At 42.5% G+C, this 72,089-nt stretch overlaps 1 protein-coding gene across 1 annotated transcript; it reads left to right on the forward strand.

Moving 5' to 3' along the window:
• The first annotated feature begins 1,175 nt into the window (after window positions 1-1,175).
• GJA3 (gap junction protein alpha 3) lies at window positions 1,176-11,375 on the forward strand. Its single transcript, XM_054015481.1, has 2 exons — window positions 1,176-1,226; window positions 9,218-11,375. Exon 2 carries the CDS (start codon window positions 9,235-9,237, stop codon window positions 10,753-10,755), a length of 1,521 nt encoding a protein of 506 aa, XP_053871456.1. The 5' UTR covers window positions 1,176-1,226; window positions 9,218-9,234; the 3' UTR covers window positions 10,756-11,375.
• The last annotated feature ends 60,714 nt before the right edge of the window (window positions 11,376-72,089 follow it).

The raw sequence follows: 72,089 nt of genomic DNA on the forward strand, positions 1-72,089 counted from the left end.
ATATACAGGTGAAAGGCTCTGATGCAGCCACTAACTTATATATAGGTTATGAAAACATACAAATAACTATCCAGTTAAACTAAGTTTGCTCTGGTGTTACTGAGAGTTTTTTAACTTTTTTAATATAAGACCCCGATCTGAGTACTGAAGGCTGATCAGGTGTCCGCATATACTCTTGGAGGTCACTGGGTGGCGCTATTCCTTGCAAAGTATAAATTTTACTATTGAATAGATGTTGGTGACCGTGAATTTTTAAAAACACGTTCCTCCCGAAATATTATGATTACTAAAGTACCTCCATATTCCCTCCAAGATATGAAGTTATCGAAATAACCATGTAGTTGTTTATTTGCAAGGGACCGGGGAGAGCAAATATAAGCACTCAGTCCTTGGAAGGCATGCTTAGGCAACTGGACAACGATTACATGCTACAAAGGAAAGCTAAGAAACAAAATGTGAGGCCCCCTGCAATTGACACTTACTTGGAGATGAGGAGGCAGTAGCTATGGGAATGTGCAGACCTGGGCTTTAAACTCACCTGACTGCCTCAATGGAACTGCACCTGAGATAAAAGAAGTCCCCAAAACAGCTGTATGGCCTCTCCAAGAGGAGAAAGCCAGCGAGCTGGTTTGTGCCGGGCAGGGTCCCGTTCGGAATGGCCCTGATCTTTGAAGGATGATCATTCCCCCTGCGTTATGGCCGCTGAAAAAGCGCCAGACCCAGCAACTCGGGAGCCATTCGCCTGCTTTTCGCAGCCCCAGGGCCGAGCTTTGGAAGGAGCAGGGGCGTGGCGTCTGTCCAGCAGGTTGCTAACTTGATGGGTTCAGCCACGCATGGTCACAAGACATGCCAGCAGAGATGGCTGAAGAGGAGACCCTGGATTCGTTGGGATTCAAACCTTAAATTTCATCAAACTTTCCCACGTCCCGCTGAGGGTGGTGGTGGTTTTACCACCTTTCTGCCTTTTATTGATTGCCCTCTTGAGAGTGGCCTGAGCTTCCATGTGCCGGGAAGGAGCTTTGTGAGCGACCGAGCTGGGCTGGCGGGGCCAGAGCTGTTTGGTAAGCTGGCAAAGCCGCGGCATGGGGCTTGGGGAAGAGCTGGAGGGCGGGACGGCTGTCCGCTCAGCCTATAGGCGAGTCTGTCTGAAATGCAACTCACTCTCACTATGGCATGGGCAGTCGCGTATTGCACGCGGTAGTTAACTACTTGTGGCATCCCCTCAGGTATGAGTTGGTATGTGTGTGCCCACCCCGTGAGCAGCGTAGGGGCGCCTGGGGCTGGCTGGCGGGCAGCATGTTTGCGATAACCATTTGTTAACCTTTTGTAGCATTTCCGTCAACTATAGAAGTGTTAGAAAGTAACGGTTCTGTGCCCGGGGCCTTGCAGCGGTCTAGGTAACTAACTTTCTAGAGCTTTTTAGTACCCAGGAGAAACTCAGTAGCATCCCCCCCGCCCTTGATTTTATACTTTTTTTTTTAATAATCTGATGAAAATTTTTCCTTTCGGGATTTTTTTTTTAAATGAGCCATGACTCCAGGCTCTCTGGATCCTTCTGCACAGTTTAAGTTTTTACTACTTGACAGCAATGCTACTACCGCAAAGCGTAAGTAACATTGTCCTGCCTGTGTCTGGGTAGTAATAACAAGATGCTTACTAGGTTTATTCACGGTTTTTGTTTCTGCATATTCAGCCTAGGGGGGAAAAACACAAAACGATTTTCTTTTACCATAATCACACGTTGATTTCTGGATTGTTACTATGTTGTTTGGTTTTGCTGCGCGTGATGTGTTTATTTAAAATTGCTCATACAAATATGCTGCCTGTTGATTAGATTTTGTAACATTTCAATGTTGGGTTATGTGTATGTGCTGTAGTAGTAGAAGTACGTATTTACATTATATAGTCTATAGATACACTATATGTGTGTGCATATGTATATAGCAGGGGTCGGCAACCTTTCAGAAGTGGTGTGCCAGGTCTTCATTTATTCACTCTAATTTAAAATGTATTACTGGCCCGTGAAACCTTAACCTTTTTAGAAGGTCTCTTTCTAGAATATATAACTAAACTATTGTTGTATGTACAGTAAATAAGGTTTCAAAATGTTTAAGAAGCTTCATTTAAAATTAAATTAAAATGCAGAGCCCCCTGGACTGTTGGCCAGGACCCGGGCAGTGTGAGTGCCACTGAAAATCAGCTTGCATGCTGCCTTTGGCATCTGTGCTATAGGTTGCCTACCTCTGCTATATAGCACAGACGTATAGTTCCATCTGTGTGATTGTTCCTCACTGAAGATGTGATTAGGCCGAGATTTACTTTTGAATATAAATAAACTCTAAAAATGTATCCATCCTGTACGTCTCTGAATACATGCAAAGGTCAATTCAGAGAGCTGGCACAGAGAGATGCCAGTGCAACTGTGCACCAGAATGGTGTTGCAATTGTCTTTATTGCCTTACAACACAGTGCCAGGCACGGTCTGCCAATCATATTATGAAGTGATGAGGACAAGTAAATATGAAAAGACATAAAAAGAGAAAGGAAGGGAAACTATGTCGTTTTAAAAACGTCGCTCTGTTCAGAATAAGCATCAGTTGACCTGGCACTAATTGCCCTGGCTCAGCAGTTTGCTTCCTGCTGAGATAAGCACCTAACAAGGGTGGTACCCAGAGACCTATAATGCAAGGGGATTCATAAAAAGCATGTGGATATAATGGTAAATTAAGCATTCTTTGGACAATGTTAGAACAATGTTATATACATAATATACTAAGTCATGTTTAATTTTATGTAGCGGTACCGCATCGTTGGTATTATCTCGGGAATGATATTATCGGTTTGTCTTTTATTCTCCCTCCCCTTCATTTTATTTACCAGAGCTATTGCCAAAGTACAGTTAGAAGACTATATTTATTTTGTTAAATCAGTTTAGCACTAAGATACATTTTAGTTCCTTTTTAATCTTGTAGTGGTGGAAAATTCTTCAACCAACTAGTTATTTCTTTTAGCTTCTTAAAAGGCACAACAATATGCGATAAACTAAATGTATCTCAAAAGCCTTCGGCTTTTCTTCTTTCAATTATATCGTAATACCTTGAAGGGCATAAATGTGTTGGGTTTTTTTCCTATGCTGAAATACATTTATTGTAAAAAAAAAAAAAAAAAAAGAAAAGAAAAAACCTATAATGTGAGCATCCATAATAATAGAAAAGATTGAAAGGTACTTTAATACATACCAACCCCTTTGCTTACACGGACAATAATCTTTGGTCTAACCGTTACGAAAAAACTGCAACCAATGAACATTCAATTGTTCAAAATCCCAAAATAAAATACTCGAATAATAATTTTACTTAAATAAAATAATCTTTTGAATTCCCAGAAAGATTAGTGGTTCAATTAGGCAATGCTTGCTAATGCAAGACTTAAATAGTAGGAATTTTTCTTTAGGCAGAACTCTTACTCCCTGAAGAAATCATATAAGATTGAAATGTTACCTGAAATCTTGACAGCATGTACAGCTTATAATAAAATGTAATTGAGAGGAGCAAGCATTGAACTGAATGTTCAGAAAAGATAAAATAGCACGCAGTATAGAATAATAGGCACATGCAAATATTTTCTTCTGGTAAAAATACGTCTGAAAGGGTTTGGAACGTGGTCACCCCCAAAAATTCTCTTTAGCTTCTCTCCGAAATTGTATCAATCACAGTCACTTATCTTCTTTGAAGCCCCCTTCCCACAAACCTTTCACATTCCTCCCAGGGTCTCTGCAAGCCATTAATGAGAATTGTGTGTGTGTGTGGGGGGGGGGGAGCGGTAATGCTTTTAACTCAGAACTCGAATGGGGCTGTACATCCTTCGTAACTTTCTGGATTATGCAGTTTTCAGATCTAGGAGACTGGTACTATATGGGCATCTGACAGATGTGTCTCATACATGCTTCAGCCATTCTAAAAGTAGATTTAGTTTAATTTAAGCTCCAAAAGTGTTTCTGCAGTGGCTTGCTCGCTGCCCATTGTTCTACATCTTTAAAATATAATAATTTGCCAGTAAAACGCTCTGCATTTACAAATAGCAATCTAAAATGGCAATAAAAACATTTTCTGGGTTTTTTCACTGAGAGTGGTGAACAGCACAGATTTGTTTTGCAATTAAACAGAAGGGTGTAGCAGATGCGGATTAATGGGCTACCTTCCTGAGGACCTTCTGCCTTTCTTTTACTCAGGGAAAACTCTCACTGCAGTTAGTGGGAGTTTTGCCTAAGGATGTCAGGAGTAGGCTCAGAACTAGTAAAACATATAAGGTAATAACAAGGGCAGGTGAATGACAAACCTTTACAAATATAATAGATCCAAACTTTGTAGTATTCCTTCTGTATGCAACTGATGTACTGTTCTCATAAAGGATTTAATATTAAAACCTTAACATTTTCAATGAGTTTGCAAGGTGAATTTAAAGGAAATATTGTGTTTACAACCCCTCCCCAAGAAAGGAAGAAAGTTTGGTTCAAAAACATTTGTTCTTTGTGTACAATTTATAGCCATTTCTTTCCAGCTAAACTGAAAAGTGTATTGACTCTCTCTTTTTCAGTTTAACTTGAAGACATCTGATCATAAATATAATAAAGATGATAGGAAAAATTCTTAATATTGTGACACACTTGGAACCTTGTGTAATGTTATATCTGTGAAATGCTATATTCAACCAATGGTTAAAACTATAATGGATAGTGACTGAGGTATCTGGTAATTTAACTAAAAATGAGATGTTAACAATTTCATTTTTCAAAGTTCTTTTCCCATTTACATGCCATTTTCTCTCAAACACATGTATAGAGAGATCAATGTAACAATCTAAAACAAATAGGAGATAAAGATAACAAAAAAAGATATAACTAGGAATAATAGAATGAAAGGAAATTTAGATTTTATTTCAGGAAAATTCCTGACCATGACATCTATTAGGTTTCAAAGTAATCTTCCACAGGATGTTGTAGAAGCCTCATCTTTTGATATATTTAAAATGCGATTTGACAAAGTATTACATATACACCCATTCTCTCTTTTTGGGGACAATCCTGAATTGTCAGGGAATAATGGACTCATGGTTGTTTAATGTTTCTAATTTCAAAGACCCTTATCAATTTTAAAGATGTTTCCATTGAAAGTGATGAGGAATTTTGCTCAATCATGGATGTAGCAATATAACCCTAGACTAATATATTTAATTAACTAAATGCTTCTGGTGATATAACATGAGGATAAAATTTTGAGATTCTACAATTTATATTAGTCATACTCCTTCACACACAATTTATGTGATGTGTTGTCATGACATCTTCAAAAAGTATGGCTAGAAGTGATAACTGTCAATGAGTTATCTTTTCTCTCCTAAATAATAAATGTGATAAGAGATCAGTCATCATAATTATAAGGCCCTACTTGAATCAAGGGATGATGATCTTCAAATAATTGCAGCTGAGTTGCGCACAAGACATGGAAAAAGCTCTGAAAAATAATAATGGACCTTTATTAATAGCAGTAATTTGGAAAAGCCAGAGAAGACCAATTGTTTAAGAAAAATTTGCTGGAAAAATATAAGCACTCAAGTATTATGTTATGCCTGCTAATTTTATTGAGAACCAGATATATTGCTGCAACTATATTACATTAGTTTAAAAAAAAGTGACTGGTACAATATAAAATTCAGAAGACTAAAAGTCTTAAAACAACTGCTGTAGAAATCGAGTCCAGTAACTTTAGCCTTTTACATTTTACAAGCACTGAATGTTAGTGCAGTACTAATTGCATACTCTAAATGTACACAAAATCATCGACCGTGCAAAATAAGCTAATTAAAATCAAAATTGCAGTGGAAGCCTAACATTGCAGGATCCGCAATCTCACAAATGAATTAGGGCCATATATATGTATATAAAAATTTTCTCTTTCTCTCTCACTTTACACACACGCACCCACCCACCCAGCTACTCACACACACATATACTTGATCGCATACCATTTTGTAGTACCGAAACTTGTTTCTCGGACAGCCATGATGTTTGGACAGTGTAAGGATGGAATTTTCTGAATATTTTTAAACTGTTATGGCCAAGTTCTTCTCTCTTTATTCATGCAATTGCTTCCATTAGACTAAATATATATTACCATCCCATTGATTTTTAAGCAGAACTCCATATTTTTCAATGGCATGATATGGCCCAAAGGAATTACTGTTGAGACCTTTGCAGTTATTGTTTCACCAGTATTTTACTAGCATGTTATCTTACTCTGCTCAGAGCAGGTCGAGATAACCAGTAGCAAAGATGTGTGTCTCCACCACCATTGCTATCACTGACAAAGCTACACAGACAAAGCTAGGACACTGATGGGAGATTTAGGGTCTGATTTGCAGGGGTGATGAGTGACCCCAAGTCAATTAGAGATGCCAATGTGCAGCACCTTTGGAAATCAGGCTTTTAACGCGTTTTTATTTCTGTAATATATACACATTATGGAGGCACTGGTTACGGCTGCATAGTTAAGACTGAATTGAGTTTTACACTTTAAACATAACAAAGCAGTTGAATACCTGCTTTAAGATTATTCTGTATCCTCCTCACACTTACAGCACTTTTTCTTTGAGTACTGAATACATTTTCTGATAACATACACAGAAATCCATTAATTAGTTTATGCGTTAGAATTAATTTTTAAAGGTGTCCTTTAAGAAATTTAGCATTCTGTCAGACCATTTTTTGTCCCCAATAATCTCAATCCAGGCATTGTCTATCTTAAAAAAAAATGTTTAATAACACTGATACAATAGGAAAGTATAGAAAATAAATTGTTTAGGATTAGTGGTAATTTCCCCCTGTACTCTGTGTTGGTGAAAAAGAAACTTTCATCTGAGACTGACTGAATAATATAATTCTCCTTCAGAGAAACTCACTAAAAAAAAGCCTACTTTCAAAATGGCCACCACTTCTTATTGTTCTGGACAGGATTGAGACTACAAGTGGCCCTTAGCAAAGATGGCCATCACTCCCATTCACCGGGTCTTCACAGTTCTCTTTTCTGCTTCCTGACAGCATAGGGGCCATCAACTTTCATTGGGATAGCTTGGTATCACTTTTATTGGGATTAATGGGAGGCAGTGGCCGTCTTTAGTCTGTGGACTCAGACTCATTGAGAACACTGGGTGATGGAAACCATTTTAAAACAGGGTAATTCTGAGTGAGTTTCTGTAAAGGAGAAGATTTAAGGAGCCAGCCTCTGCTGATGGAGAAACACAGGAATAAAATGACCCAGCTTCTGCTGATGGAGAAACATAGGAATAAAATGACCCATCATCCTAAATACTGATCTTCCAAAACTATCTATTTCACTAGGTTTACTCAACAGAGAGAGCAGGGAAGGGAAATTTTGTGTGTGCGCACAGAGGAATGTGAAATACAGGAAGAAGGAGGTAACCTGATTTAAGGTTGATATTTCTAATGATTTGAAAATATGTACTATCAAACTAATTTTACTGTTCACATATAACCATTTTAATAATTAATAAACCTCTTAGATAAAATACATGAAAATGGAGCTATTATTCGGAGTACATTAATTTAGCACAAAAATTTACAAGGTTAATTATCTTCCCAAAAATTAACACTCCCCTTAGTTAAAAAATAGCCTCAAAACAAGTATTATAAACCCAGGAAATTCAAAGCTAAGATTAAATTTAGAAGAAATGTAAACATGTTAAAGTACAGAAATGTACTGTTAAGATACTCAAATACCCTTAGTTCTGCCTTGAAAGAAATTTTTTTTTTAATCGAATGTGTCTTTAAAAAAAATCAGTTTAGTTTAATCACATCATGCATAGTATCACTATTACTAATAATGCTGTATTCGAAAAAGAGCTTGATAAGCTAAAAAGGTTAGTGAAAAAATTGTTAGCACTCTAAGGTTTTCTTAAACTATAAAATAATAACTGCACATTGTTACTAATGTGTATGAAAGAATAATATCCTGAAAAACCAAGCACTTAATTTCTTTGTATTAAAATAGATAGCATCGTAATTGGAATTGCATATCTAAAATTGAACATACTGTATTTTAACTGAATATCTGAAAGATATAGTAGAATATATAATATAGTACAATTCATAAACATGGTTTTTGAGGGGAGGAAAGGGGAATGAGATATTTTCATTTCTGAAAAAAAACAATGGTCTAAATAGAATCAGAAATAGAATGTAATTTAACTAACAAGTATTTACTTGCACTACTGCATTCCTTACAGAAAACCAAGTGGTGCATTTTACATATGGTTACAATGCATTCAAGAAAATCAGTTCCTGCAATGAAACAAGATGTTAATGTCTAGATAATTGTGTACAGAAGCTGTTAGACATGGTACAGTTTATCATGAAGACTGTTACACATATTTTGAAAAAACAGTGCTTTGCAAAATATTGGACACTACAGCTACAAATCCCTGTAAACTAAATACAGGCTGTCCTCGGACTTACAACACAATTGGTTCCTTACAATTCCGTCGTAAGTCGGAACTGCAATCTACTCCATTGCGAGACCGAGCATTGTAAACTCAACAAGGAGTCTGGTGGCACCTTAAAGACTAACAGATTTATTTGGGCATAAGCTTTCGTGAGTAAAAACCTCACTTCTTCGGATGCATAGAGTGAAAGTTACAGATGCAGGCATTATATACTGACACATGGAGAGCAGGGAGTTACTTCACAAGTGGAGAACCAGTGTTTTGTTCATTGTTATTGAACAAAAAAACTTCAGAAACAGACTTCAAAGAGAAACAGCAGAACTAAAATTCATTTGCAAATTCAACACCATTAATCTGGGCTTGAATAGGGACTGGGAGTGGCTGGCTCACTACAGAAGCAGCTTTTCCTCTCCTGGAATTGACACCTCCTCATCTATTATTGGGAGTGGACTACATCCACCCTGATTGAATTGGCCCTGTCAACACTGGTTCATTTTACACAGGTCTATGCAATTCTAAACACACACACATATACATGCAATATTCTGTAACAGAAAATATACTCCCCAATATATATAGATATTTTAATACATGTCATATGACATGAAACATAATTAGTCAAGTATTTATTTGGGGATTTATATAATTATCTACTTCTCTATTTTCTTTTAATAACACTGCTATAATGTTCTTATTGTAGGTTAGAGATCTGAAACAATGGGTGACTGGAGCTTTCTGGGGAGACTATTAGAGAATGCACAAGAGCACTCCACGGTTATTGGCAAAGTTTGGCTGACGGTACTATTTATCTTCAGGATCCTGGTGCTGGGGGCTGCTGCTGAGGAAGTCTGGGGAGATGAACAATCGGACTTTACATGCAACACCCAGCAACCTGGTTGCGAAAATGTCTGCTATGACAAAGCCTTCCCCATTTCCCACATCCGCTTCTGGGTGCTGCAGATCATCTTTGTCTCTATGCCAACCCTCATCTACCTGGGCCATGTGCTGCACATTGTGCGCATGAAGGAGAAGAAGAAAGAGGAAGAGCTAAAAAAGAAGGGAAGCAGCAGGGACAGCAACCACCAGGGGGGAGCAGCAGCAGCAGGTGGCCGAGGGAGTAGCAACAACAGCAGCACCAATAAGGAGCCACCCCCAAAGAAGGAGAAGCCACCAATCCGTGATGAGCGGGGTAAAATACGCATCAGTGGTGCCTTGCTCCGCACCTATGTCTTCAATATCATTTTCAAAACTCTGTTTGAGATAGGCTTCATTGTGGGCCAGTATTTCCTGTATGGCTTTGAGCTGAAGCCACTCTATCGTTGCAGCCGTTGGCCTTGCCCGAACATTGTGGACTGCTTCATTTCACGGCCCACTGAGAAGACCATTTTCATCATCTTCATGCTGGTGGTGGCATGTGTCTCGCTGCTGCTCAACATGCTTGAGATGTACCACCTTGGATGGAAGAAGCTCAAGCAAGGCGTGACCAACCAATACCGCCCTGATCCACTCCCCCTTGCACCAGCTACCATTGCAAGGGACTCCAAACCTGTTACTCTGCCATTGCCATCTCCGGCAGTGTTCCCTACTGTCCCGCCTGCTCTGCCGGATTCCCGTGCCATCACTCCGCTGCTCTCTTCACGGACTGTGCCGCCTTACTATGCTGAAGCCACTGCTAGGGCACAGCCAGCCACCACAACTTCCCTGGCTGGCTACTCCGGGGCTCCTCCATTTTCTGAGGAGCGACACAATACTGCCACTCCCATTCCAACCTCCATCCCAATCCCAACTCTATCCCCCATCCCAACACCTATGCAAGCCATCACCCCCTACTTCAATGGCAGCAGCCAGGCCTTAGCTGCCGAGCAGAACTGGACCAATCTGGCAGTCAAGCAGCAGAGGAAGCCACCAGCCTCCAGCTCAGCTGCCTCCTCTCCCCCCAGCAGCATCGGACAACAATCGCCAAAGCAAGAGGTGGCCAGTGAGCAGCCGCTGCCATCGCCACCTCTTTTGCCACCTGTAGCAGCAGTCAATAGCAGCAGCAGCACCAGCCTGAGCAGAGGAAGCAGCAGCAAGTGGGATGTAGAAGGTGAAGAGGAGGCCACAAAGGAGTGTCCAGTGTCAGCTGCCTGCACTACAGTAGAAATGCATGAGCCGCCACTGCTCATAGACACACGGCGCTTAAGCAGGGCTAGTAAGTCAAGCAGCAGTAGAGCCAGGTCAGATGACTTAGCTGTGTAACATGGTCCCTAGCACTGGGAGAAGCAAATGATGAAAGCAAAGTGTGATGGGGAGCTGCATGGGGAGGAGGCCATGCCCCAGTACAGGGGGTGAGGGAGGCCGGGGTTCCAAACTTTGAAGCTTGCTGTTCTTGCACTCTGTGAGTTGTAGTGGGGATAAATATCTACATTTTCTAGTAGGTCAGGGGTGGCCAAAGTGCAGCCCGTGGACCAAGGGACCAATCCCTCTGTCATTGACATCAATGACAAACATCCCAATGGCAGCCATATGGAGGGCTTGCACAGATGACAGGTGGTGGCACTGGCAGTGGTGGCAGCTAGCCATGTGCCTTCATAGGGAAGCTCTTCCAAGAACAATGTTAATACTCTTAGCCCTCACCTTCACTTCCACTCATCTTATATAAGCACTTCATGAGCAGAGGCCTTGACTTCTTTCCTTCCTCTGAAACCCCATGCACACCTGTTTAACCACCTCCTTGAAAATGAGGATGGCATATTGCCTGCTGGCACCTGTCATCTCTGTGGACCAATCTGCTATATTAAACATCAGGGTGACAACATTCTCTTCCATTTAATGCAAAGTAGGGCAGCCTTTGCACTCATGGCAAATTGCCAATGCGACCCTGTTGGCTGGGCAAAGTTTGGATAACCCCTGTAGTAGCTTTTATCATTCTGAGCTTCATCTTTGTATTATTATAATAATTTTTTTACTCTTGACCTATAAGGAAATGTCCAGTTTGATCTTCTGTCCGGTGTTTGCCAACTGCAACCACACAATTTTTTTAAACCCATGTATTCCTTTGAATATGTTTGGTTATATTTTGAGATGACTTCTGAAATTGCTTAGAGGAGGACAGGAAACTAAACCACACACCTCATAAAATATTACACAGAATAATTGTAATCCAGAAAGAAAGGATTATGGTTTCAGTACACTATGACCCCTTATGTTGCTCATGAACCAAACAGTAGGTTAAAGTATGGTACTGCATTTTAGACTATTAGATACATGCTTTTATCAGCTTAAGGTAGTTGGAAAAATGCTTAATAGAAGTAAAACTAGAGTGCATACCTTTAAAGTATTTGAGCAGTTTTAGAATAAATTTTAATCTGTAGATTTAAATTACTTGACAGTGTACTTATACATTTTAGTTTGATCTTTGATCTCACAGGAAAAATTAAGGGGAAACCAAAGTAAAGTCCAAAGCAATATTGTTTCCTGCTGTGTTTTGTAAGTGATTAGCCCTGTCCTACAACAATCTGTAATGTCTTACAAACCAATAAACAGCAGACATAGAATATACTGTACAGCAAAAAAGGTGACTAAAATATCATGGCAACATTTTAGGGGCCTCAGGGCCTATTCTGATTCCACAGAAGTCAAGGGCAGAATTCCTGTTGACTTCCATAGGAGCAGGATTGGGCCAAGATTCTCATCTTGAAGTCGTTATTCAATCAAAACTCCATTGGAAGTCAAATGAAGTTTTGGGTGCAACAAGGAATGTAGGATTGGGCCCATTTCCCTTAAAACTGTGAAGAAAAGTGATGGGTATTTTTCTAAGGAGTCAGCTTTCCTTAAAAGAGACTCCATCTTTCATTCCCATTGTAACAAATACCCTCATATAAGTCAGTCAAAAGTTTGAACTCCTGATAAAGTTGGTGAGAGATTTGGGTATACAAAGAATGCAGAATCAGACCCAGCTTTTGTTCTTGTGGTTGAAAAGATCATTTCAATGAGTTGAAGTCCAGCACTATTCCTCTGGCTGCCATAAAACTGAACTTGTATTTAGCTGTGACATTCTGAGTACCTGTCCCAGCCCTGAAGAAGAGCTCTGTGTACGCTCTTTTTCACCAACAGAAGTTGGTCCAATAAAAGATATTACCTCACCCCCCTTGTCTCTCTCATATTCTGGGACCAACATGCTACAACACCACCACAAACAAAGCTGAACTGCCATAATTAAAATAGTGTAGCTAAGTTCACTTAAATAACCTTTCCATGTTCAAAATGTGTTGGCCTGGCCATGTAGTGCTTACTTAGGGAACTGGTCTCAACTTTGCCTATGTAGCTAAAGGCTACAAGTGTAACTGATAATATATGTTTTCCTAAACGTGTTGATTTTATTAAACGATTAACAATATTTCCCATCAATACAGACTAAAATGTTATACTTCTAATATTTCCTGAACAGATTCAAAATTATTTCTGAATAACCATGGAACAGGGTTTGGGTTCTGTCTTGAGACCCTTATACAAGTTGTCTCATTGACTTCAGTTGACCTACTTGTGTGAGAAAGGATTGCGGGATGCAGCTCTGGCCTGCTAACAGTCTTGGGGCAGACACTGCATATATAATAAAGTCAATATGCATTTGTTAATATGCTGATTAACAAATAAAACCAGATAGCAACTATTTAGTAGTCAAGTTTAAGGCATCCTCTCATGAGCTGTTTTAAGACATTAAAAACAGACAAACATACAAGCTAAAAGAATTCTGCTCTCAGCTACACCCATGCACTGAAACTAGCATGAAGTTAATAGGGTTATATTAAATGTACATAAGGACAGAATTTAGCCCTCAAAATTTTTAGATCTACTAACATTTCTAGCAGTTTCTGAATGACAGATCATTATATTGCTGAAGTAACAATGTGCACCTCTATATTTTAATGACTCAGAGCTGCATCAAAATTCATAGGGCCAAATTCTGCTCTCGTTTACACTAATGTAAAGAGTAAATATCTCCAGCTGTATATTGATATAACTAAGGCCTTGCTTCAAAAAAGCATTTTGAGTACATGCTTTGCTGGAGCAGGGCCAGAGAGCAGAATATTGACCCCCTGTTACATATTGTCACTAATCCTGCAATCCTTACTCAGGGAAAACCCCCATGGAGTGAGCCCATACTATATATAAAAATCTAAGAGGAGAGATTGTTATAACTTGCTTAAAATCAACTGATATTTAATCTACCATTTTCAGATTAACATGTGTGCACAGAGTTCAAAGAGTTTTGTGGTATGTGGCATTTTCAGGTATAGTAAAGACTGGACAGCTGTCCTTGCAAAAGACCCATTTATTTCAGCAGCAAAGAGTCCTGGGGCACCTTATAGACTAACAGACGTATTGGAGCATGAGCTTTCATGGGTGAATACCCACTTTGTCGGATGCACGAAGTGGGTATTCACCCACGAAAGCTCATGCTCCTATACGTCTGTTAGTCTATAAGGTGCCACAGGACTCTTTGCTGCTTTTACAGCTCCAGACTAACACGACTACCCGACACCATTTATTTCAGTTATACAGGGTAAGTGTGGGGAAGGAGAATTGCAACTCTAACTGTGTTCCCTGGGAGAAACCTGATCTAATAGTCTCCAGACCAGATCAACAATAGTTTGAAAAAATAGATAAAACAAAACAAAGCTACAACTCACAGGTTGTGTTTTTAACACTGGCTTCTTTAAGTTCTATCAAACAACTGTAAAAGCTCAAGCTTCTTGGTTAACCACACTTTAATTTAGAGTGTTATAAACTGTTTCTTAATTTCAGTCATGATAACTGATCTTGCAGAGGCAAAACTTCAGTTGATTTCAGTGGACATTTTGTCTCTTTGAAGGCTGCAGGATCAAAAGGGGGAAACAAATTTATTTGAAAATATCATTGGTGGGGCAAATAATGAGAGTTTTACTCAGTCTTTACTCATGAAAATTGCCATTTAAATCAATGGGAGTCTACTAAGTAAAGAATAACATGAACTCAGTATGGTTGGCCTGGAATGCATAATATTTTAATATGCTTATTGGGCCTGATCCAAATCCCACTGAAGCCAATGGAAAGATTTCCATTAAGTTCAGGGAGCTTTGGATAACACCCCATAATGCTATTGGATCTGATTCCTGCACTTCTTACTTAGGCAAATTTCCTGTTGAAGTTACAGAGTTTTCCTTAAGTAAAGAACACTGATATAAGCTATAGGGGATAGGATAGTTATGGATTTTTTCAGTATGTGGAAAGTGATTAGTTTATGCCAAAAGGTATACATTTAAATCTTGAAAATATTTGTCTGAAGAATAGGTTTTTGAATAAAAATTAAAATCAGATTCAATTTATATCTTAAATTAATTGTTCTCTAAAACTGCTGTAAACACCAAGATGTAACATGTTGTGAAATGGAACTGCATCTGTGGATGGAAATATTTGTAAGTTTTCCAGATAATTTTGTCTGCCATACTTTGTTTCATTTGTCTCAAAAATGAAAATGGTAGCAGATGTTACTGTAGATAGAATTGATCCTGCAGCCCTTACTCAAGCCTGGAAAACTTACACATCTATTTAACTTTAAGTAGGTGTGTAGATCATTGTAGTATTGGAACACGAATAAGGACTACAGAATTGCGATTGATATTTTAAATTTGAAGGAAGTACTCATCTTCACTGTGTGGATAGATGGGTGGTGGGAAGGATTATTAGATGTGATATTTAAAATGTAAAAGATAAAAGGAAATGCTAAAATATGCAAAAGATAAAACAGAAAATGTCACACTTTGAACAAGTTACCAGGTATATAATGTTCTATTTTTTGCAATCATTCAAGGAATTTGACATTTATTTCCCTCCCCCCAAAAAACCCTCTAGATTTCATTAGTATATTTTTCACAATATTTTCACAACTGAATGTGTAGCAAAAATACAAACATTTTATAAAATTTATTAGCACATAAATACATTGTTTTTTGACCATCGGAATATTTATATTGTTTTCTGTAGCTGGGCCTGTACAGTTAGTGCAGCTATCTGTTAATATCAAAGAAATGAAGCATAGATGATTTATAAACTACACAGTTCTTTTCTTTACATTTTGATTCAGTGAAAACAGTCTGATAGAACTTCCTGGTAATTCACCCTTAATTAAAATTTGAATATTCTTGATTTGAAAATCTAACTCATGATTTTTCATACCGAAAAAGAAAAAAAGTGATCTTTAAAACACTGAGCTTTCCCAGCATTGGTCTGTAGCTTCTTGCGAACATGTAACATGCACTGAAAAGACAATATGGGCCAAACTCACCTCTGGTGTTGCAATAGAAGTCAACTGGTATGCAAAGATGAAGTTAATGGCCCTACCCCAGGGATTAATTTGGTCCATATGTTTGCCATCCAGTAAGACACTCATCACTAATTAAGTGCACTGATGTACTGTAATGCTTCATATTATTTTCTTATCTGAATACCTAATAGTAGGATCAGTAAAAATTAAAACAATCCTTTTAAAAATAATATTTCAGTCTTTTTTCCAGTTAAATCTGGGTGAGTTGCTCAGCTGGTATAAATTGTCATAGTTCTATTGACCTTAATTGAGCTATGGCAGTTTACACAAGCCGAGTATCTAGACCCTTGTTTTTTAATTTATTAAATTCCTTAGTAGAGCTGAATTAAACAGGCTGTTCTTTCCCCCCACTAAATGCATTTGTTTTATTTTACTCTGATTTTCCTTGCGAAATGTGTGCTCTGTTTGCAACTTTGGTTTCCTGAAGTTTACATTAAATTTTTGATTTCAGAATTGTACATTTGGACTGAATACACTATTTTGGAAGTTTACATTGGTATAATACAAATTAAAGCAATGGCCCTGCCAATGTGTTAATCCTAAAATGAAATGTCTTAATATAAACATAAAACTCTTCAGATGTAAGGCAGTACCATTAAAAAAAATTCATTTAATATTGGGAATTCTTACCAGTAATCTACACTATCAGTTTCCTGCATAGGTTTAAAGTACAGGAGCTTGATATATGGTATACAGGGAGCACACTATTATGGAAAAAAATAAACTTTTCATCATGAACTGAATTATCACAGAATGAAATGTAGGTTTTACTATTATCTATTTACTTTGTGTGTGTGTTTAGGATGTTTAATGGCAAAAATTAGCAGTGACATCAGTTCTCTGTGTCAGAAATTGACAGTATGGCTTGAAGTCCCACACAAAACAATACTTGTGGCAAAACACTGCACTGTTACATTGTGGAGGATGTTGTAAAAGGTAATGTTTTGTTTTCCAGATAAAAACAAGGGTCTGGGTCCTGCAAAAACCCTCTCATGTGAGCGATCTTTACTCATGCAAGTAGTACTGTAGAAGGCAATGAGATTATTTGCTTAAGTAAAAAAATACTCATGTGAAAAGTAACTTGCAGGCTTGGGCCCTACATTTGTTTTAATATGCTAAGCTAATTTCTGAGGTTTCAGCCCTTAAAAAGATATGAAACAAATGTGGACATATTTTAAGATGGGGAATATATTCCTATTTCCAGTTTTCTCACAATTAAAAGGTTGTGTTGCATAAGAAAGCTTACTCAGAGGTTTCTTGTTGCTGAAAGGCTGTCTTTTACATTACAGAACCTCACAACAAAAGAAGAAAGTTTTCTGGAAAGTCAGGGACTTTTAATAACATTAAAAGCAGCAAACTGTTTCAAGTGGTGTCTTTGAAGAAGTGCCTTATGTACTCAATTCTGTAAGAATAGCTTGATGTAAATGTCAATTTACCTCAAATGTTTACAAAACTGTTACTAAATAAACTTTTTGTACCATAAGAGCGTCTCTTTTAGATTAAATTTACAGTGATGTGTAGATGATCACTAAAAATATTAAAATGCAAGGAGACCAAACTAAATGAGATAACTTCCATTTTCAGTTAATCTGCTCTCTTTTAACATTCAGTCTTATTCAGCTGACTGAATAAGATCTGTCTGAAAACTGAAGGCCGAATCTTGTGAACTATCCACATGCAGATCTCCCACTGACTTCAATGGAAGTTCTCATTGCAGAGGGGAAGCTAGGGATTCAATCCTGATCTTACTGCAGTCAGTAGCAGTTTTCCCATTGACTTCAGGGGGTTCAGGATTTCACCCTAGATTTTGACTGTGACACAATTCCTCCCATACTTCATCTTTGCTCCTGGGAGTAGTAAGCTATGGGTGGCCATCCTCATCCTCCCCAGCTACTTTAAATGGGGAGTGTGGCCAAGTCTCTGCCCATTTCCTGCTCATTCCCATCCCCTCTGCAGACAGCAAGTAGGCCTGCTTAAGCCTATGTGCTCATATGCAAGGTCCCAATAGTTGAAGCAAAGGTGAAAGGGCATTTTATTCTCTGTGTGCAAGCGTAATCTCAGTCACAGTTTAAGTAATGTAATCCTGGCATGTATTTAAAACATGGTGTATTAGAAGCAAATTATCCAAGTGGTGCTTTTTCCTGAGCAGCAGTAAGTCAAGTTTCCAGAAGAATAACTCTCAAAGAGTAGCAGAATGGGTGAGAGTGACAGCTGTTAGAAAAATTAGAGAGTTTGCTTGTTTTTATTTTTTTTAGTTTTTTTCCCCCCTATCAATTTATATGGGGTAAAAGGTCCAAATTCTGCTTGCCTGAATCAAATAACCTGTTCCACTGTTTTTACTAAGACAATTCACATGAGTAAGCGGGGCTGAATTTAGTCCAAAGTATCATTTACATGACTGAAAGAATGCCTAGCCTATTGGTATTCCCAAAGTCACTGAGTTGCTTCTCTACTTAAATGCCAAACATACATGCATTTTGACTAATAAGAAGCTGATCCTGCAACCTTTACTAAAACAATACCGACGGCAGGAGAAATCCCATAAGGTCTACAACAAGACTATTCATGTCAGCAGAAGAATTTGTAGGCCTTGTGCTCTAATTTCTATTTAAAATATAGATTCATATGGGCACCCAGCATCTTATATTAGTCTACATTTGTACAAACACACCAATGTCAGTGGCATGAAGTATACATGTGGCTACAAGCCACAGTGAAAAGCAAGCCAAATCCACACTCTGGTGTGTAACTACATGTGCCAGTGAGACTCCAGCAGCAGGGAGAGAGCAGCTCCCCACTACCGGAGCCTTTGACTACTGGGAGGAAAACCTCCGGTAGGGTGAAGGCAGTGGAGAAATGCTTCTGCCAGAGTCTTTCCTGGCTGTGGGGAAAGGCTCCAGCAGCAGGGAACTGGTGGAGCCTTTCCCTGGGTTAGGGAAGTGCTCCAGTCTTTCCCCACTGCCTCCTCCCTGCCAGAGCCTTTCCCCACTGCTGGAGTCTTTTCTGGTAGTAAGGGAAAGCTCCAGCAGCAGGGACGAAGCAGGAAACTACAATGCTGGAAATATCAGTATAGATAGGGAGGCATGGCTTGGGCAAGTAGAAAGCATGGGGTACATACTCACATACATATAACCCACACCCTTCAGGCCTGTCTTTCCTCGACTTGCCTAAGTCATGCTGGTTACAGGACTTTTTATGCCCGTGCTGGGGGAGTTACAAAGGTATGTACATTACACGCTGCCAAAAGCAGCATGCAGTGTAGATGAACCCTTACAAGTTAGTTGCTTGAGCAATTTGAACAAGACCAAAGGACAGTGAGTGGAGGAGGAGCAACTCTGTCTTGCCTATCCTGAATAAAGCAACAATCTAATAATGAGATATTGACAGATTAAGCTACTGCATAGTATCAAAACATCAAAGTTTCTCACATTTTAGTTTTTTACCCTTTCATTTCAAAATTAAGAAAAATGCCTTAACTAATAAAAGTAAAGGACATCTACTACTGAGCTGTGACAAACAGAACAATCCATTGTATGAGGTCATCTCTCCCCTGAAGAAAGATGCTAGAAACATATGATTAAGGTCTGACTTGAATTGCTGGATGACTGTCAAATAATTGCAGCTGAGATGCGGACAAGAAATGGAAAATCACAGAAAAGTAATAGTCCTTTATTAATTGTGGTAATTTGGAAAAGCCAGAGAAGACCTATTTGTTTAAGAAAAATTTGCTGGAAAAATATAAACATTCAAGTATTATGTTATGCCTGCTAAATTTTTGTTTGTTTGTTTAATAAACAGACATTTTGCTGCAACTGTATTACAGTCATTAATGCATGGGGGCAACAGCAGGAGCCCCACCATGTGTTATCATAGAACAGTAGTTTTCAACCTGTGGTCCACAGATTCTGGGGGTCCACAGACAATGTCTGAGATTTCCAAAGGGCTCCACACCTCCATTTGAAATTTTTTAGGGGTCCACAAATGAAAAAAGGTTAAGAACTACTGGTTTATCATAAGTACTCCCATCCTGCAAGTTTATTAAAAGAGGACATGCTATTTTGTTAGTATGTGTTGGTCTCACCTTGGCCCAGGCTGAGAAAGTAAACCTAATATTGCCCCAATTAGGGGTGTAGGGGAACACTTACTGTGCCACAAGAGAGCATGCAGGGACTGCCCACACTTTTACATATGGTGTAGTTGGCAGAATCTTCCAACCCCGCTCCCATTAAGGGTACAGAGAGGTGCCTACAGTCTTTGGCTGTGAAATGTCTTGCCTACACCAAGTTTGTGTGTAACATAGGTAGCTTCAGGACTAAATGATTGACGCCAGGCTGGCAGATGGCGCAACAGCAATATCTCCAGAAGTTCAGGTCCCAGGCTTGGCAGGGGGCCCAGCAGCAGCAACTGGACATGCTGGCCCATCACAAATGCCAAAGGGAAGAAGAAACACAGTCCTGCCAGTCAGTGTGTGGATTGTCATCAAGAGGGGCAAGTAAATTGGGTCTGCCCCCAGGGAGCCAGAGAAAAGGTTCTTGGCCAACACAGGGTGCTGAGTTGACCTGGGGAGGTTTGGACTATTAAGGATGTTGGTACATAGAGTGAAGGAACCCAGATAGCTGCAAAAAAAGGACTGAGGGGACAATTTTGGGCCAGGAAGAGTGATACCTTGGTATGATGCAGTGTATAAGCCCCACACTGGCAAACTGAGCATTAAAGAAGAGCTCTGGTCCCAGAAGGCTCCACCCAGCTGCACCTGCTGAGCATGCTCACATTGGAGGCGGGGCTCAAAAGGAAGCAGCTCTCAGTCTGGGTGGTCAGAGCAGGGGAGTAGTCACCTGCAGCAAGCTCCTGCAGAGAAGCTGCTAGGGCTCCACATGGCCAAGACCAAGCCCCGCTGCCATGGTCCCTTCACCCCACAGAGCCAGGAATGACAGACCACTGATACAAGATCATCCACTGGAGCATGATCAGAGAGAACTCCAGGGAGAACTCAGAAACAGACCAGTGGCACTGATAGAGGAAGCCACAGTAGAAATGACCCCTGGAACAGGCATAAGGTCACCCATCCCAGGTCAGATATGTGAGCTATTATTCACATGGTCCTGGGTTGAAATCCTGGAGCAGAGAGATCCTGGGTTCCCCTGCCCCAATCATTGATTCTCACCACTAAGATATGGCCTGATTTGGTCTTTAAGCCCTCACCACCTGGATGTAATTTGTTTTAAGTGCAGGGGAAATGGGTACGTTAGAAGAATTAGCTGTGCATGAAGTTTTGACCTTGGACCAACTGCTTGTTTCTATGGGGAAATAAAGGTAGTAAAGTTCTGGGCAAAAGAGCATTAGCCCAGAAGCAGACTCTAGGGGAAAGCTTCAGGGGCAGAAGTCAGCCATTGGTTTCAGATTTTTCCCACTTGCTGGAGCTGCCTCAATTCCATCCTCAGCCTCAGAACATCAGTATGCGGAGTGTGAGTAGCCTGATACAGGAGCCTGAAAAGATTCCAGGATGAAAAGACTGTTCGTTGCTCTAAAGAGAGACATGGATCCCAAGCTGGAAGGACAATGGCAAAGACTGAGATCAGGTCAAAAGTCCTGGAAAATGGGTGTAAAAGGGTTGATGATGTTGGTGCACAGTAAGAAAGCCTGCATTTGAGCTTGCAAGTTTTCTTACTGAAACTGGCTGAGCAACAGGAACAAATTCAGTGACTAGAAGATAGGCAAAGGTGGTTTCAGAGAAGGAGAGAAACTAAGCCAAGGTAACAAATCAACACACTGGAAAGCAAACATACAATTCCTCAGAGGAAAGTCTGTGTTAGCCTCCAAGAAGCTCTGCAGTTGAAGAGGAAGTTCCAGCATCTCAGTGACTAGATGGAGGCTGAGATAGTCCAAATGCAGGAGAAGCTTGCAGCAAAGTGTGGTAAGTTCCAGGCATTGCACCATCAGGATGGGCTGACAGCAGGAACTGCCACTTCCCAAGGTCAAGAAGCAATACCTGGTTTAGCTGGAGAAGGAGCAAGGTAACAATGAGATAGTGAACAACCATCTTAAAACAAATCTGTAGGCCAGTCAAGGAAAAGAAAACAGACTTGAAGGCCAAGTTTCAGGAAATGGCTGGGGGGGGGGGGGTAGGAGGGAATGATATCCCAGTACCAGTTTTCCTTTCTGGCCTTGGAAACAAGGCTAGCCCAACTGGAAAAGCTTGTGGACTCAGACTCCAAGAAACAGCATGCTGCCTGCTACCAGTCAGTGGGTGCAAGAGGTTTGGAAATAAGGCCTCAAGTCTTTCTGAAGAGTGAAGACTGTGGGGGAGGGGGGCATAGAGAGTTAGTAGTGTTTCAAAACCCTAACAAGAATTTAGTCTGAATGAAAGACCATAGGCTTATCTGCACAGCCTCTCAGCCCAGACTATGGGGGTGTGAACTGCAGCATGCACTAGTGTGTAGCTCTCCTGTGTAGACATTGTGGGCACAAACTAAAAGGTACCTTGTTCAAGATGACTTAGTCCTGTTTGAAAGACTTCTGGGCTCTATATACGTCAGTGATGAGACTAAAAATATGGCCAAAGGTCTTGCAGACTTCCTTGGAGCTGCTAAATAGGAAGTACTCCTCTGTCTTGAGGATATGATCATGAGGAGGTGGCTAGGCCAGCAGCCTAGTAAAGCCAACCGGGAAGATTGCCCAATTGGAATGCCCATATGGGCATGGGATAGACAGTAGAACTTGCCCTAGGACCAGGCAATATTCTGGGTGGTGGGGAGCATGTGAAGCAGTGTATTACCTGTATAGTCTGGAGCCCACAGCTTGGGGTGGAATCAAGGAGACTCCCCACCCCCTTCCTTCCTGGGTCAGGTCTGTTTAAACCAGAACAGGAAGCAGAGTAAGAGAGGGAAGCAGAAGCCATGCAGGTTGCAATGGGTGGTGGGTGTGGTTTTCTCTCAGGATCTAGGAAACTAGTCTAACCAGCGGCTTCATTTTGAGGACTTTGGGGGCTGAACTCAGCATCCTGAGGTGAGGACTTATGAACTGTTTATTGTAATTGCTTCTATCCTGAAACCTGATTAAAAAGTGACATGGTATTTGTCAGTGTATGTTGGTCTCTCCTAGTCCCAGTCTGTTAAAGCCACCTATCGCTAACCCAGTTGAGGGAAATTAAAGGGGGGCACACTTGCAATGCTACAGTGGGCCACAAGAGGGCATGCAGGGACTGCCCACACTTTTACAGAGACACAACTTGCGTCTCTACATGGTTGGCATAGAGATCAGTGGCAATAAATATTTTCTCTTTTCTGTAATGTAGTTTTAATATATACAAATGGAGAAATTCATTGCTCTGTTGTGTGCTTTAGCAGTGTTGCTTCTTCCTGAACTCTGAGTAAGACCATCTTGTGGGATGCTGAATTTTTGAAGTCAGACTTGCAACTACGTAGGCCAGTGGTGAACTTGTCCAAGCACCAGTTTTTCCTCCACAGCATTTTTTGCTTTGAGTGCAAACAGTGAGTCAAGACCAATAAACCCAAAAGATGTATGTTTGAGTTTTAACTAAAATAGTATTTATTATACTGGGGAAAAAATGAAAAACATTTTCTTACTAGTTATCTTTCAGTCCTCCCCATTATACTCTAATAGGATAACTGATTGTGGTGATTCAGGAATGACTGGCATCATTAATCTGTGTTAAGAGATTCTAAAATATTGATTTATCACATGGTATTTCTAAAATTGAATTATTTGAAAAATAGTAAAAAGATGTAATTAAAGACTATCTTGCAACTTACATACATAAGAGATCAGAGTACACTTTGGCATTTCTTGATGTTTGAGTACTTGAACATGCAAGTAATATTCTTTCAGTGTTTTAGGAGTAGAATTTCCTACTTTTTTTTAAAAAAGGAAAGCATAATATGAAGGAGCAGCATGATGCAAGACTTGAAAGCTCCACTGGTTTACTAAAAAGCTGACCATGTAAATTCCATAATCTGGAACTATTTGGCTAGATGCCACTGGAATGCCTTGTGGCTTAGGAAGTCCACAGCAGGAATCTACTCTCCTGTAAGCCTGAAGAGTTGTGCAGCTTTAGAGCTTCAGCAGAATAGTACAAAGGCTTCAAAGCGCCAAGCATGCAGCAACCCTCTCCATCCCCTTCACACAAAGTTCACAGGGAGTCAGATTCAAGGGCAACTTTTGAGTTCTTGCCTCAAGACATACTTCGATACCCTTTTCAAAATGCGACTAAGGCCATGTCTACACCACCACTTATGTCGCAAAACGTATGTTGGTCAGGGGTGTGAAAAAACACCCCCGAGTGACAGTTTTGCTGGCGTAAGTGGTAGTGTGCACAGGGCCGGCTCCAGGCACCAGGTTGTCAAGCAGGTGCTTGGGGCGGCCGCTAGGGAGAGGGGCGACACATCCAGCTATTCGGCAGCAATTCGGCGGACAGTCCCTCACTCCGCCTCGGAACGAAGGATTTCCTGCTGAATTGTCGCCGCAAATCCCGATTTTTTTTTGGGGGGGGGCTGCTTGGGGCGGCCAAAACCCTGGAGCCGGCCCCGAGTGTGCACAGTACTATGTTGGCAGAAGAGCTTCTCCTGCCAACATAGCTACCACCACTCATTGAGGCGGTATTATTATGTCGACAGGAGTGCTCTCTCCATCAGCATAGAGTGGCTACATGAGCGATCTTACAGTGGCGCAGCTGCATCAGTACAGCTGTGCCGATATAAGCTTGCTAATGTAGACATAGCCTAAGTGATTATGGAAACACATAAGTGAAGCCTGTCTCACCTATGCACATGCAACCTTAATGATAAAGTTACATGCACAGTACACTTTGCATGTACAGAGTTTTCCAAAGCTCATAATTCAGTCAGTCAAATAAAAGTCAGTTCTTACCAGAACACTCAAAGGCAGTTCTCCTTAGTAAGGACTGTTTCCATGTCAAATTTCAATTTTCTCCCATCCTTTATGCTATAAATGTATATTTTCATGACTGGGGAGGTACCTTTTTCCACTCATCTTGTACTCAAACAGATGAAAAATTTTCATTCAAGTTTTCTGAACTTTGGAGAGAGACAGACCAACCCTACAAAATTTCAGCCCTAAAAAAGTGATTTTTTTCATCCAGGAAAGCTATGAGTCACTAAGGACTGGGACTAGAATGGAATTGCTTAGATACTTATATAATCTTAATTTGCCATTACTCCCACTTTTGTTTTATATATAATTCATATGAATACAGCAAGAACTAAATGGTATTAAAGATCAAAGAAATTATTAAAAGTAAAGAACCTCAGAGTGAATTAGCTTTTACAAAACAGACTGCTAAGCACTATGACCTCAACCCAGAAAAATACTTAAGCATGTGCTTAAGTGCCTTGCCTGATCAGGCCCCAGTTGCACAGAACTTTAAATCTTCATCAAGTGAATTTGTATATTAAAGTGATCTTATTTCATGTTTAAAGATTCATTGATGCCCCATGGAAAATTTTTGAAAGACACTGTAATTGAGAAGAAATGCTATTTATAGAGGTCAAACTATGCAACCCTTAGTCAGACAACTCCCACCTGTTTATGCTCTCTGTATGTGTGTATATATATCTCCTCAATATATGTTCCATTCTATATGCATCCGAAGAAGTGGGCTGTAGTCCACGAAAGCTTATGCTCTAATAAATTTGTTAGTCTCTAAGGTGCCACAAGTACTCTTGTTCTTCTTTTTGCGGATACAGACTAACACGGATGTTACTCTGAAACTTAGGTTGGTAAGCAATCAGGCACATGGTACTTGCTTCTTTTCCTACATTTTTACACAGGGATAATTTATATGGAAGAAATATTGTGTTTCTTGTGAGTTTATCACTTCTTGTTGTATAACCCCTAAATGAAGTCTGAATCCTCTTCTTGGAGGGAACAAATACAGGACTTTTAAGTTTGAGCTTCTCTCAGTGAGCCTGGAGTTTCTTGAGAAACTTCAGGATACTATTTGAGTTAAATCCACACCTCTACTTGCTGAGAAAAATCTAGCAAGGACTTATAAGGTGCATTATTGGACAGAATTATCAGTGCCTCTCTTTGGAAAAGAAAGATGCATCCATCTGTAAAAGTAGTAATTGTTAGGAAATCTCTTGACATTAGAAATATCCCTAATTAATAGTCCATAATCTTCCTTTTCTGGGAAATGTTATTCAGAAGACTAATGAATCAGCTCTAGCAGTACCTGGAAACCTCAAACTTCTTTGATACGGATCCATCCATTTTTGTATCTGGGCCTGCTATGAAAATTGCACTGGTTTTGTCAGTTGATCATCTCCTTAAAGTGATGGGAAAAGATAGTGTCCACCTGGCTTCTCTTAGATCTATCAGATGCCTTTGATGCCACTGACATGTGAGGAGCCTCTCTCTTTAAGAGCGAGCCTGTGGCTCACTTCTCCCCCCTCTATAGCAGCTCAAATAAGTTGATACCCTTGCCAGAGAGGTTTCAGCTCTCTTTTTAGCAGCTCTCCCTCCTAGATATACTGTTACAGGCTGGTGTTAACATCAATAACAAATCATCTCATACACTGGCTTTGGACTCCATCAGAACCCTAAAAAGACCATCATATCATGGGCTGTTGACCTGACACTGAAAATAAGTCTGTCTTGACTCTTCGATAGGTCATGGAGGATCAGTGGCTGATTGTTCATCTCTCCCGAGATTTCTCATCTCCATCCTTTTGATTAGTGCAGGGTTCTATTCTATTGCCACTTCTGTTCACCATTATCTGAACCATAAGCAGAGAGAGTGATGTGTTGAAGACACCCAACTCTTTTTTTCCTGTTTCATCTGACCAATCTGGTGCAGTTGGCCAGTTACCAAGGTCTTATCAGGACTGGAGCTTGGATAAAACAAATGGCTAAACTAATGGTGGAGGTGATATCAGCTTCACAATTTTGAAGAAATTTGCTTGTCCTTCAATAGCAGCAGTGACCAAGAGTTCCTTTTAGTATCTATATTTGGCCAAGAGGTTATGCTGTTCTTTTTTGGACATGTATTTATCACTTCAAGACTGGATTACTTTAGTGCACTCTGCATGGGGCTGCATCTTCAGGCTATTTAAAAACTGCAGCTGGTACAGAATGTGGCTGCCTACTTAAGTGATGTTCCTCACTAGGAGCATCACACACCTGCAATTTGCACTGGCTCCCAATTAATTATTAAGTGAAACTTTATGGGTTAAAATCAACACCTTTAAAACCTAAATAATTTGGTCCTTAATATTTAAATTAATAGATTCTAACACCAGAAGGGACCATTATGACCATCTAGTCTGACCTCTCGTGTAGCACAGGCCATAGAACTTCCAAAACATTTACAGAGCAGATCTTTTAGAAAAAAATCCAGCTTTGATTTGAAAGTTGTCAGTTATGGATAATCCACCACAACCCAGGATAAATGATTAATTACACTCATTAAAAATGTACACCTTATTCCCAGTCTGAATTTGAAACTTCCAAGGCTGCATCTCTTTTCATGTAATGCCAGGGCAGTCATAATCACCTGAGATGCTCAAACTATGTAAACAGAATGGGCTGGGAGGCAGGATGGGTTGAGTGAGGCATCATTGACTTTAAAACTGTTTCCTACACAGTTTGTTGATCTTTGATGTTTTAGTTCTCCCAGGATTTTTCCTGGGGAGGAGGTTGAGTGAATGGGTTGGGGTATTAGGAGATTCTTGATCTTGCTAGAGATTGTTTAATGCTTATCTGTGTAAAGGTACACTTTCAACAGGTCAAAATAAATAAATTTTTAAAAAGTTGCCCTTAAAGAAGTCTATATGAAGGGAATTAAAAATGGGTGAGGGAAAGTGATCTTAGCCTTTGTGCTGTATTTTGCCTTCTGATCCATGCACAGCCCACAGATGCAGAAAGTATATTGGGTATAACAAACATTTACAGAGACCTTAACCAGGACTGTTCAAAAGTTGTAGATTTTTATTTTTTTTAAGTTAGACCAAGTCTACACTAGAAACTTTTGCAGGTATAGATGTTATTTAGAGGTGTTGATTTAAAAAAAAAAAAAAAAAAAAAAACCACCACACTTCTATACTAGCAGGCTCCCTAGTTTAGATGCAGTTATACCAACATAAAAGTGTTTGTTGGGAAATCTTATTTTGCTTAGGGAGCCCTTTATAAATTGTACAGGCAAAAGCACTCTTTTGCTGCTATAAACTAGTCTGCACTAAGAGACTTTGCTAGTCTAGCAAACCTTTTCTAGTGCAAAGAGTTTTCCTCTTAGGCCAGGTCATCCTGGCCTGGATGGAGAAAAGAAATTGATGTTATGTTTGTGTTCCCTCTTCCACTCTCAGATACCAAGGAAGTTTTTTTTTTAAACCCAGCTTAGGGCCCCTTCACACATAGGTTTCTAGCACGTTTGCAGCCTTGAGTGTTCGGACTGATGATATCTACCATCAGAAATAATGCAAAATGAGACTCAAATTATGCACTCAGACATAGGATCTTGAGGAAGGAGGGTTCCAATGAAGGCCAACTTGTTTTCTGAATAGCTTATTCAATCAACCCAGGAACTACAGTCTTCCAAGGCTTGACTAGCTTGAAGATTATGGGGATTGAAACCTTATCTTTCAAGCTGTACTAAAACGAACCACAAGAGTTAATTTTAAAAATCATGCTCTTGTTTACTATTCACTAACTTTTTACATCCTATTGCTTATTATAGGATTCACTTTACCCATCACTGAAATACAGCCACTTCAGCTGTGAATTGTAGCACCTGGTTAACCAGGGCACAACAATACCACACAATCATCTAGAAGAGGAGATGAATACTACTGTAGCTAACAAAAAGTAACAAGAGAATTTTAGAGAGGCAAAATGTAATTATACAAATTAGAATTTGCAAGGAGCCCGGGACTGACACCCCTCCACTTGTAACAAGTGATGGGATCAATCTTTAATGATAAAATCAACTGAAAATAAAAGGCCTCAGCAAGCCTTCTTTTAAAAGCCCCAGTAAAGTAAAACACATGCTTAAACTTTAAGCACAATAGTGGTTCCATTGAAGCCTAGTACAGCTTAAAGATAAAAACTTCACTACTACTCTATACCTTTAAGGTTTTAACTCTAAAGTTTTAAAAATTCTCATTGTGTGTTTCCATCTTTATTGCCTCACCAGTGATTTTTATATTTATAGATGCCAAGACCAGAAAGGACCACTGTAATCATCTAGTCTGACCTCATGGATAACACAGGCCAGAGAACTTCCCCCAATAGTTCTTAGCACATATCTTTTAGAAAAACATCCAACTCTAGATTTAAAAATTATCTGATGGTGAACCCACCCTGGACTACTGGTAAATTGTTCCAATGGTTAATTACGCTCACTATTAAAAGTTTGCCTTACTTCCAATTTGAATTTGTCTAGCTTCAACTTCCAGCCATTGGATCATGTCAGACCTTTCTCTACTAGACTGAAGAGCCCATCATTAAGTTTTTGTTCCCCATGCAGATATAGTCTAATCAAGTCACCCCTCAATCTTCTCTTTAAGCTAAATAGATTGAGCTCCTTAAGTCAATCACTATAAGCTATGTTTTCTAATCCAATTAAGGTTCTTAACCTTTACTGCAGCCTGCACCCCTTTGGTTCTCAAAATATGTTCTCGCACCCCTTATCAAAAATTGTTGAAGTAGGTCAGTTCTTTAAATCTAAATATATTTATTTTAATTTCATAGTAAAGTTAATACATGAAAAATTACACACTTTTTTAAAGTTTACCATCTCAGTGACTCTTCTGCTGTTGCTTTTGTTCAATGATGTTCGAGAAACGTCTCACACCCCTAAGGGGTGCATGCACCCCAGGTTAAGAACCACTGCTGCTTTAATTATTCTCATAGCTCTTCTCTGAACCCTCTCCAATTTAGTAACATCTTCTATGAACTGTGGGCACAGTATTGCAGCAGCAGTTGCACCTGTGCTAAATAGAGGTAAAATAACCTCAACTCCTACTCCTCAGATTCCAAAGTTTATTCATCCACTGGGAGCTCACGTTCATCTAATTATCCACCACAATACCCAAATCTTTTTCAGAGTCACTGCTTTCCAGGATAAAGTCTCCCATCCCATAAGTAGGGCCTACATTTTTTGTTACTGGATGTATACATTTCGCCATTTTAAAATGCATATTGTTTGCTTGAGCCCAGCTTTCCAAGCTATTCAGATTGCTTTGTATCAGTAACCCATTGTCACAGCCAAGTTGTGGATAGCCAGAACTAGTGGTCAAAGCTGGAGTCCAGAGTCATGAGACAGGAGTCAAGAGTCAGCTGGGTCAGAAGCAGGAGAAACTTGAGATCAGAACCACAAAGCAGATACCAGGAGTCAAGCCAGGTCAGCATGCCATGAAATTAACCATGGGAAACTGGAGTAGGGTGAATCCCATTTGTTCAGACAGCTTCCCGTTACTACTGCTGGCTTAAGTGGGGCCAGCAAGCCAATGGGCCGTTCTGGAACTTCACCAATAGTACTTGGGCAGAGCCTCAGACTGCGGCTGGGCTTCATGGATCCTGAGTAAGCAGCAATCAGCAGGCTGCTAAGTGAAGGGTTAGAGTATGGCTGCTCTTGTGAACCCTGCAGACCTAGGTTTGAGGCCTGTGAGTCATGACACCTGTTTTCTTCATTATTTACCACTCTCCCTATTTGTGTCATCTGCAAACTCTCTGTAATGATGTTGTTTTCTTCCAGGTCATTAATAAAAGTGTTAGCTAGCATAAATCCAAGAACCAATCCCTAAAAGCACACCTGTTCAATGAGGATTCCCAGTTTACAATTATATCTTGAGACCTAGCAGTTAGCCAACTATAATCCATTTAATGTGTGCCATGTTAGTTTTATATCATTCTAGGTTTTTTTAATCAAAATGTTATGGGGTACCAAGTCAAATGCCTTACAGTAGTCTATTATATCACTATTAGATTTGTCTACCAAACTTGTAATCTCAAAAAAAAATCTAATTAGTTTGGCAGAATCTATTTTCCATAAACCCATGTTGACTGGCATTAAGTTATATTAGCCTCCTTTAATTCTTTAGGAATCAAGGTGTGTTTCACCTGCTCCCCTATCTTGCTCAGGATCAATGTCAGACTGGAACATTAGTTTTCTTTCAGTCTTCTGGAATTTCCAGTGTTTAAGACTATTAAAATCAGCATTAATGATCCATCAAGCTCCTCAGCCAGCTCTTTTAAAATTCTTGGATACAAGACATCAGGAGCTGCTGATTTTAAAATTTCAGTGTTAGTGTCTGCTGTTTAACATCTTACTAATACACTAGGGGAATGGAAAGAGTGTCATGATATAGCACTATCTCTGTTTGGGATTTTTTTCCAAATACAGGGGAAAAAAATCTATTGAACACCTCTGCCTCTTCTGCATTGTTTATACTTCTACCATTTTCATTTAATAATGTTTTATTTACAAAAATACTACTTTTAATTGCCAATGCTGTAAACTCAATCTGAGCTCTGAAGCCCAGATTCTGCAAGGTATTTAGGCACCAAACTCCCATTGAAATCAATATTAGGCACCTTTAAATACCTTTGAGACCTTGGTCAAATTGAGTCTTTTCCCCTCATTTATCACTAAGGGTATGTCTACACTACGGGATTAATCCGAATTTATATAATTCGAAGTTGGGAAACAGATTGTATAAAGTCGAATGTATGCGGCCACACTAAGCACATTAATTCGGCGGTGTGTGTCCAAGTACCAGGGCTAGCGTCGATTTCTGGAGTGTTGCACTGTGGGTAGTTATCCCATAGCTATTGCATAGTTCCCGCAGTCTCCCGCGCCCATTGGAATTCTGGGTTGAGATCCCAGTGCCTGATGGGACAAAAAACATTGTCGCAGTGGTTCTGGGTACAGCCTCACCCCCTCTCTCCCTCCCTGCATGAAAGCAACGGACGGCAGACAACCATTTCGCACCTTTTTTCCTGGGTGAACACTGCAGACTCCATACCACGGCAAGCATGGAGCCCGCTCAGCTCAAGACAGCAGTCATGAACATTTTAAACACCTCGCGCGTTCTCGTGGAGTTTATGCTGAGCCAGGACCAGAAAAACGAGGCGAGGAGGCAGCGGCGGCGGCAGCGCAGGAACAAGCATGATGAGGACATGGACACGGACACGGACACAGAATTCTGTGAAACCACGGGCCCCGGTGCTTTGGAGATCATGTTGTTAATGGGGCAGGTTCTATCTATGGAACGCCGATTCTGGGCAAGGGAAACAAGCACAGACTGGTGGGACTGCATAGTGTTGCAGGTGTGGGATGATTCCCAGTGGCTGCGAAACTTTCACATGCGTAAGGGCACTTTCATGGAACTTTGTGACTTGCTGTCCCCTGCCCTGAAACGCCAGAATACCAAGATGAGAGCAGCCCTCACAGTTGAGAAGCATGTGGCGATAGCCCTGTGGAAGCTTGCAATGCCAGACAGCTACCGGTCAGTCGGGAATCAATTTGGAGTGGGCATATCTACTGTGGGGGCTGCTGTGATGCAAGTAGCCAAAGCAATCACTCAGGTGCTGCTATGAAAGGTAGTGACTCTGGGAAATGTGCAGGCCATAGTGGATGGCTTTGCTGCAATGGGATTCCCTAACTGTGGTGGGGCGATAGGGATATGGGTTCCATCTATCTTGGCACCGGAGCACCAGGGTACCCAGTACATAAACCGCAAGGGGTACTTTTCAATGGTGCTGCAAGCACCTGTGGATCACAAGGGACGTTTCACCAACATCAACGTGGGCTGGCCGGGAAGGGTTCATGACACTCGCGTCTTCAGGAACACTACTCTGTTTAAAGGGCTGCAGCAAGGGACTTACTTTCCGGACCAGAAAATAACCGTTGGGGATGTTGAAATGCCAATAGTTATTCTTGGGGACCCAGCCTACCCCTTAATGCCATGGCTCATGAAGCCATACACAGGCAGCCTGGACAGGAGTTGTTCAACTACAGGCTGAGCAAGTGCAGAATGGTGGTAGAATGTGCATTTGGCCGTTTAAAAGGTCGCTGGCGTTCATTATTGACTCGCTCAGACCTCAGCCAAACCAATATCCCCATTGTTATTGCTGCTTGCTGTGTGCTCCACAATCTCTGTGCAAGTAAGGGGGAGACCTTTATGGCGGGGTGGGAGGCTGAGGCAAATCGCCTGGCTGCTGATTACGCGCAGCCAGACACCAGGGCGATTAGAAGAGCACACCAGGAAGCGCTGTGCATCAGAGAAGCTTTGAAAACCAGTTTCATGACTGGCCAGGCTACAGTGTGAAATATCTGTTTGTTTCTCCTTCATGAAAACCCGCCCCCTTTATTGACTCATTCTCTGTAAGGAACCCACCCTCCCCCTTCCCCCAGCTTGCTTTCAAACCAAATAAAGTCACTATTGTTTAAAAATCATTTATTCTTTATTAATAGATTATAAAAAGAGGGAGGGAACCTGGGTGGAGTTTGGATCGGTGGGAAGGAAAAGGCCACTAAAAAAAAGGTTAAAAAAAATGACAGCCTTTTGCTTGGGCTGTCCACTGGGATGGAATGGGAAGGTGTACGGAGCCTCCCTCCCCCCCCGCGTTCTTACACGTCTGGGTGAGGAGGATATGGAACATGGGGAGGGGGGTACAGGGGCTGTAGCGGCACTCTGTTTTCCTGCAGCTGTTCCTGAAGCTCCACCAGACGCCGGAGCATGTCTGTTTGCTCACGCAGCAGCCCCAGCATTGCATCCTGCCTCCTCTGATCTTCCTGCCGCCACCTCTCATCTCGAGCATCTCTCCTCTCCTCACGTTGGTCCCTCCTGTCCTCAGGTTCACTGGCTTCTTTCCTATACTTTGAAACCGTCTCCTTCCACTCATTCAGATGAGCTCTGTCACTGCAGGTGGATTCCATAATTTCTGCAAACATCTCGTCTTGCGTCTTCTTTTTCCGACGCCTTATCTGTGATAGCCTTCGGGACGGAGGAGGGAGGCTTGAAGAATTTGCAGCTGCTGTAGGGAGGGGAAAAAAGAGAGAATTTTTTAAAAAGATACATTTTGCAGAACAATGCTTATACTCTTTCACGGTGACCAACACTATTCACATTACATAGCACATGCTATTTCTGTGCAAGGTCGCATTTTTGCCTCTTAATACTGAGTGCCTGTGGCTTTGCTGCTAGAGATCACAGGTCCGGGCAACAGAATTCGGCTTGCATGCGGCCATGGTAAGCCATTGTCTTTCGGCTTCTGCGCCCTCCTTTCCCACATACCAAGCAAAGCCCGTAGAGTGCTGCGGTTTTTCTGTTAACATTCAGCAGCAGCCGAAAACAAACCAACCACCCCACCCCCCATTCAATTCTCTGGATGATCGCTTTATCCCTCCCCCCATCGCGTGGATGGTATCAGGGAAGATCTCTGCAGGAACCAAACTAACCCCCCCCCCCCACCGCCCCTCTCCCGCCATGAATTCTCTGGGATGATCACTGTACCCCTCCCCCCTCCGCGTGGCTGGTAACAGGGAAGATCCCTGCTAGCCAAACGCGAAAAGCTCAGGGCCAGTTTCCCATCTGCGCTTGGCTAACTGCAGGGAAGGATTTATTTTCAGCCACAGGCAAACAGCCCAGTAGGAACGGCCACCTCTGTCCCCTTAATTAAGTTCCCGTATTTCAACCAGGTTACCATGAGTGATATCACTCTCCTGAGGATTACACAGCAAGATAAAGAATGGATGTTACTTGAATGCCAGCAAACACTGGGACCATACGCTGCCAGGCAATGATACCAGATTACTTGCTGCAAGCATGGCGTGGTCAAGTGTCCTACCATGGAGGACGGAATAAGGCTGCACTGCCCAGAAACCTTGTGGCAAGGCTTTTGGGGTACCTCCAGGAGAGCTTCATGGAGATGTCCCTGGAGGATTTCCGCTCCATCCCCAGACACGTTAACAGACTTTTCCAGTAGCTGAACTGGCCGCGAATGCATCCCAAGTCCTCAGGGCAAAGTAATCATTAAAAAACACTTGCTTTTAAAACAAGTTTTATATTTTAAAAGGTAAACTCACCTGAGGTCCCTTCCATGGGGTCATGGTCTTGGATACTGGCTTGGGAGGGTACTTCAGTCAGGCTGAGAAAAAGATCCTGGCTGTTGGGGAGAATGGAGTGCTGTGTGCTCTCTGCAAGCTCGTCCTCCTCCTCCTCCTCCCCACCCGCAGAATCCTCAGGTATAGCTGATGAGACTATCCCTGACCCGGAATCCATGGTCACAGGTGGGGTAGTGGTGGCGGCCCCCCCTAGAATTGCATGCAGCTTGGCGTAGAAGCGGCATGTCCGCGGCTCTGACCCGGAGCGACCATTTGCCTCCTTTGTTTTTTGATAGGCTTGTCTGAGCGACTTGACTTTCACGCGGCACTGATCTGAGTCCCTATTGTGGCCTCTCTCCATCATGCCCTTGGAGATTTTTTCAAAAGTTTTGGCATTTCGTCTTTTAGAACGAAGTTCTGCTAGCACTGAATCCTCTCCCCATATAGCGATCAGATCCAGTACCTCCCATACGGTCCATGCTGGTGCTCTTTTTCGATTATCAGCCTGCATGGTTACCTGTGCTGATGAGCTATCTGTGGTCACCTGTGCTCTCCACGCTGGGCAAACAGGAAATGAAATTCAAATGTTCACGGGGCTTTTCCTGTCTACCTGGCCAGTGCATCCGAGTTTAGATTGCTGTCCAGAACGGTCACAATGATGCACTGTGGGATAGCTCCCGGATGCCAATACCATCGAATTGCGGCCACACTAATCCTAATTCGAAATGTTAAAATAGATTTTGGCGCTATTCTGCTCGTCGGGGTGGAGTACAGAAATCGATTTAAAGAGCCCTTTATTTTGAATTAAATGGCGTCATTGTGTGGACGGGTGCAGGGTAAATTTGAATTAACGCTGATAAATCCGAATTAAAGTCGTAGTGTAGACCAGGCCTTCCTGTAGTAACTGTTCTACAGGCCAAATCAGACCCCTGGTTACAACATGTACAACCCCCATTATGTGCAATGGGTTAGCAAAGGTGTAATCAATTGGTCCTGGAATTGGGATTTATTAAGAATTTCTGCTGCTGATGCATACAATAAAAATTTCAGCTAAAATCTTTAAGCTATGTAGTATTAATGGGAGTAAAATGCTGTAGAAGTTTACTTTTGTCTCTTGAGTAAGGAGATGAGACAGGGAATATATAGACCTCAGATCTGTTGAATAAATAATATATATTATATATAGTAGAATCAAGCCTGATGAGCTTGTGAGGTTCTGGCCTCCCTTAACTCCCACTGAAGTCAATTTTCAGGGTAGCAGCCGTGTTAGTCTGTATCCGCAAAAAGAAGAACAGGAGTACTTGTGGCACCTTAGAGACTAACAAATGTATTAGAGCGTAAGCTTTCGTGGACTACAGCCCACTTCTATATGCATCCGAAGAAGTGGGCTGTAGTCCACGAAAGCTTATGCTCTAATAAATGTGTTAGTCTCTAAGGTGCCACAAGTACTCCTGTTCTTACTGAAGTCAATGACATTCATCACCTGGTAGGACTGGCCCCTTAGTTTGCAATTTTTGGCAGACAAATTTGCAACTTGTGCCACTAGTAACTTATGCCAATTTTCAGTTGAATGGAGTGTGAAGCAACCGTATTAAATCCCCAAAATGTGGGAGACAGATGGTAAAAGTATGTTCTAGTGATACCATGTTACACTGAGAGCAGTGTAAATGAGGGAAGGTTGGTGTTCAAGGGAATGCTCATGTATTTGAGCAAGTAATGATGTTTCCTTCATGTGCCTATGATAATGTAATTATAGTATAAATTGCAGTGACAAGACTTTTTTTTTTAAGAAAATAAGAGGGTGGCATACTTTAAATCAGTGTAACTGGCACAATGACAATTATGAAATTCTCCCCTTCCTTTTCTGTAATGAGCTACCCTCTTACCAGAGTGATCTCTGTCTGCCTTTGTGTCATGCCTAGTGGAAACCATAGGAAATATTGTTACTGTAAAAACTGGATTTCAAATTAGTAAAACTTGTACTGTATGTGGTTTTTAAAAGTTGAGTTCTACTTCAGATGCTGGAGATATGGGGCCAAGATACCCAAAGGTATTTAGGTGCCTAACTCCCATTAATCCCACTAATAACATTGAGGATCTGTGTCTTTTCCTCCCCAGCCCCTGACATCATCGCGAAGAGTCACAAGAAAAGATTCACAAAATGTTGTTAAAGAGGAGGGAGAGACATCCTTTCCTGGCATGTCCCAAATCTGTACAAAATTACACAGCCTAAGTACTAAGAGATGGACAGCTCAGAGCACCCTGTTCTGGTCAAACCTGACTCTGCCATACCATGTTACTATTAGCACCCAGGGATTTTGTGGCACCCTACAGTTGCTTCATTCTTGCCAGAAGTAAGGAGCCTTCCTGCAAAGGGAGGCACCTACATGGATGGCTGTGTAAAAATGGCCACAAATATTACCTATCATCCCTCTTCCCCACTCAAGGAGGCTCTGCATGAGGCTTTGAGCCAGGAGGAGGAGATTGTTTATGTTTAAAGAAAACTGGTCAGGCAGCTGATCAGCCCCTTTCTGTATCCTGGATGCAGAGACAAAAGCCAGGAATTCACCTACCTTCACAGGTGGCTTTAGTCTCTGCCTAGTTTGCCCAGGTTTTATTGCTCTCTATTTGTTATGTCCCTAATGTGATCCCTTTCACCCTTGTTACCCAACTCCCTATTAACACCTCCACGCTACCCCTTCCTCACTTTTCCCCACCCAGCGCACTTTCCTCAAGCCTCTCCAACTGCCATAGAACCTTCAGATTCCAACATGTCAATGCAGATTTAGACTTACAGTGAGCATGTACTGGCAGTTGATTCATGTGGCATTTCATGGAGAAAACTAGAAATGAAGGAAACAAAGCTTTATTAAAAGCAAAACTTGTGATGGGTTTAAAAATAACCCAGCATTTCATCAATGTCACAAATGCAATGTAAACAATCTTATAGAGAAAGGACTACTGTACTGTTAAAATTAAGAGTCTAAAGAATTGGATAACAGCAAGGCAGTGATCAGATCTCTCTATGTGTGAAGCAACAAAAACAGCACAACCATTTCAAATTTAAATGTACAGATAAAAAATACTGCTATACTGACACTAATGAGAGGATTCAGAAATCAAAGCTTGTACTGTTTTGACTTCAGAACATAAAATCAAGATCAAGCAACTGATGATTTTCCTTAAAAAAAAAAAAAAAAAAAAAAAACAGTATTAATTTTCAAAATGTGGGTGTGCCAGCTATGTAGCACTTAAAATCCTGTCTGGCCTTGAGATGTTTTCTGTAAATGTCACAGAAAGGCATACTGAGAGCACAAAACATCTTAGTGAGAGAATTATCAGATATCATCCATATCTCAGGATATCTGGGGAGAATATTACATTAAAATAGACATCCATAATCCGATACACATTTGGAAGTGACCTATACACTGGATTAATTCTTTGGCTGCAATTCAAATTAAAGCAACAGCATTATTCAATGAACACTGTTGAAAGGGTCTGCTCAAGCCTGTTTACTAAATTTATAACAGTCAATTAAATTAAGGCTGCTTGGTATTAGTTCTGCTCCCAAGGAATTTCTAGAATACTCCGACAGGTTAGAGGGATAGCAAAGTGTTGAAATTATACACAGGCCAGTGTTTGAATTTGGTCTGCGGATGTTCAAGAACACAATAAAAGACCTGGTCAAGATTTGTAGCGGGGGGGGGGGGGGCGGACACACACACACACCCCACCACCACCACCGAAGATAAAAAACAGCAAAAAGAAGTCTAGTTTGTTTTTTTTTTAAATAAACACATTCTGAGCACTAACAGTAAATGAAGTAAGAGGCAGCTGTGGATTAAAAAAAAAAATCAGGTTCCTGCTGTATTGGACAGAATCTGAGCATAGATGGCTTATTACTGATTCAGATAAAAAAAACAATAACTGGAATGTCTGCTCTGCAGTGTGAAGTGGCTCTAAAGAGGCTTATAGGATAACAATTATTCAAAATTCATACCAATACTGGATGTGGTCAAACATTTAAGGAAGTTACTGGGAAAACTACAAGACAGAATTGAACAGGCATTTGAGTAGTTAAAGTCCATGATGGAATGGAGATAATTATTTGATCAAATCAGGTGCATTGCCAGTTAATGAATACTTCAATGGACCAAGTGCAGAAAGTGTAACAAGTTGTATTAGCACTCAGATCACTAAACTATGCCCACATGATTGTTTGGTTTTCTTAAGTTCCACCAAAATGCATGTGAGAAAAGATATGAAGAAAGTGATTATAAAATCATTTGAAAGTTTATTTAAAATGCTTTGTCTTTAGCACAATCTAGGATTAAATTTATTAGCATTATGCTGAAACAGCAAAGATATGGGGCAGGATCTTCAGCTGGTTTAAATTGCCAGAGCTACTCTGATATCAAGTGATAGCTATACAAATGAAAAACCAATGACATCTATTTTCTGACCTACACAAATACCAGAATCAGAAGTACGACTGAAAGAAAGGCAAATAAAATGAAGTTTGTTATTGCAGACATAAAAGATCACTGCTCAGACTAAAAGCCTGGCAAGTAGACTACCTGGGAACAGAAGATTTCTGGAAGTAAAATCTTGCTGGTTTCCAGTTGACAGGTACAATGGTATATTTGGAATAACCTACCTTTAGTGGAAGTTTGTGTCTGACCTTCTTAGTAGTTGGCTCATGTCCTGAATCATCAGTTTATAGCCCTTATCAGGATCGGTAACTGGTTAAAAGATAACAGAGGGTCCTGTGGCACCTTTAAGGCTAACAGAAGTATTGGAGCATAAGCTTTCGTGGGAAGTGGGCATTCACCCACGAAAGCTTATGCTCCAATACTTCTGTTAGCCTTAAAGGACCCTCTGTTATCTTTTTACAGATTCAGACTAACACGGCTACCCCTCTGATGGTTAAAAGATAGGAAACCCAGGGTAGGAATAAATGGTCAGTTTTCAGAATGGAGAGATGTAAATAGTGGTGTCTCCCAGGGATCTGAGACCAGTACTGTTAAACATATTGATAAGTGATCTGGAAAAAGGGGTAAACAGTGAGGTGGAAAAATTTGCAGGGGATGCAAAACTACTCTAGATAGTCAAGTTCAAAGCAGATTGAAGAGTTACAAAGGGCTCTCTCAAAACTGGGTGAGTGGGGAACAAAATGGCAGATGAAATTCAATGTTGATAAATGCAAAGTAATGCACATTGGAAAACATAACCCCAATTGTACATATAAAATGATGGGATTAAGTTGCTGTTACCACTCAAGAAAGATCTTGGAGTCATTTGTGGATAGTTCTCTGAAAACATCCACTCAAGCTGCAGCAGCAGTCAAAAAAAAGCTAACAGAATGTTGGGAATCATTAGGAAAGGGAAAAATAATAAGGAAGATCTGTATGGACAAAGAAGAACTGGAAAATGTAGAATTTTTTGCCTATCTTGGCTGCCATGTGTCACGGAGGGTAGACACGTCGAGATTTAACACAGAATTCTCTGTGCCATCCTTGTCTTTGGTAGACTATCTTGCCAGATAGTCAACAACCACAACACTAGACTTTTAGTTTATAAAGTGATGGTAATCCCAACTCTTCTCTACAGTTGAGAGACTAGAGTGGCCTACAGAAGACACCTGACAAACCTGGAATGCCAGCACCAGCACTTTCTTCGGAAGATCCTCAACATAAAGTGGGAGAATCATTGCACTAATGTGAGTGTCCTTACAGAGGCCGACATCTTCAGTGTTGAGGCCCTGATTATCCAGCACCAGTGAGGTGGAGTGGGCACTGTGTGTGCATGCCTGATGTACACTTACCAAAACAACTGCTGTATGCCCAACTCACCAAGGGAGAAAGGAAACAGGGAGGGCAAAAGAAACTCTTTAAAGACACCTTCAAGATAAATGTTGAGACATGGGACATCAATACCACACACTGGGAGACAGCAGCCCAGGATAGGGATAACTGGTGAAGACTTGTCAGAGAGGGAACATCCACTTTTGAGGAAAATCGCCTTTCCCTGGTCACAGAAAAACACCAGAAAAGAAAGGAAAGACAACTGTCATGCAGCAATTGCGGCCCAACCCTGTCTTCCACCACCACCTGCAATGTCTGCCAATGAACCTGGGGCTCAAAAATTGGACTCCTCAGTCACCAAAGGATCCATGAAAAATAAAACCTAGGAAAGAATCCTCAACCTCGAGGGATTGCCAACGATGATAATAAGACAGAAAATATGATATTGCCTCTCTATAAATCCATGGTATGGTATATCTTGACTACTGTCTACAGACGTGGTTGCCCCATCTAAAAAAAAAAAATGATATACTGGAATTGGTAAAAAGGTTCAGAAAAGGGCAACAAAAATTAGGAATATAGAGCAGCTTCCATATGAGGCAAGATTAATGAAACTGGGGCTTTTCAGCTTGGAAAAGAAATGACTAAGGGGGTGGGGGAGAGAGAATATGATAGAGGTCTACAAAACCATGGCTGGTGTGGAGCAAGTAAATAAGGAAGTGTTAGTTACTCCTTCTCATAACACAAGAACTAGGGGTCACCAAATGACATTAATAGGCAGAAGGTTTAAAACAAACCAAAGGAAGCATTTATTCCCACAATGCACAGTCAACCTGTGAAACTCTATGCCAGAGGATGTTGTGAAGGCCAAAATGCATGCTGATATCTGACTTTGGATAGTCACTATGCAAGAGGATAAATGGACACAAGTCAGATATCAGGAATGGCAATATACAAAAACCTGTAGGAGAACACTTCAACCTCCCTGGCAACACAATAGCAGATGTTAAGGTAGCCATCTTACAGCAAAAAAACTTCATGACCAGACTCCAAAGAGAAACTGCTGAGCTCCAGTTCATTTGCAAATTTGACACCATCAGATCAGGATTAAACAAAGACCATGAATGGCTATCCAACTACAGAAGCAGTTTCTCCTCCCTTGGTGTTCACACCTCTACTGCTAGCAGAGCACCTCACCCTCCCTGATTGAGCTAACCTTGTTATCTCCATACTGATTTATACCTGCCCCTGGAGATTTCCATTACTTGCATCTGAAGAAGTGAGGTTCTTATCCACGAAAGCTTATGCTCCCAATACTTCTGTTATTCAATAAGTTGTAATTGGCTTATTATGATTTGTATTATAGTAGTAACTAGGAGCTTCTTATGGACCACGAGTCAGACCCCACTCTGCTAGGCACTGCATAAAGAGACACTTCCTGCCTGTGATGGGGTTGCTCTACTCACCACCAGACAGCACTGCCTCATGTCAGTTCTGTGGATTAGCTTGGTCAGGCTGACAGTCAGTGGTTACACCCTGGAAGTTTCTCCTCTGCAGCCCCTTTCTCACTCCAGAAACTGCAGCATCCTCTTTGTGACTCAGCCCTCTGGCCAGGTCACTAAGTGGGTTTCCTTCCAAGGTAGGCTTAAAGTCTCTTCAGGTAGTCTTCTGCTTCATTGCCTCAGAGTGCTACTCCTGCAGTGGCTGGCAGAAGAACCTGAGCCCACCCTCTCTTCCAGGTTCTGGCTCAAGAACCCTCTACACAGCAGCCAAGCTCAATTCCCTGCACCTTGCTGCCTTTCCCTGAGCGGCTTCCATACTACATAGCCCTCACCCCACTCCTCTGGGTTTGCCAGTCTCTTTACTCCCACCTCCCAGGGAGTAACTTTAAGCAACTCATCTCTACAGCCCACCTGCTGCCCTCTGAGGCAGCAACGGCAGATTCCTTTCCTGCAACCTCTTCTGCTGAGGATTTCCTGTCTTTTGTAGAAGCCCCACCTGTCCCTCACAGATGAGCTTCTCTCGAATTAGCTGCCTCCAGCCTAATGCACCTCCCCCCAGTTTGCAGCCTAATCAGCTGAATGGAGCCACGTGGCCCAATTCAGCTCTTGCAGGGCTAGTGTGGGGAGCACATACACACCATCACACTGGCCCAAAGAGCTTATAATCTAAGCAGTTATTTTGAGAAATATTTAGTGTATTGACCAGTGTTGAGTTATTTCAAACTTGTGTTGAATCAGATGAGTAAAAAAGCTTAAGAAAGAGGGATGCAAAAATAAGTATTAAAGGTCCAATTTAACTCTCATTGAAATCAATGTGAATCTGATCAGGCACCAAGTTCCTAATATGGGAGTGTCCATGCTACTGTTCTGGTAAATCCCTTACCATGCCCATTGTGAACTCCTGTAAATGTTCCCAAAAGATTCAGCAGACTCAGACCAAGGTTATGTCTTAAAATGCCACAGTGGCACAGCTGCGCTGCGGTAGCCCTTCAGTGTAGACACTGACTACAGTGACATGAGGGGTTCTCCTGTTGTTGTAGGTAATCCACCTCCACGAGAGGCAGTAGCTAGGCTGATAGAAGAATTCTTCCATCAACCTACTGCTGTCTTCAGCAGGGGTTAGGTGGGCTTAAGTATGTCTCTAAGGGGTGTGGATTTTTACACCCCTGAAATATGTAGCAATGTTGGTGTAACTTTTCAATGTAGACTAGCCCCGCGGGCATGTCTACACTACAGACGCTACAGCAGCACAGCTATGGTGCTGCAGCTGTGCCACTATAGTGCCATAGTGTAGACACTTGCTACAGTGAAGGAAGGGGTTTTGCCATGGCTGTAGTTGATCTACCCCCTCAGGAGTGATAGCTAGGTCAATGGAATAATTCTTCTGTCAACCTAGCAGTGTCTGTTTTGGGGCTAGGGCAGCTTAATTACATCTCTCCTGAGTGTGAATTTTTCACATCCCTGAGCAATGCAACTAGGTTGACTTAAGTTTTACGTGTAGACAAGGCCAAAGTGTACGTCTACACTCTGAAGACTATATGGACATAGCCCTATAGTGTCAGTCAGCATGGACGGAAGCATTCTTCCATCAATTTAGCTGTGTCTACATTGGGGATTAAGTAGGCATCGTTACGTCGGTCAAAGGTGTGGATTTTTCATGCCCCTGGGCAATGTAACTACATCTACCTAACCTTTAAATGTAGCCCAGGCCTATGTAGAGTGGCCCTGAAGTTAACACAATTGCAGTGCCTTCACTCCATTCAACCCTTTTCCTGAGCACTTACTAAATCTACACTACTGTATGTGGATGATGAATAGAGGACTTCCCTACCCTGCAGTTTTAAGAGGGGACAGAAAGCTCCAATAATATCACCACCTCTGGTATGGGGAAGATGCTGTATGTCTCCAAAGAATATAATAATTTTTAAGACCAGCTGCATCTTGTAACTCTGCAAGGTGGTCAATGAACCTAAGGCTGCAGTAATTCATGTGCACTGTGCCTTGCCAGCAAAAGAAAGAAAATAAAAGATGTGATTCACGAAGCAGGAAGTTCATTTACAGAAGTTCCCAGCCTCCTTGAGCATCTTGAACTCTTTTTTCGCCCTCAAGTTTTCAAAGCCTGAAAGGCCATGTATAATTTTGGCTGGATAGAGCTCTTAGATTTCCTCCTAAGTGCCAGGCATAAAATAAATTCAGTAATTCTTATGGATAGGTAGGGAATCCCTAGATGACCTAGACTATCAATGGCCCCGGCGTCAAAGGAAGGGAGCAGACGACAATTTTGGTTAATGAAGTTCACATATTCTTAGATTATGATTAAAACTGGTTTTAAAAATTTTCAAGATAGCATATAGAGCTGTGTATGCAACATAATTCATTCAATTTCTGCAATGAGTAATAGAAGACATTGAATTTTACAGGAGAAAATGACAGCTTTTTAACTAAAGAGTATTTTCAAGTTTAAAGCATTCTACAGATTCAAGCCATCTAAAGTACTAACAAGTTACACATTTCTGTGTGCCTAATTTCTCTCTCACACAGGAATAATTCCATAATTGAAGTCAATGTATAAAACTGAAAAGAGATCCGAATCGGGTCCTATTTATTTTTTCTGAGTTTTTATTTTATTTTTCTAAAAGAAATTAAAAACATACCATAGTATAATGGAGGCGCAATCAGCTATCAGCTGTGATGTGTTCTTGTTTCAGTTTGACAAGGTTAAATAGTTTAAAGAATGTTTTGGTTTTAAAGAATCTTGTGTTGTGAGCAGAGACTAAGGATAATATGGTTGAATTATCCAGTCCCTCAGAGGAACTTATTGTTTGTTTTACGTGGCTTATGTGATGGTGTCTGCTATGTAAGCTCTGCAAAAAATGCAGAAGTAAGCAGTTGAGGCTGGTTTAGCTAAATAAACTTGTCCTGGACTGGATTTAGCTGTGGATCACGTTGGCCATGTCTACACTTACAGCAGCACCAATACAGCTGTGCCACTCTAAGAGCGTTGGGGTAGTCACATTATGCTGATGGGAGAGAGCGCTGTACCTCGGGGGAACACCCAGCACCCCCATGTTCATCTTTATAATATGATTGTATGGTATCTAATGCAAAATTTGTCATGTTGGGTGTCTTCAGAAGGCTCATGATGCACTGAGCATTGTTGTTATAGAGATGTTATAGTAATTGTTGTTACAGTAATGTTGTAGGTTATAATTTCATGTACAGAGATATGAGGCTGAAAATGTATCCTCATGGCTTAAAATAAGCCCAGGCAAAAACTCTCCAAGAGCAGAGGGGCAGTTCACACCTCATCAGGGCATGTATTGGACAAACCCAGCCCAGCCTCACAGGAACAAAGGACACTGGCTTAGGCAGCAACAAAAGAATCTGTTAGACTCTCGAGTGAGTCATCTCCCTTCCTTTGGTCAGTTTGGGACTGCGATGAGATAATGCTCACCTGATTCTGAAGTGGGGGAGGCAAAGCCAAGAGGGAAGAAAGAACTTGATAAAAGAGAGAGACATTTGCCGTGCTCTCTCTCTCTTCCACCTACATCTACAGACATCACCACCACCTGACTGAAGCGCTGATCAAAGGGGAGAGCCTGGCTGAAGGGCAACCAGCCAGCCTATGGTGAGAAACATCTAAGTTTGTAAGGGCATTGAAAGTGTTAAGATCAACTTAGAATGCATTTTGCTTTTATTTCATTTGACCAAATCTGACTTGTTATGCTTTGACTTATAATCACTTAAAATTTATCTGTGTAGTTAATAAATCTGTTTGTTTATTCTACCTGAAGCAGTGCATTTGGTTTGAAGTGTGTCAGAGACTCCCCTTGGGATAACAAGCCTGGTACATATCAATTTCTTTGTTAAATTGACGAACTCATATATGCTTGCAGCATCCAGCTGGCATAACTGGGCACTGCAAGACAGAGGTTCCTAGGGTTGTGTCTGGGACCGGAGATATTGGCGAGTGTCACAACACAATCCAAGGAGCAGCTTACATGCCAGAGGCTATGCGTGAACAGCCCAGGAGTGGGGGTTCTCACAGCAGAGCAGGGTAAGGCTGGCTCCCAGAGTCAAGGATTGGAGTGACCTAGCAGATCACCAGTCCAGATAACACAAGAGGGGAACATCACATCTGTCGACATAATAAAACCAGCTCAACGAGAGGCGGTGGCAATGTCAGTGGGAAAGCATGTCTTGTCGACATTGCGCTGTGCACACTAGCAATTATGCCGGCAAAACTTATGTCGCTCAGGGTGTGTGTGTTTTTTTCACACCACTGAGTGACAAAGGTTTTGCCAACATAAGTGTCCTAGTGTAGACATGGCTTATGCAAAAGAGTTCCTGGGGCTATAGTTAATTAACGAGAGCCTCCTTGGAAGCCATCTGTGTTCCATCCTTGTTCCGACAGTAACCCCTAATGAAGTCCAGCACAGAAACAGCTCATACATATATACAGCCATCGGCTTAGCAGCACTTCATAGGCCCAAGTTTCTCCTCTCTCTTTCTTAACTCAGGCCTGGTCTACACTACACAGTTAGATGTAAGCTGCATTCCTTGACCTGATTATGTCAGCAGATACACTTTATTTTAATTAGTACAAAAAAAACCCCAATTATTGGATGAATTATAATATTTAAAACTGATGTCCATGAGGGGGACCAGCCTTTAAAAATGTTATACCAATGGTGCACTATTATTTGTTGAGCTTATGTGGATACTTTTAGAATTTTAGTTTTTTGGTGCAAAATAGCTAGACTTTGTGTTAGTATTTTTGTTTGGGTTGCAGCAGTTAATTGACTAATTTGCTTATTTTTTGCTAGCCATTGGTATAAGGTGGTTTATTTCAGTATTCTCATGCTTGCTCACTCTACAGCTTTCATTTATTCCAACAGTGACACATTTTTTTATACAATACTGTTATTTAAAAAGAACTGACACTTACCCTGCAGTCACTATGGTTCTTCAAGATGTTGTCAGCGTGAATCCTAGTGTAGGTGTGTATGCATTCACCTCATGCGTGGAAAATTGGATTTTTTAAAATATCTCTGTCCATCGGGGCTCTGCATGCACCCTGTGCCTGCTTGTGCTCCTCTACAAGGGCATAAAGGGCAGCTGAAACCCTCCCTCAATTCCCTTGTAATTTAAAGTCCATGGTAGCTGAGGACTCCTATGATCAGAGATGGAGGGTGGATTGTAGGATTCACACTGACTACAACATCTAGAAGAACCATGATTTTAAAACAAAACAAAACTCCCGCCTACTGTTAAAACAAGACACTCCACTGCATGCACTTACCCTTTGGGGGAGATGATGAGAGAATAACATGTCATTGCCTTGCTGATCTCTGAAATTAGCACGTGTGAAGCAGGCAGAAGATTTCACTTGAGCTTTGGAGTGAACCCTTATGTCCAGTGGGAGAGGTGCATTAGCCAACTGGTAACTCAGAGAGATGCATTATGTGATCCATTTCACTCTATTTTTAGATAAGATAGCTTGGCCTTTTGAATTCTTGGCTACAACAAGAAATAGAAGGGTGACAGTCTGAATGGTTTAGTCCTGTCAATGTAATAGAGGCCTGGATATGTCTAGTGTGGGCAGTTTCTTTTCTCCCTGCACCAAATGCAGTTTTGGGAAGAAGGCTGGTGAGTTTGAGCCACTCATCCTTTGACTTGCAAGTCCTAGATGAGAATGATTTGTCCACAGTGTGGTGTTCAGGGATCACTCAGTGCTTAAGGCACTTGCAAGAGACCATTTTATTCTGTGTCTGGTTGCAACTCCCTGAACATAATACCAACAAAAGCTTCACGATGCCTGACCCAGACTCTCTATCTGGGATGCTCAGCCCTTAAAGGCACAGTTCCCCAATGACACACATCACATTCTTATTTGGGATCTGACTCTCTGCCAAACAAAAATGACATTGTCTATGCCAGGGGTTCTCAAACTTCATTGCACAGCGACCCCCCTTCTGACAACAAAAATTATTACACGACCCCAGGAGAGGGGACTGAAGCCTGAGCCCAGCTGCCCCAGGTGGCAAGGCCAAAGCCCGAGCCCTACAGTGCCAAGTGGGGGAGCCAAAGCTGAAGCCCAAAGGCTTCAGCCCCAGGCAGGGAGCCTGTAACCTGAGCCCTGCCACCCAGGGCTGAAGCCCTTTGGCTTTGGCTTCGGTCCCAGGCGGTGGGGCTGGGGCTCGGGCTTTGGCCCCAGCCCAAGGTCCAACAAGTCTGAGCCAGCCCTGGTGACCCCATTAAGGGGTCATGACTCACTTTGGTGTCCCGACCCACAGTTTGGGAAGCAGTGGTCTATGCCCATCAACAGGAGGAATAAGATGATCACAGGTCAGACAGGGCTTAATTCCAGAAGTAAGGCTTGGAGTCTACCACTGCAGTTGGCATGAAGCACCAGGCCCCACTGTACAGGGGTGGTCTCCCCCCAGCTTTTTCCTCTTTCCTTTTTTTGGAACATCCAAATCAAGAGAATTAAAAAACGAGGAAGTGAAGAAGGATTTCTTCCCAGAAACAAACAAATCTGGAATGCTTTAAAGCTCACGGAAGAGTAAGGATCAGATACTTGCCAGATTCTGTCTCGTTGCCATGGGTGGTAAGAGGCAACTGAAGGAGGGTTGCAGCTGCCATGCCCTTTTTAAGCCCTCGAATAGGAGCACAAGCAGGACGGGCGCATGCGCGGCCCCGATGGACACTGTTATTTTAAAGAATCCAAACTTGTCTGCACAACACAATGGGATCCACATTGACAAATACTTAAGGAAGACGTATAGTTTCATTAGTAGAAAGTTTAACATTTCATCATTAGATGTAAAACTGAAAAATTTTTGAACGTTAAATAAGTTGCTGCAATAAATCTTCTAAGTATCAGGAAAAAGAGAGCTAATTTAAAATTTCCTTTCCTAGTCTCTCCACGCTTATAGTCTAAATTTAACCATGCCACATACTACACAGCTGATGCTTATTTTATCAATGTTTTAACATAGTGTTATTTGCTACAGTGCAATTTGTTTTAGTAGAGCGTGACATTTTGTCATGTGATAAGATTAAAACAAAGTCTCATTTAAAATAACTGAAAATCATTCAAGGCACAGTACAAATAGGATTCGGAGGAGCAGTTTGAATAGCACTATAAAAGTGGTCATTACTAGAGTTAAATCAGAATACTATACAGATTATAACTCCATTTAAAGTAAGAAAAATTGTGGACCACATTTTTCAGACAATTATGCCTCCTGCAATCCCAGTGAAGTCAGGGGGCCTTATCAGGAGTTCTAATCACTCTAAGTATTTGTTGGTAAAACAAAAATATGTATGATATTCCTACAAAATACTTACATATCTATTTTATATGCATAATTATAACTCCTGTGGATCTCAATGCTAATTATGGCCCTGCACCAGCTCCCACTAAAGACTCCCATTGACTTGAATATTGCATGTCTCTTTGTGCTTGTAACAAGAGGAGAGGAGACATCATAGAAAATTCTAATACAATAGTTTTGGATTCGACTGGTTTATGGTCATTCATGTGGGAGTCGTCTCGGAAATGGGACACAATCAACTCACATTGCCTTTGTTGACCTTTAAAACATGCTGGAAGGCCCATCTTTCCCCCACTTGGCTGAAAAGGGTGGGGACTAATGGTGATTGACAATTGTGAGGAATGGTGATGTTGAGGGGTTGAGTTTTGCTGGAATTTTTCCCTGGGGTCTTGTTGCTGTTCTGTTGTTGCTTTGAATAATATCAAAAGGCACCCAGCATAGAAAATGGGTTCCTTTTTATATGCTATAAATCACAATAAATAAACATACTATTTTAAATATACATTCTAAATGAATGTATATTTAGAATCCCTGTGTGCCATTATGAGTGTAATATAATATATCATTGAAGGGTGACAGGGCCTTATTATTATGGATTATGAGCGGCTTAAAGATTCTGTGTTAAGGTGGTTCAAGGTTACTCCTGATTCTTACAGAGTTAAGTTTAGAAAGTTTAAAATGTCTGATGATTGTACTTTTGTAGAATGTGCTCATAAGCTGATGGGTTTTGTTAAAAAGTGGGTTGTGGGAACAAAGGCGCAAGGGAGTTTTGAAAAACTGCTGGATTTAATAACTTTGGAACAGTTCTTAGACATTGTGCCTGACCATGTGAGAGCAGCTGTGTGTGATAGGGACCCTGAGTCAGTCCTACGGGCTGCAGAGATTCCAGATGCCCATACCCAAAATAGGGCTTGGGAAGGGTATAAACCCCAGGGGAAAATAAATCACCTTTCTCCCCAGTTCAAGAGGAGGGAAGGATTTAAAAGTAAATCTGGCCCTGCCTCTTATAAAGGAGCTCATGGGGGCCCAGAGAGTAGAAACTCTCACCCCAAGAATAAACAGGTTAAATGCTAGGTTTATTAAGGAGGCAAAGGTCAATGGTGCTGAATGCAGGGGATGGCGAAATACTGGTTCTGATGTGACTATAGTTAAGGGACATCTGGTGAAGCCAGAGGACATGTTGCCAGGGGAGTATGTGACAGTAGTGGCACTATCTGAGTACTCTGTGGACCTGCCAATGGCTAGAATCCATCTTGAGTGGGATGGCTTTAAAGGGGATATGAAGGCTGATGTCTGGAATTTAATTCCAGCTGATGTTTTGGTAGGAAATAGCATACTGAAGGTGCCTGGCCACGCTAATGTGATAACCAGGTCACAAAGAGAGTTTGGGTCTCTGGCAGATACCCTAACTGATGGCAGTGAAGGGGACTGCGAACAGACAGAGAGTGTCTCTCAGGATGCATCAGGCAAGGGTTTGTCTGAAATATCAGAGATGGTTCTGAATTCGAATGAAACCCAGAAGGAATTCATCATGGCCCAGCAGAGTGATGTGTCACTAGAGAGAGCCAGGAATGATGCTCAGAGTCAGGTCCCAGCTAGTGAAGAGAGAGGCAGGTTTTTCATGCAGAATGGGCTGTTGTACAGGGAGCCTCCTAGGGGAAGGAAGAATTCCCAAGCAGCAGTTCGCAAACAGCTTGTGGTACCTGACAATTATCACAATGCTTTGTTGAAGTTGGCTCATGATGGTCCATTTGCAGGACACTTGGGTATAGAAAAAATGTGTGACAGGCTAGAGCAAAATTTCTACTGGCCTCACCTCTTTAGGTCAGTAAGAGAGTATTGCAGGAGCTGTGAACTGCTCCAGAAGCATAAGGGATTAAGGGGGCCTAGCAAGGTGCCCCTCCAGCCTCTGCCCATTATTAGGGAGGCTTTTGCCAGGGTGTCTGTGGATATTGTGGGACAACTCCCAAAGCCTTCTTGAAATGGGAAGAAATGCATCCTTGTGTTGGTAGATTTTGCTACCAGATATCCTGAGGCTGTAGCATTGGCTAATATTGAGGCAGAGACAGTGGCAACGGCCTTGTTCTCTATTTTTAGCAGAGTGGGTTTTCCCAAGAAAATATTGTCTGACTGTTGGTCTTCTGGAGGGAGGGATAGCTCAGTGGTTTGAGCTTTAGCCTGCTAAACCCAGGGTTGTGAGTTCAATTCTTGAGGGGGGGGCCACTTAGGGATCTGGGGCAAAACCAGTACTTGGTCCTGCTAGTGAAGGCAAGGGGCTGGACTCAATGACCTTTCAGGGTCCCTTCCAGTGCTAGGTGATAGAATATCCATTTATTTATTTAATTTTATGTCTGTGGTTTTCAAGCAGTTGTGGGGGTTATGTGGGGTGAAGCACCTGAAAGCTGCTCCCTACCACCCCCAGACTAATGGTCTGGTGGAAAGGTTCAATGGAACCCTGAAATCGATGTTGAAAATGTATGTGGCTAGACGCCAGAATGACTGGGATGTTATGCTGCCGTATCTATTGTATGCATACAGGAGTGTGCCCCAAGAGTCTACAAGGTTTGCTCCCTTTGAACTGCTCTATGGGAGGCAGGTCCGGGGGCCTCTAGATTTGGTTCGTGACTCATGGGAAGGTAATGTTGAGGAGCAGCGCAGCCAGTGGCTGAGTATGTGGCTCAGTTCAAAGCGAGTTTGCAAGAGATAATGAAGTTGGTTCAGCAGAATCTGAAAGAGAGCCAGGATACTCAGAAAGCGTGGTATGACAGAGATGCTAAGGAAAGAGCGTTTGAAATAGGGGACATGGTATTGGTGCTAGATCCTGTCCATAAAAACAAAATGAAAGATGTTTGGACTGGACCCATGGAGGTAGTAGAAAGGATTAACGTGGTTACCTATGATGTGAGGAGACCCCAGGGTCGGGGAAGTGTGCAGACAGTGCATGTGAACAGAATGAAGGCCTACCATGAAAGAGAAGTAAATGTGAACATGATTTGTCGTGCTGAGGAAGAGACAGTGTCCGTCCCTTTGATTGACATGGTTGCTGAAAGCCAGGAGAAGACGCCTCTTGAGAGCATTGAGATGGGGGAGGGTTTGACCCCCCCTCAAAGGAAGGAATTGCTGATGTTGTTAAAACACCACAAGCGAACATTCTCCAACAGGCCAGGGCTCACTGATAGGATGACACACTCCATTCAGACAGTGGGTCCCCGCCCAGCTTCTAGCAGAGCTTACAAGGCCAAGGGAGAAATTCAGAGACAGATCCAGGAAGAGGTGGAAAGCATGTTGACAAAGGGAGTAATTACCCAATCCATGAGCCCCTAGGCTTCTCCCATTGTGATGGTGCCAAAAAAGGATAAAACCATGAGATTTTGTGTGGATTATAGAAAGCTAAATGCTATAACACAGCCTGACCCTTACTCCACACCCAGAATAGAGGATCTATTAGATACACTGGGGGGCGGGGGCAAAGTTTATAAGCACCCTGGATCTGACTAAGGGGTACTGGCAAATACCCCTAGATGCTGATGCATGAGAAAAGTCCGCTTTCATAGTGGAATCGGGCCTGTATGAGTTCAAAGGGTTGACCTTTGGGATGTGAAATTCAGGGGCTACTTTCATGAGACACATAAACGAGGTCCTGCGGGGATTAGAATCTTTTGCAGGGGCCTATATAGACGACCTAGCCATCTTCAACAATTCGTGGCAAGATCACCTTAAGCACATAGGGATTGTGTTGCATAGTCTCAGGGAGGCCAACCTAACTGTTACAGTTTCTAAATGCAGAATGGGAGCTACTGAGGTGACCAGGGCCGACTCTGGCTTTTTTGCTGCCCCAAGCAAAAAAAAAAAAAAAAAAAAAATGTGCGGGGCGGCCGGAGCAGTGAAGCAAAAAAAAACAAAACAAAAAACCCCGTGCGGGGTGCAGGGAGACTCCCTGCGCTGCAGACGTGCCCCGGGCAGCAGAGTGCGTGCCCCAGCTAGCAGGGGGGAGGGAGAGGGGCGGGAGCAGGGGGAGAGAGAGAAGGGGGGCGGCCAGGGCTTCCTTCAGCGGGGCGCTCACCACGCGGCCCCTCCCGCCGTGCCGCCTGCCGGGAGGGCTCTGCGCCGCTCCGGTCGGCGGGCAGGAAAGGACGCAGGCTGCCCTGCCGGTCTTGCTGCAGACCTGGCACCGGCTGGGGCAGATGGAGCGCGTAGCCCGCTCCCAGCAGGGTGCTCCCCTCCTCCGCTCTGCCGCCCCCTACAGGGCGGCCGGAGCAGCGAACCAAAAAGGAAAAAAACCCTGCGGGGCGGCCAAAGCAGCGAAGCAAAAAAAAAAAAAAAAGGATTGGAGGGAAGCCGCCCCTGAGAATCTGCCGCCCCAAGCACGAGCTTGCTCGGCTGGTGGCTGGAGCCGGCCCTGGAGGTGACCTACCTGGGGCACATGGTGGGCAATGGGCAACTGCGCCCCGAGCCTTTAAAGGTGGAGGCCATTAAAAACTGGCCTACCCCTAGAACTAAGAAGCAGGTTCAATCATTCATTGGTCTGGCCAACTATTACAGGAGGTTTGTACAGGGATTCAGTGACATTGTTGCACCCATCACAGACCTGATAAAAAAGGAAAAACCAGACCGGGTGCATGGATGGAGGCCTTTGAACAGGGATTTCAAAGCATAAAGAGTGCTTTGGCCAAAGAGCCTGTTTTGGCCAGCCCAGATTTTGAAAAGCCTTTTTTGCTGTGCACAGACACTTCCAATATTGGGCTGGGGGCAATGCTAATGCAAGAGGGGGCAGGGGTGTAAAAGACATCCCATGGCGTACTTAAGCAAGAAATTATCTCCCACTGAGCAAAATTATGCTACCATTGAGAAGGAATGTTATGCCATTGTCTGGGCTGTCAAACAGCTTAAGGCCTATTTGTACAACAAAAAATTCACTGTGTTGAGTGATCATGCCCCTCTGGTCTGGCTGCACAAGACCAAGGGTACCAACTCCAGATTGCTGCATTGGAGGTTAGCCCTTCAAGAGTATGAAATGGATATAATCCACATAAGGGGGAAGGAGAATATTGTATCTGATGCATTGTCCCAGGATGAGGAGTCCTTAGGATGCAGTCAGTAATGTTTATGTCATCCCTTCCTGCATCAATTTTGTGTTGGGCGTGTGACATTATGAGTGTAATATAATATCTCATTGAAAGGTGACAGGGCCAGAAAGAGTTAATTAACTCACAGACTGACCTTACCCATGGCTGAACTTTAAAGATTGGTTAGGAAGATATGTTAATGAATAGAGCTTTGAAATGCAAACCTGCATTGTTAGAGATAGAAGGGCAGATGTTTGCTCAGGTCTTGTAATGTAAGCAAACAAGTCTTGTCTATTGCTATAGCTTTGATTCAAAGATCAAAAAAGGAATATTAACATTTAGGAAGATACTTGAGTGAAATAGTATTATTGTCTATATGTCTCTTTGAAGGTTGTGGTAACCTGTAACTGAACTGTGTAATGGATAAATTACCCTGTACTAATTGCCATGATGTTTAGGAGAAGGAAAGTTAAGCCTATTGTTTTCTCAGGCCAAAAGGCTGCTGGAAATGTATAAAAACCCTGGGATAGGATCCTTCTTCATCTCAGATCTGCTTTGGGTTTCAAGAGGGGGAAATCTTAAGCCATAAGGATTGAGATTCCCCAGTCACTGACTGGAGTCACCCTGAACATGGACATTGGACTATATCCTATAGACTATTTCTAAAAGGATTTTTGGCAACTACAAACTCATCTCTGATATGTATTGAATTGAATTCAAGTCTGTATGTATATTGAACTTTTAACCAACACTCACTCTCTTTTCTTTTTTAATAAATTTTAGTTTAGTTAATAAAAATTGGCTATAAGCGTGTATTTTGGGGTAGATCTAAGTTATAATTGGACCTGGATGTGTGGCTGATCCTTTGGGGCAGGAAGAACCTTTTCTTTTATATGATGAGATAAGATTTTCAGTAGTCATCATCATATCTGACATGGGTGTCTGGATGGAGGCCTGAGGCTGGGCACTTTAAGGGAACTGCATTATTTGGACTTCTGAGTAACCAGTGAGGTAATATAGATTTACCAAGCCAGCACAAAACAGCTTCTAAGTACTGGAATATCCACCAGCTTTGGGGGTTTGTCTACCCCAGGGGTCTCAAACATATGGTCCGCAGGGTTATTTTCTGCGGCCTGGGACTCCTCACGGCCCCCCCGCTCTCCTCCAGCGTTTACCTAGAGCGGCTCCGGCCTGATGCGCACCAGGGGCAGGGCAGGCTCCCTGCCTGCCTGCCCTGCCCCCGCGTCGCTCCGGGAAGCCGACGGAACCTGGGGGAGGAGGAGCGCAGGGGTGTGTGTAGCTGTTGTTTCAGGCACCGCCCCAGCAGCTCCCATTGGCCGCGTTTCCCCGTTCCCGGCCAAGGGGAGCTGCTGGGGGCAGGGAAGGGGTTGGAATGGGGGCAGGGAAGGGGTGGGGTAGGGGCGGGGCCTCATGGAAGGGGTGGAGCCAAGGGCGGCAGTGGGGAGGTGTCAGTAAATGCGGCCCTCAGGCCAATGTACTAGTCTTCATGTGGCCCTCGTGGTCATTTGAGTTTGAGACCCCTGGTCTACCCTGTTTTGTTTGCAGTTCACCCTAATTGAGTGACCTCAGCTGGCTCCCACAGGCACCATCATCACACCCTGTCCCATAAACAGTCTGTCTATAGTTTTATTTTTGCTCTGAAATTTAAACTTCTAAGGTGTGTGTTTTGAAGATGCTTGTAAACGTTAGCCTGGGCACATGCCTGTGGAGTGGGGAAGTCCATTATCTGTAGATAAGCATCTCCCATGGTCCATTGTGAGTTAAGTGTCCCTTGATGAGCCACTTAATTTGAATAGTCCCTTCAAGATGTGCAGGCTGAATACCTTGTGAGCATTATCCCAGGAGCAAACATTTAAAATCTAGGTATAGAGCCAATAGTCATGGCTTCAAATACAAAAATGATACATGCATACAAATAGCATAATCATATTCAGCAAATCATAACCTTTCCAGAGACACCTTACTTGACAACCTTTGTACAAGATTTGTTGCAAATATATAACAGTGGTTGCAACAATGATCTATATGGTCATATTTTAATCAGATAATATCACAACAATATAGACAAATGAGTTAATATTTGGTCTTTAATAGTGTTTTAATCATTTTTACTCTATTCTTTTAAAAAGACTGAAAACATCTTGGTAATTCCCTTTTCAATGTGTCATCTCCAAAGACAAAGCTTCTTCATGAATTCCTCTGATTTTTTCTTTCACATCTAGTATATTTATAGTCCCACCTTGAAGTGTTAGGTTCAGTGTATTCAATTTGCCAATCACATCCACCAGGCAAGCTAACATAGTCAAGAAGTCCATGTGACAAATGTAATCTGCAAGGACTGTGTTCCCAATTCCCCAGGAGGAAAATTCTGATTTTTGTCACGCAATTAGAAGAAATGTTGTAATGTTACAACCAACTTTCCCCATGTTACAACCAGCTAACTTCACTGTGAAACAGAAGCTGAGTGTCGTCAGAGCCCATCTCTTCATACAGCATACTAAACGACGTATGTTGAATGCCCAGGTTTTTATATAATTGACTCTTTTAATAACAATATTGAGGGCCTCGTGTACATCAGGTTGGAACTTCTTCCATGCCAAAGTTTGGCAATGAATCATGCAGTGTGTCCAAAGTGCTGCTGGTGCCACTTTACTCATGCTGCAACCTCACTATTCTGCTCAGGCATGGCTGCCCTAGCAGTGCACAGCCCCACACACATTGTCCAATTAAGACCTCCATCCACTATGAATTTGTCAAGGATCTGGAATATTTCCTTACCAGTTGTACGGGTTGGGATTTCTCCGCAAAATAAAAGTTCTTCAACTATTGTACTTGCTTGGACAGATCTCACAGAAAGAACACAGAAATTGAGCCATGTTGGCAATGTCTGTGGATTCATCAAGCTGCCAGGTATAATATGGACTCTTCTTAACTTGTTCTAACAACCGAACTGGCCCTGCATGTTTTCTGCAAGGTCATCAGTGCCTCAAGGGATGCTATTATTTGACATCGGTGTTTTCAGTGCCCTGGCTGCTTGTTCCCAAGTCATAACTCTACACATAGCTATTGGTGCTGGAAGTAGAAGGGTCTCACCAAAGGTGTGTGCTTATTTGCATTTTGCAATTCACATGGCCACAACATAAGATGCTTCTAAGGCTTTTTGAAGAACAGTTTGCGTCTTTAGACATGACCCGTTCCCCCCGAACTCCCGCTTTACATCTTCTTGTTTCTGAAGGAAATAATCACTGCTCTTGTTTATGGATTCTGGCTTTTGGTTTCTAAATGTCTCTGTAGCTTCCACGGCCTCCTGCTTTCATTTACTAACACTTGAAAACAAGTGACACATTGTGGCTGTGGACTTTTTGCAGTAATATTGTGACACAACAATCCAAACATAATGTCATATCATCATATTGTCTACTTTTCTTCATTTTCTGTTAACATATCTTTTTCAGCTGGCCGTTTGCTACATTTAGGCTTAGCACCTGGTAAAAATCATTCCATTACAGAGGTTAGACATGCTTGTCTCTCCCTCAGCCCCCTTCCTCTATCCACTAGTGCTGCTGCTGCTATCACATGGGCTGGGAGCCTCTCTTTGCCCTCCACTGCAACAGGGGGTTTTCAGCTGAGAGACTTCCTGTGAATGCCCCCTGCAGGAGCAGAGGAAACAGAGAGGCTCCCGGCCCCAGGGGCAGTATAAGATGCAGACCCATAGATACTTATTGAGGCACCAGGTTAAGGTGACCAGATGTCCCGATTTTATAGGGACAGTCCCAATTTTGGGGGCTTTTTCTTATATAGGCACCTATTACCCCCCACCCCATCTTGATTTTTTACATTTGCTATCTGGTCACCCTACACCAGGCCCATGCTTCAGTCATAAGTTTTTTGTACTAGAAAAATAAAAATGGACCCAAGCAACATGCATACTTTACAGTAAAGGAAACTATGCCTAATATTTTGAAGGTATTGTCCAAGAATGATGCCTTCTGTCCGGGGACAAATCACTGGTAGAAATCTCAGCAGCTTGGTTTCTCTCCAGGAATTTTCCTCTTAGATTCAGAGGTACTGGAACAATTTTTGTAGTAGGGGTGCTGAGAGCCATGGAACTAACTGTAAACTCTGTATATGATGGAAACAACTTCAAGCCAGGGGGTGCAGCAGCACCCATAGCACCAGCTAGTTCCAGCCCCTATTCTTAGATCTCACTGGTGGGCCACCTTCCCATGTGTGTGCATATGCACACCCAGTCCCACTGACAGCAATTCCAGGCCCCAGGGCAGAGCAGTCAATGGAACCATGCACGCACAAGCCGCGGACGCGGTCCACCAGACATTTGGGTGGTACTGTGCAATGTGCTGGCTGGAGCCCAGCGAGCTGCCGGCTGTGCTGCTGGTCACGCTCTTCCGGCACAGCCAGGGCTTCCACATGCCTGCCCAGTAGGGTTGCCAACTGTCTAACTGTGCAAACAGGAAGATCCACGCTCCGCCCCCGCTTCCCCAAGGCCACGCTCCTGTGCTGACCTTTCTCTGAGGCCCTGCCCCCTGCTCACTCCATCCCCCCTCCCTGTCGCTTGCTCTCCCCCACCCTCACTCACTTTCACCAGGCTGGAGCACAGGATTGGGGTGCAGGAGGAGGTCGGGCTCTGGGAGGGAATTTGGATGCAGGAGAGGGTGCAGGGTGTGGGCTCCATGAGGGAGTTTGAGTGCAGGCTCTAGGAGGGAGTTTGGGTGCAGGGTCAGGCTCTGGGAGGGAGTTTGCAAGTAGGATCTAGGCTGGGGCAGGATTTTGGGGTGCAGGAGTGGATCAGGGGGTCAGTGCTGACCTCGGGCAGCTCCCGAAATGACTGACACCCCTCTGGCAGCGGCTCCTAAGCAGGGGGCCCAGGGGATCTCCACGTACCGCTGCCGGCACGCACCGTTCCCGCAACTCCCACTGGCCAAAGTTCCCGATCAATGGGAGCTGCGGAGTCAGCGCTTGGGGCAGGAAGCTTGCCTTAGCTGGCTGCGGTGATGGCCGGGGGCCCCTGGGCCCTTTTAAATCACCCGGGCCCCTGGGCAATTGACCCCTTTGTTTCCCCCCACCCCCTGTCGGCAGGCATGTGCACACCCTCGTCTTTCAGAATTACTTTTAGTTCTCTGGCTAGTAGGGGGTTTGCTGAATTTTTCAAGCCCTACTTTTAATGCTAAGATCCTGATTTTCTACATGTAAGGAACAAATATGAATTAACATTCTGCCTGTTGGTGCCAAAGGGTTAATTGCTTGACCGTCTTCCAGTAGCTGTATTAATTGAAATATAGCCACACTGAACAGGACATCTAAAGAGTTAAGGCTAAAATATCCAGTCGTTTCCAAGCAACTTTCTTCCTGTAACGTACAACACTGTGTTATCAATATGCTACTCAGCGATAGGAATGTATGACGCTGAAGTGGACCCAGAAGTGCAATCTGCTTTGTTTCCCCTACTAATGAGTGCGATACTGATTTGTTTGTTTTAATGAATAGCTGCAAATCATTGGACACCCATATATAAAGGCACATTTTGAGTTTTAAAAATACAATTGACTTGTAGACTTTATTGACTAAATGATCTGTGGCTCTAGAATTCATGACATGAAAGTTAGGAACTTCAGACTGTCCATAGATGAAAACCCTGTAGTTCCAAGGGAATGTGATTTGGCTACAGTAACCTCTTATAAAAATGACCTCCTGCCAATCCTCGATTCACACAGTAGTGGAAGCTTTTATAGTATATCATTACTTACTACATTTCTTACATGAAATAAGAATAATAGCATACACTTACAGTGACTTTCACCAGAAAGGATCCCACAGTATTGTTGACTCCAGGGTACATAGACAACATGGTCCAGGGTCTAATGCACTGGCCTGGGAGTGGAGAAACTTGAGTTCTATTACTAGCTCTACTACGTGGCCCTGGGCAAGTCATGTCACTGCTGTGTGCCTCAGTTTCGCCATCTGTAAAGTGGGGATAAATATACTTATATTGCTTTGATATCTACAGATGATTATCACTATATATGGATTAGGTATATTGTACAGGAATGATTTTAGCTACTCTCTGGGATGGAGGTATTGAAGTAATTTAGATGGGTTATATGGACCCAAAGAGTCAAAGGTGTTAACGAGACTGTCACTGTTCAATATTAAACAGTGTGAAATAAGGTTTGGTATACAGAGAGCTCAGCCTGCTTAGCACAATGGCTAAGCACACTGTTAAAATTCCTTTTAACCTTTTATTAACAATACAGGAAAGAAGGAAAAACCAGTTAAAGCATCTGAAATGTAACGTATTAAGTGAGGCTTTCCTTTTAACCACATCTCTTGTTCCCTTTCCCTTTAGCTGGACAGAGTTTTTAGAAGGAAAAAAACCTAGGGCTATCGATTCATTGCAGTTAACTGACATGATTAACTCAAAAAAATAATAATTGTGATTAATCGCACTGTTAAACAATGAATACCAATTGAAATTTATTACATATTTCAGATTTTTTTTCGACATTTTCATATATATCGTGTTCTGTGTAATTGAAATCAAAGTGTATATTATTTTTATCATTTTTACAGTGCAAATATTTGTAAATAAAAGAAAAAGTATTTTTAATTCACCTGATACAAGTACTGTAGTGCAATCTCTTTATCATGAAAGTACACCTTATAAATATAGATTTTTTTTGTTACATAACTGCACCCAAAGACAAAACAATGTAAAACTTCAGAACCTACAAGTCCACTCAGTCCTATTTCTTGTTCAGCCATTTGCTAAGACAAGCAGTGTGAGAATATTTCTACTCTACAATGGCCATGTTTTGAATTCCCACGGCTCTCATCACTGAAGAGAGACAGAAAGCATGTAAGTGAACAGAAAATATGCTATGTTTAGCAGTCAGGAGCCTTTTTGATCATTTCACTTGGTAAGTGACCAACAGAACAGGATAGCTCAGGGAATTGGTAATGGAATATAGATTCTTTCACCTCTAGCTCACTGGTATGAATCCAGCCCAGGTCACTAGTGACAAAGTTCTGACCATCTGATGGCTGTTTGGAGCACTTTCTGAATGAGTGAGCAGTCTCAGTCTTCTTCTACTGTGCATATGTTCATACAACAAAAACCACCATCAGAGTGAAAAGGCTAAGCACTGAAGGGGCACAGAAACTGAATTCCCTTTTCTCTCTTTGGTTAAATTGTCTCACTAGAACATAGTTGAAGGCACTTTGGATGGGGAAGTTTGTACCATTGATCCCATGCTTTATCTGTTCTACTGAGAAGTGGAAGACTTCAATGTCTAGCATTATCAGTCTGACACTTCTCATCAATGCTAAACAAAACTTGAGAAAGAAATGTCAAACACAAAGGAGGAGCTAAAATACTTTCAACACATTGTTATGAAATAACTGTATTCTAAAACATTGGGAAAATATCAGTTTTCTTGGCACTATGTCACACGAACAGGGTCATCCGTGATTCACACCCCAAAAAAAGATACTGCAGAAATATGAAGTTAGCTTATCTTTAACTTTTTCCAATAGGTGTTGTGAAATCTATCAAAAAAACTGCTGAGATGCTCACCGATACCAACAAAGCAATGCTGGCAATATCAGCATGTTTGATCTGAGAGTTACATTTCCATAAGAGACCAGAAATCAAGGGTCTGTTGTATTTTGCTTTATTTTGAGGGGATCAGGGGAAAAAATACTCCCCGGTGGGGTAAAAATAGGATCCTTATGCAGCCATTACAGCTTGTATACTGATATCATACTGCTTATAATTCACTTCCTCATGTTTTCATAACAGAGATTACTACTACAGTTACTGCCACTACCCTGTTGCAGGCTGTAAAATAAATGTTTAAATCACTGTCTGATTGTGGGAGCAAATCCTGAGTCAACTTCCAGCTGCCTGCCCAGTCATTCTAGCAAAGACTGACGTGACTTAGAAATACAAATTACTACTGACTTCCCTTGCTTTTGTGAACAGACTTTAAACAGGATTCCTGCTAATCTCAGAATAGGCTTTTAGGTGGAGCAAGTTATCCCTTACTTGCCTAAGATGAAGTCAGCGTTTAAATAAATCACAATCCCTATAATTTTGTATAAAATATAAATGGCTCCCTTTTTTCTAAAAAGTTGATATTTTATCAGTTTATCACATTTTCCTATATACTATATTAAAGTAATAAAACAAAAATTTAAATGTCTTTCTGTCTAAAGAGACTGGACATAGAGGGGCAGATTCTCTGGCCTGATCCACTGCCTTAGCATTGCTCAGAAATTGCAAAGGGAGTGGAAAACTCCCTGAATTCCCTTACTGGAGATACCCCTGCCATGGGGCAGTCCTTAGCAGATATACAGGCATTAGAGGGCACCTACACCTTCCTCTCTGCAGCTTCCTGGCAGAGGTGGGCAGGGAGGGGCATATTAGGGGTACTCCAGCCATTCCTACTTGATTGTGACCTGGGTAGAGAAGCAGGAGGTTATAAAACAGACAGCCTCCCCCCCTTCCTATCTCCCCACCGCTCTGCTGCACTCAGCATCTCCTCAGTGTAATCTGCCCCATCACCTTTCAAGATTTACTATTCCAGTTTATTGAAGAATAGATTTGAAACCCCTAAATCTGCCTGATTAAAAATTGGAGGCTGCACCATTTATTTGCCAGCATTCGTATTATCAAAACCAAAATGCTTTTAAAGTTCTGATGGATTCAGATAGTTTTATGCTGTGTCAGTCTGGCATGAAATGGTTTGGAGAGACAAAAAATCTATATGATGTAAAGGTATTGGGCATGATTTTCCTCTCACATGCGTGAGAGACATAGCTATGTATTTGAAAGCCCAGGCTTTACATGTTTTACAGTTTAAATTTCTTTATATAACAAATGACAGAAATCAAAATAATCACTTAGTTATGTGACATGGGAATATGAAGAAACAGGATACTTTAGACAAAAAGTAGAGGCTTCCCTATAAATTATCTAAACCAATTGACTTCTTACCGAAAATATACCAATTAGGGATGCTCTTTTACAGTGAGTGTCAAAATAAAATATAAACTTTTAATGAATGCATCCAGTTCTGTTATTGTCTTGGAAGTGCATAATGAATAGAGATGGGCAATTTTTTTTTCATTTTTTTGGTCTAAAAATGCAGTTTTGGTTCAACTGAAACTGTTCAAAAATTTAAGTTGAATTTGGCAAATAGTTTTGGCTGGAAAAAATGGGGGGGAATTGGAAGAAGTCTAAACATTTCATTTTGACATTTTCAAAAAATATGTTTTGACTTTTCAGTTCAAAATGATATTTCATTTCTAAATGTAGCTAGATGCAACTTTAAAACACACACACACACACACAACCACACAAAATCAAAAATAAACATTTCATTTCAGATTAAAGGATATGTTTCATTTAACACCAAAAGGAATCTCAAGAAATGACCAAGAGCTCATTTCAAGTCAAGCCGAAACAAAATTATTTGCCCAGCTCCAACATGGAAACAGATGGGTGCACTCTTGCATCAACTTTAACTCAATGAATGAATTTACTGTATGTGTACCTGAGCCAAAAAGTCTTGAGGGTCTTTCCATTGACTCCTACGAGCCCTCAAACTGGACTTGGATCAAGCCCCAAAACTGCATTCTTTAAAAGAGCATGATGCTATTTTAAAAACAGATGAAAGATGCTTTCAAACAGTTTTGTTTTCTACTTTTAAAATGTCTACCTTGACACTATACACCAGTAGTAAGCTACTGTATGATTCTGAATACTAATAACTTCTATTTACTGGGGACTAGAACACTATTGTAAATACAATAAATTCTATTTAGGGTCTACCACATCTATCACCAAAGATGTGTGTGAGCCGCACATTTACATACTCAGAATGTAAATGTAACCCTCTGCTATTCAACATTGGAGAGAAGAGATGGTGCAATTGGTGTTTCAGGCCCTCAAAGGGAGCCCACACCATCAGGTACAAATACCTGTCCCCATCCTCTCTCAATTCACTGAGTTTTGGAACCCATATCCCTTGTCTAGTGAGTGCTACTTAGGTGATGGTGAGACCCTCTGTCATAAAACAGTTTCATTGTCCTTGATTCACATAATCAGGGTAACAATACTTTATTCCTTCTGCCCCAATAACAGAGAAACTGGGGATCCCACAGCAACCAAAGTGACCATTTTGGGCTGCTGTGGGCTCATGCTAGGTGGAGTGGGTGTGCCTATGCAAACAAGATCAGCCCCTGGAGTTCTTTTCCACACTTGCCATAATTCACCACCAGATGTCAGGATAGAGCTCATCCTGACTCTGCTTACATCAACAAGAATTTTACCTGAAATGTGAATTTCTGCATGGTTATCTTCCAACTCAGAATGGATGGGCTCCTGTTCCCCATAGACTATGACAGGCAGCAGCAATATCCTGCTAGTCCCTCCTTTCAAGAGCTGCTAACCCCAGCTGAGACTTCCAAGGCAGAGCAGAGTTTGAGACTAGTCATCTGCCTCTATATGGACATTTTCTGCCACAATCACATGTCCTGGAATTTACCCTACTTACACTGATACTGGGTCACAGATGTTAGAGAAAGAAAAGTCCCTTACCTCACCAAGACTATCCCTTAGCAAGAGAAGTCTCTAGTAGTTCCCTCAGTACAGAATATATTAGCTATCAAGTCCATGATCACTCATGGAAATACTAATGAAGATGCCTTACATAGCAATGAGTGGGGGAGGGGGTAGGTTTTGTGATCAGTCTGTGTTTAGCATAAAACGATGCACATATATACATATATATGAGCCAAAACAGGCTTTACAGGGTTTGCTGAACTTTACTCCTGCCTATTTTAAAAAAGCCAACCCCTGCCCCAGGATGAGAGAACAAACAGAAAACTCCACAAGTATAAACCTGACAAGTTTCCTGTGAAGTTTCTCCCTTCCTGCAGATTTGGAGGGTAATATTTGTCCTAAAATGTTGATTCTCTCAGTTCCGCTAAGGGAAGAGTATTCTCAATACTGATTACCCAGTGATGAAAGAAGTCCTCTTGGGTACTTTCCTAAATTCTGTCTGGTTTGCTTTTAATGTTCATGATCAGCCACATGTTCTTCCATTGCTGCTAAGTGCCCTTCTAGGTTCATCCCATAGTTTCAAACAGACATGTTCATAACATGCTTTTGTTAGACTGATCTTTCCTTTGGTGTGCTAAACTTTATACATTCAAGGCATGATAAAATTCCGTCATAAAAATTTGGATGGGATGTAGACATGTTTTGGTATTATTGTGTTAACTCAGTAATAACAGTCACATAGATCAAGTGTACTAGAAATCACTGGAAAAAGTTCCATCGCGTTCCTTTCTTGTTGACCTTAGTTTCCCTCCTCTTCCAGCACAGCAATGTGAGAATATTTCTGCTCTACAATGGCCACATTTTGAACTCCCACTGCTGTCATCACTGAAGAGAGACAGAAAGCATGAAAGTGAACAGAAAATACTGTATGTTTAGCAATCAGCAGCCTTCTTGATCATTTCACTTACACTTTTAACAATGCTTTCTTTTCTGTCACTTAAGTACAGTACAGAATATTACTTTGTGCACTTGCCGGATGCTCATAGACTGAAATTCTGACAAAGATGAACCAAGACCCCAGACCCCATACATACGTAATAAAGGTGTGATGCACAGGAGTGCTGTGAACTGTATTGGTTGGCCCCAGTCACCTGAGCTGGATGAGGAATATAAAGGTCAATATGCCCATCACACGACAGAGATCAGTACTCCAGTATCTGCCAGTACAGCCTGAATTTCAGCTCAGGCCTGTCTCTACATTCCAGTATTACCCTAGTGTTCAATGAGCTAGAATTTCATATACAACACCAAAGCTGAAAAATCTGTGGCAATGTCTCTTGATCTTACTTCTGTATGCAGCAAACTTTGTAAATATATTTTAAAGCATATTTTAATTATAGTCACTATAACTTTAGTAGAGGTTCACTTTTATTAATGATGACGATGATGACAGGATGGATGCTCTTGTGGTTAAGGTGTTAAGACACTGGACTGGGACATAGGCAGGGGTGAAAGTAACTTAAAGGACTTACTAGTACTCCAGAGACCTGCGGAGGGGGTGGGGCCTCAACTGGAAGAGGCATGGCCTCTACCAGAAGAGGTGGGGCCTTTAAATCCCGGGGCTTTTAAATCAGGATTTAAAGGGCTCGGGGATCCGGCTGAAGCTAGGAGCCCCGGGCCCTTTAAATCACCCCCGGAGCTACCAGTTGCAGAGGCTGCTGGGAGCCCTGGGGTTTGGGCAGGGGTGAAAGTAATTTACATTTCTTACCCATATGGTCCAATCACAAGCAAGCAACCCAACTCTCCTACATACTTCATGGATCCCTCCCATTGCATGACATAGATATAGAAAATAAAGCTGCTACTGCTACTAAAAATACTGTCTGTAATAAAACTTTAATATTGGAATAAGCCTGAAAAAGTGAAAACTCACTGTCACATTTTTCTCCATGTCTTCCCTTCTCTTCCAGCCAGGCTGCCGATGCTAGGCCGTGCTTTCCCGCTTCCTGGCACTCAGCAGCAGCTGCAGGGACTCCCCTCTAGTTGCAGCAGGGAGCAAGGAGACTGGCTGAGGGAGGGAGAAGCCTGTCTCCTGCATAAGAACAGTTTAAACTCAGCTGTTCCCTGAGCGGTTCAGCCCCCGGGGTTAGGAGCTGTTTCTGGCATCATTGTTAATTTCACTCACAGTTGTTGCGGGGGGAAGGGTGCGTGTGACCATGGCAGGGGCAGTTCTTTTCTGCCCCTGGGATGAGGGGTACTAATATACACAACAAATACAAGCATTTGGCTGCAGTTTAAATCCAGAGCTAATAAAAGCAGGTGGAAGGGGAAAACTCACTGTCACTTTGGTTTCTCGTCTCCTCCCTCCTCCTCCAGTCAGGCTGCAGACAGTAAGGCTCTGCATTCCTCCCCCACCCCCCACTCAGCAGGGGATCTCCTCTAGGCTCTAGCTTGCAGTGAGCAGGGAGACTGGCTGAGAGATGCCTGCTGCTGCTGCCTGCATAAGAATAGTTAAACTCAGCTATTCCCTGGGCAGTTCAGCCCCCGGGGTTAGGCGCCATTTCTGGCATCCTTGTTAATTTCACTCCCAGTTGTTGGGGGAGGGCGGGGGGAAGGTGTGTGTGACCATGGCAGGGGCAGTTCTTTTCTGCCCCCTGGATGAGGGGATCGCCAATACTACTATAATACAATAGTAGGGGCCGGTTGGTGGGGTCAGGGCAGTCGGCAGCAGCTGCAGTGTTTGTGACACACACATTCATACACATACATACTGTATGTATTACTGTCCTGTGGGGAAGGTGCCAGTGCCCTTTTAAGGGTGTGGGGGGGGAGACAAGTGTTTCTGGGCTAACACACCTCAGGAAATTCTGCTTAATGGAATTCCCCCTTCCCCAGGGGGCTGTTTGTTGGTCCAACTCCTACATTAAATAAATTAATTAATTAATGGAGATATCCCATCTCCTAGAACTGGAAGGGACCTTGAAAGGTCATTGAGTCCAGCCCCCTGCCTTCACTAGCAGGACCAAGTACTGATTTTGCCCCAGATCCCTAAGTGGCCCCCTCAAGGATTGAACTCACAACTCTGGGTTTAGCAAGCCAATGCTCAAACCACTGAGCTATCCCTCCGCCCTGAAGAGCTATCTTTTTTGAGAGCTCCATCCATACTGTACATATATATTTAGAATATACCTGGATCAGAATAGATTTAGATCTGTGAAGCAAGACAAAAAGATTTTGTTTTCCCAGGAAGGCATTCATGTGGATGTTCCAGAGTTAGCTTTTGAGTGACATACAGTACACCCACATGGTAATCGCGCGGGCTTGCTATTTATAACTGCCTCAAACAAAGGCGATCAAAGCACACGAAGAAAGGTCTTCCAATTATAAGAACTTAATTAACAATTTGTCAGTTTTGAATCCCGAAAAATGGCAAGAGAATGCAGAGAATCCCCATTTCGGAGAAAAAAAATAAGAGCATTGGCTGATCAACTGAGGGATTTGTTGAATTCAAGGCTTTTGGAGGAAAAAACATTCCTGGTAAACTTAAAAAACTCATCCTTGCAGTTGACACCCTCGCTGCAAGCAATGCTGACTGTGAAAGGGGATTCAGTGCGATGAACAACATCATTACAGTGAAATGGACTGCACTTACCACTTGTCATGTGGCGGACTTGCTATTCATTTCATGTGTGGGACCTCCTTATACTCAGTGGAATCACATGCCATATGTGAAATTGTGGCTTGGAAAGGGCCGACGTGCAGCACATTCATCTTGAGGCATGGCACGCAACAGGGAGAGCAGCTGTATGGCCCAATGTGGGAGTTGCTATAAGGATGCTTTACTCCATCCAGTCCTTCCCATGGATGCCCCTTTCTTGCCCCGGCTGGGCTGGCCCACTCACACCTTCCACGTGCCAGGACTGAGCCAGGGGCTGCAACGGCTTTGCTGTGGGTAGTGGTTCCCATTGGAGCTGCAGCCCCCACTTGCCACCCCCTATTGCTTGTGTTGTTGCTGCCGCATGCCCCCCAGACCTCCGTCTCCTCCCCTGTCTCCCGGGCGGCTCCCTCCCACAGCCTGGAAGAGAGAACAGCAGCTGCTGAGGCTGGAAGTTTTCCTGGGGACACCATTAAGCAGCAACCCAAAAGCTGAGTGCCCACAGATGCGCTGGCAGTGCCCAGCCAGACCTTGCCTCTTACAGAAGTTCCTGAGGTGTGAGCAGCAGAAATACTGTCTCCCCTGTCCCGCCACTCCTCAAAAGGGCACCAGCGCCCTCCCCATGGGATAGTAATACCTACAGTATGTATGTGTATGAATGTGTCACAAACAATGCAGCTGCACCCTGCCACCAACCCGCAGCGACCGGCCCCTGTGGGCTTCTGCTGTCTGCAGAGAGCCAGCAGATGCCGCTGGGCTGGGTCTGCCAAGGAGTAAGTAACCAAGGCAAAAAACATAGTCAGCCAGCCAGGGAGGGAGCCAGGGGGGCAAGGGACTGCGTTGCACCATGCTCACCAGTGCCCTGCTTTCCCTAGATCCTCCCTATTTCCTAGCAAGTCAGATATCAAGGATTTTTTAATCTCCCTTCCAGGCACATAAAAGAGTGCAGGGGGCACACCAATGGGTGGCTGGTAGTAGGGGAAGGCAGGGGTGAATGAAGGACAACTGGAATAGCCTTCATGAAATATACAAGATATTTAGAGAAAGTTTTGTCAATTTCAGCCTCTGCACTCTGCAGGCAGGACAAAACAAAAAGAGATCTGAGATTGCGCCCTATGTCCTAAGGACATTTCAGGTGTTTAAATCAATATATAAAGAGGGTGGAATGAAAACTACTATTTCTTTCAAAGGAGGCACAATAGTTTCCCTGAATATCCAGTTTTCCCCTCCAATCCCTTTGTGGTTTTGTCTACGGGGGCTATTTGCTTTCCCTGTGAATCTTTAGTTGCTTTAGCAAAATTGCTTTGCCCAAAATAAACTCTGATCATCATGACACATCTTCCCACCATGTTCTCCATGTTTTGTGTGTGTTTTTTTTTTTAAACAGTAACATTTCAAAGAGGATTGCAAGCAGTTTGGACATCACAACCATGATCCTCTGCTGGGGAGGGAATGGGATAGATTTGAACTTGGAAATGGTTCCTGATTTTGATTGTATTTTTTGTGTATAGGAGATCCCCTCATCCCGGGGGCAGAAAAGAACTGCCCCTGCCATGGTCACACACACCATTCCCCTCCCCCCCCAGCAACTGAGAGTGAAATTAACAAGCATGCCAGAAATGGCTCCTAACCCGGGGAGTGCAGGGAACAGCTGAGTTTAAACCTTTCTTATGCAGGGGCAGGCTTCTCCCTCCCTCAGCCAGTCTCCTTTTCTTACCGGTCCTCCGTACCAGCCTACTTTCACCTCTGGACATAGGCTCAATTCCCAGCTCTGCCACAGACTTCCTGTGTGACCTCAGGCAAGTCACTTGGTCTCTCTGTGCCTCAGCCCCCATCTGTAAAATGGGGATAACCATATTTTCTCTCTCTCACCCAGAGGTGAAAGTAATCCGGTACAGGCTGGTATGGCGTACTGGTAAGAAAGTGGCCGAAGCTGGGCAAGTAAGCCGATACACCGTACCAGCAAGCTATTTATAGCTGGTATGGCATACCATAAAGACACCATACCGCCCCCAGCCCCTCCACGGAGCTGCCTCTCAGGAGAACAGGGAGGGGGGAGTTGGGAGGGGGAGAGCTGGGAGCGGTACGGCAGCCGGAGGATTTGCTGGCATTCTGCTCCTTTCCCCGCACGCTGCTGCCATTCCCAGTGGGAAAAGGAGCAAAACCCCCAGCCCTGTCCTCCGGCAGGGCTGCCGTTGTACAGAGTCAGAGGAGACAGTTCCGTGGAAGCGTAGCGGGCAGGGCTGGAGGTTCTGCTCCTTTCCCTGCTGGGAGGAGCAACGGGGAAAGGAACAGAACACTGGCAGCTCCTCTGGCTGTTGTACTGGCCCCAGTTCTCCCTCCCCTCACATAACATGGGATGGAGAGAAGAGGAGAAGAGCGTGGGGGCCCCATGTGGGGCGGAGTCACGTGGCCCTTCCCATACCAGGAAGAAATTAATTTTACTGTCACCACTGCTCTCACCCACTATCTCTCTTGTATACTTAGACTGTAAGCTCCTGAGAATGAGACTCTTTTACGATGTGTTTGTATGCTGGCAAGCATAATATGGTCTTGATCTTGGTAATAATAATAATAATTAATGGAGATATCCTATCTTCTAGAACTGGAAGGGATTTTGCAAGGTCATCGAGTCCAGCCCCCTGCCTTCACTAGCAGGACCAAGTACTGATTTTGCCCCAGATCCCTAAGTGGCCCCCTCAAGGATTGAACTCACAACTCTGGGTTTAGCAGGCCAATGCTCAAACCACTGAGCTATCCCTCCCCCATAGGAGGAGCAGCTAAGCACTAATCTAACACTAACAAATCATATTGTCCTCTGCCAAGTGGTAGCAGATGTTGGGACCTTTCAGATCAGCTTTCCAATGGAGAATAAATCAGTAACATAAGGATATATTCTTAGCATAACTTGTTTTTCTTTAAACATCAGTCCTGGAACAGTGATGGTCACAAACAGCATGAAGGCAAGCCCCTTTTTGGGGCTCTCAGCCCAAAAACCAGTGCCCGGTTCCCAGGGAGTAGCTCTGCCTCAGGAATACATTCTAATGAGCAAGATTAACTCAAATTTCCTGCTGCTTCCCATAGCTCTCCCAAAAGATCCCGCAACAACAAAATTAACAATAATACAGCTTTTCTTCAGACACTAAAAACTTGCCCACACACTGGGAAAAAGA

The sequence above is a fragment of the Malaclemys terrapin genome, chromosome 1 (assembly GCF_027887155.1).
Source record: "Malaclemys terrapin pileata isolate rMalTer1 chromosome 1, rMalTer1.hap1, whole genome shotgun sequence".
Lineage (NCBI taxonomy): Eukaryota > Metazoa > Chordata > Testudines > Emydidae > Malaclemys > Malaclemys terrapin.

Coding starts and splice junctions, on each gene's coding strand:
- GJA3 (XM_054015481.1), top strand. CDS start 9,235: ATGGGTGACTGGAGCTTTCTGGGGAGACTATTAGAGAATGCACAAGAG.